The 68939-nt window shown below is 43.5% G+C and overlaps 1 protein-coding gene and 1 long non-coding RNA gene across 2 annotated transcripts; both read right to left on the minus strand.

The window, feature by feature from the left end:
• Nucleotides 1-30684: 30684 nt before the first annotated feature.
• LOC121696190 lies at nucleotides 30685-34594 on the minus strand. The gene is made up of 2 exons (XM_042077535.1): nucleotides 31662-34594; nucleotides 30685-30691 (listed from the first exon to the last, which is right to left on the minus strand). Exons 1-2 carry the CDS (start codon nucleotides 34592-34594, stop codon nucleotides 30685-30687), a joined length of 2940 nt encoding a protein of 979 aa, XP_041933469.1.
• Nucleotides 34595-36080: 1486 nt separating this feature from the next.
• Nucleotides 36081-43423, minus strand: LOC121696052. Its single transcript, XR_006026227.1, has 4 exons — nucleotides 43407-43423; nucleotides 42136-42169; nucleotides 40495-40560; nucleotides 36081-36724 (listed from the first exon to the last, which is right to left on the minus strand). It is a non-coding gene; the product is annotated as an uncharacterized LOC121696052 (long non-coding RNA).
• Between the last annotated feature and the right edge of the window lie 25516 nt (nucleotides 43424-68939).

Genomic DNA, 68939 nt, shown 5'->3' on the forward strand with positions numbered 1-68939 from the left:
GAGGTACCGTTGGAATCCTTGGACCAAGCCGAGTTCAACGCACCCTATGACGTCATTTTCCGCCATGATGTATTTTCCGCCATTTTGGATTTCATCAAAATCACTTAAAACGTATCAGAGGTCACACATTTTGTCCGATCGACACCAAACTTCATAGATATCATCTACAGACCATGCCTCATTAATGCATTGCTTTTTGTCTTCGGAACTAAAACCGTTCGTGCGTAACAGCCAATCGAAATTTGCGGCGAAGCCGCCAAACAGGAAGTGAGCTCATATCTCAGCAACCCTGCCATGTATCATAACCAAACTTACTACATGGATTCATCACCCCAATAGGAGGACACTCAAAAACTTTGGTGATCTATGATTTGTAGGGGGTGCTGCAATTAGCAATATTGCATTTTGATCTATAGTTGCTGATGTGTTTTATCGATCTTTTATTTTTTGATGTGAAACTGATGACAACATGTTCCATCCAGTTCATTCTAATGCGTGCGTGCAAGGGCGGGGCGGGGCGTGCCAGGACGGGGTGGGACGGGCAGGGATGATTAGGTGGGGGGCTGGCTGGCGGAGGCAATGACAATACTCAGCCCTGTTTCAGCCCTACAAAATCAAGTATGTTTTCATATTAAACTTGTTGAAAGTGTTGATGGCGGGTATCTGCTGAATTCAATCTTGTCACCGTGGCTACTCCGGCCTATACTGCTTGGCCCCCTCATTGCTGCTTGCAGCTATATTTGGGGGCCAAGCAGCGAAGCTGCGAAGCCCCATTGTGTTTCTATGATTTCTTACTATTATTATTGGGGGCCAAGCAGCGAAGCTGCAGGGCAACCCATAGTGATTCTATGTTTTCTTCCCTATTATTATTATTACGCTTCCGCCATGGGAGTCTATGGCAGCCCATAGAACCGTATGGTAAAAAGTTGTGAAATTTGGCACACCGATTGGGGACAGGCCCATGATTAATTTCACCAAGTTTCATGTCGGCTCCTCGAGGGCTCTAGCGCCACCAACAGGCCAAAGTTGGACGTGCGTTCACGCAAGTAACTTTTGACCCGTTTGCCCGATTGTCAAAAATGAGGTATCGTTGGAATCCTTGGACCAAGCCGAGTTCAACGCACCCTATGACGTCAATTTCCGCCATGATGGATTTTCCGCCATATTGGATTTTATCGAAAGTGAAACTAAAGTTTCACGCCTCACATAGTTTGTCCGATTTTAACGAAACTTAATACATATGATCTTCAGACCAATCCGCACAAAAGTTATCGATTTTTGTCTTCGGAACTAAAACCGTTCGCCCGTAACAACCAATTGAAATATGCGGCGAAGCCGCCAAACAGGAAGTGAGCTCATATCTCAGCAACCCTTTCATCTGTCATAACCAAACTTAGTACATGGACTTATATCCCCATCTGTAGAGCACTCAAAAAATCTGGTGACCTTTGACCTCTAGGGGGCGCTGTAATTAGCGAAAATGCATTTTGGCCTGTAGCTGTTGATGTGTTTAGAATTAAAACATACTAGTGGTGTCTGGTAGTACTTTTGGATGTCCTTAGGCTGACCCAGGCCAACTTGTGATGTCAACATAATTGATTCGGCCGCCATATTGAATTTAATCAAAAACAATAAAACATTTTCACTGGTCACAAATTTCATCTGACTTTCACCAAAATTGGCTCAGACCATCTTCAGACCATGCCTTATCAGTGTTTAATTTTCTGGAACGATTGACAAAAGCATTCGCCCGTAACAGCCAATCGAAATTTGCGGCGAAGCCGCCAAACAGGAAGTGATTTCATATCTCAACAACGCTTTCATGTATCAAAACCAAATTTAGTACATGTACCTCAGACCCCATCGGGAGGACGCTCAATAAATTTGGTGACATTTGACCTCTAGGGGGCACCGTAATTGACAAAAATGCATTTTGGCCAGTAGTTGCTGATGCGCATTATTTTGCAATGGAAGTCAATGGCAGCCCATAGAACCGTCTGGTAAAAAGTTATACAATTTTGCACACTAATTGGGGACAGTCCAATAATTCATTTCACCAAGTTTCATGCCGGCACCTCAAGCGCTCTAGCGCCACCAACAGGCCAAAGTTGGACTTAACTTTTGACCTGTTGACCCGAATGGCAAAATGAGGTATCATTGGAATCCTTGGGCCAAGCCGAGTTCAACACACCCTATGACGTCAATTGTTGACCTCTATGTTTAAATCACAGCAAGTGTGATCATATCTCAGTCAATCTTTTATTTTTGATGTGAAACTGATGACAGCGAGTTCCATCCAGTTAATTCTAATGCGTGCGTGCAAGGGTGGGGCGGGGTGGGATGGGCAGGGGCGGTTGCGGCGGTGGGCTGGCTGGGGGAGGGGGCGGCGACACTCAGCCCCGGTTCAGCCCCACAAAATCAGTTATGTTTTGATGTGAAACTTGACCTTGTAACTCAGCCAATCTTGGGTTGTTTGACATGGAACTTGCTGTGACTGCTTAATGCTATATGCCTGATGCCACAGCATTGAGTTGCATGGCAAATCTGGCCTGCTGAACTGCCTGCTTGGCCCCCTCATTGCTGCTTGCAGCTATATTTGGGGGCCAAGCAGCGAAGCTGCGAAGGCACCCATTGTGTTTCTATCTTTTCTTATTATTATTATACCTTCTTCTGCCATGGGAGTCTATGGCAGCCCATAGAACCGTCTGGTAAAAAGTTGTGAAATTTGGCACACTGATTGGGGACAGGCCAATAATTAATTGCACCAAGTTTCATGCCGGCACCTCCAGCGCTCTAGCGCCACCAACAGGCCAAAGTTGGACGTGCGTTCACGCACGTAACTTTTGACCCGTTTGTCCGATTGTCAAAAATGAGGTATCGTTGGAATCCTTGGACCAAGCCGAGTTCAACGCACCCTATGACGTCATTTTCCGCCATGATGGATTTTCCGCCATATTGGATTTTATCGAAAGTGAAACTAAAGTTTCACGCCTCACATAGTTTGTCCGATTTTAACGAAACTTAATACATATGATCTTCAGACCAATCCGCACAAAAGTTATCGATTTTTGTCTTCGGAACTAAAATCGTTCGCCCGTAACAACCAATCGAAATATGCGGCGAAGCCGCCAAACAGGAAGTGAGCTCATATCTCAGCAACCCTTTCATCTATCATAACCAAACTAAGTACATGGACTCAGGACCCAATCAGAGGGATGCTCAAGAAATTTGGTGACCTTTGACCTCTAGGGGGCGCTGTAATTAAGAAACATGGCTTTTGACCTGTAGCAGCAGTTGTGCTTAGAATTAAAACACACTAGTGGTGCCTGGTACTACTGTTGAAGGTCCTTAGGTCAACATAAGCCAACTTGTGATGTCATCGTAATTGATTCGGCCGCCATATTGAATTTAATCAAAAACACGTACAAGTTTTCGCAGGTCACAAATTTCATCTGTTCTTCACCAAAATTGGTACAGACCATCTTCAGACCATGCCTGATGAGTGCATTGCTTTCTGGAACAATTGACTGAAGCATTGACCTGTACCAGCCAATCGAAATTTGCGGCGAAGCCGCCAAACAGGAAGTGATTTCATATCTCAGCAATGCTTTCATGTATCAAAACCAAATTTAGTACATGTACCTCAGACCCCATCGGGAGGACGCTCAAGAAATTTGGTGACATTTGACCTCTAGGGGGCACCGTAATTGACAAAAATGCATTTTGGCCAGTAGTTGCTGATGCGCATTATTTTGCAATGGAAGTCAATGGCAGCCCATAGAACCGTCTGGTAAAAAGTTATACAATTTTGCACACTAATTGGGGACAGTCCAATAATTCATTTCACCAAGTTTCATGCCGGCACCTCAAGCGCTCTAGCGCCACCAACAGGCCAAAGTTGGACTTGTGTTTACGGACGTAACTTTTGACCTGTTGACCCGAATGGCAAAATGAGGTATCATTGGAATCCTTGGGCCAAGCCGAGTTCAACACACCCTATGACGTCAATTGTTGACCTCTATGTTTAAATCACAGCAAGTGTGATCATATCTCAGTCAATCTTTTATTTTTGAAGTGAAACTGATGACAGCGAGTTCCATCCAGTTAATTCTAATGCGTGCGTGCAAGGGTGGGGCGGGGTGGGACGGGACGGGCAGGGGCGGTTGCGGCGGTGGGCTGGCTGGGTGAGGGGGCGGCGACACTCAGCCCTGGTTCAGCCACACAAAATCAGTTATGTTTTGATGTGAAACTTGACCTTGTAACTCAGCCAATCTTGGGTTGTTTGACATGGAACTTGTTGTGACTGCTTAATGCTATATGCCTGATGCCACGGCATTGAGTTGCATGGCAAATCTGGACTTCTGGACTGCTGAACTGCCTGCTTGGCCCCCTCATTGCTGCTTGCAGCTATATTTGGGGGCCAAGCAGCGAAGCTGCGAAGCACCCATTGTGTTTCTATGATTTCTTATTATTATTATTTAACATCTTTCTTCCGCCATGGGAGTCTATGGCAGCCCATAGAACCGTCTGGTAAAAAGTTGTGAAATTTGGCACATTGATTGGGGACAGGCCAAAAATTAATTGCACCAAGTTTCATGCCGGCACCTCCAGCGCTCTAGCGCCACCAACAGGCCAAAGTTGGACGTGCGTTCACGCACGTAACTTTTGACCTGTTGATCCGATTTTGAAAAATGAGGTACCGTTGGAATCCTTGGACCAAGCCGAGTTCAACGCACTCTATGACGTCATTTTCCGCCATGATGGATTTTCCGCCATATTGGATTTTAGTGAAAGTGAAACTAATTTTTCACAGGTCACAAATTTTGTCCGATCGTCACCAAACTTCATACACATAATCTTCAGACCATGCCTCATTAATGCATTGTTTTCTGTCTTCGGAACTAAAACCGTTCGCGCGTAACAGCCAATCGAAGTTTGCGGCGAAGCCGCCAAACAGGAAGTGAGCTCATATCTCAGCAACCCATTCATCTGTCATAACCAAACTTAGTACATGTACTCAGGACCCAATCAGGGGGACGCTCAAGAAATCTGGTGACCTTTGACCTCTAGGGGGCGCTGTAATTAAGAAACATGCCTTTTGGCCTGTAGCTGCAGTTGTGTTTAGAATTAAAATGCACTAGTGGTGTCTGTTAATACTGTTGGAGGTCCTTAGGTCGTCCCAAGCCAACTTGTGATGTCATCGTAATTGATTCCGCCGCCATATTGGATTTAATCAAAAACACGTACAAGTTTTCGCAGGTCACAAATTTCATCTGTTCTTCACCAAAATTGGTAGAGACCATCTTCAGACCATGCCTGATGAGTGCATTGCTTTCTGGAACAATTGACAGAAGCATTGACCTGTACCAGCCAATCGAAATTTGCGGCGAAGCCGCCAAACAGGAAGTGATTTCATATCTCAGCAACGCTTTCATGTATCAAAACCAAATTTAGTACATGTACCTCGGACCCCATCGGGAGGACGCTCAAGAAATTTGGTGACATTTGACCTCTAGGGGGCACCGTAATTGACAAAAATGCATTTTGGCCAGTAGTTGCTGATGCGCATAATTTTGCAATGGAAGTCAATGGCAGCCCATAGAACCGTCTGGTAAAAAGTTATACAATTTTGCACACTAATTGGGGACAGTCCAATAATTCATTTCACCAAGTTTCATGCCGGCACCTCAAGCGCTCTAGCGCCACCAACAGGCCAAAGTTGGACTTGTGTTCACGGACGTAACTTTTGACCTGTTGACCCGAATGGCAAAATGAGGTATCATTGGAATCCTTGGGCCAAGCCGAGTTCAACACACCCTATGACGTCAATTCTTGACCTCTATGTTTAAATCACAGCAATTGTGATCATATCTCAGTCAATCTTTTATTTTTGATGTGAAACTGATGACAGCAAGTTCCATCTAGTTCATATGTGTGCGTGCAAGGGTGGGACGGGGTGGGATGGGCAGGGGCGGTTGCGGCGGTGGGCTGGCTGGGGGAGGGGGCGGCGACACTCAGCCCTGGTTCAGCCCCACAAAATCAGTTATGTTTTGATGTGAAACTTGACCTTGTAACTCAGCCAATCTTGGGTTGTATGGCATGGAACTTGCTGTGACTGCTTAAGGCTATATGTCTGATGCAACGGCATTGACTTACATGGCAAATCTGGCCTGCTGATCTCTCTGCTTGGCCCCCTCATTGCTGCTTGCAGCTATATTTATTATTTAACATCTTTCTTCCGCCATGGGAGTCTATGGCAGCCCATAGAACCGTCTGGTAAAAAGTTGTGAAATTTGGCACACCGATTGGGGACAGTCCCATGATTAATTTCACCAAGTTTCATGTCGGCTCCTCGAGGGCTCTAGCGCCACCAACAGGCCAAAGTTGGACGTGCGTTCACGCACGTAACTTTTGACCTGTTGATCCGATTTTGAAAAATGAGGTACCGTTGGAATCCTTGGACCAAGCCGAGTTCAACGCACCCTATGACGTCATTTTCCGCCATGATGGATTTTCCGCCATATTGGATTTTAGTGAAAGTGAAACTAAAACTTCACAGGTCACAAATTTTATCCGATCGTCACCAAACTTGACACACATGCTCTTCAGACCAAGCCGCACAAAAGTTATCACTTTTCGTCTTCGGAACTCAAACCGTTTGACCGTAACAGCCAATCGAAATATGCGGCGAAGCCGCCAAACAGGAAGTGAGCTCATATCTCAGCAACCCATTCATCTATCATAACCAAACTTAGTCCATGGACTCAGGACCCAATCAGGGGGACGCTCAAGAAATCTGGTGACCTTTGACCTCTAGGGGGCGCTGTAATTAAGAAACATGCCTTTTGGCCTGTAGCAGCAGTTGTGCTTAGAATTAAAATGCACTACTGGTGTCTGATAATACTGTTGGAGGTCCTTAGGTCGACCCAAGCCAATTTGTGATATCATCGTAATTGATTCGGCCGCCATATTGGATTTAATCAAAAACACGTACAAGTTTTCGCAGGTCACAAATTTCATCTGTTCTTCACCAAAATTGGTAGAGACCATCTTCAGACCATGCCTGATGAGTGCATTGCTTTCTGGAACAATTGACAGAAGCATTGACCTGTACCAGCCAATCGAAATTTGCGGCGAAGCCGCCAAACAGGAAGTGATTTCATATCTCAGCAACGCTTTCATGTATCAAAACCAAATTTAGTACATGTACCTCAGACCCCATCGGGAGGACGCTCAAGAAATTGGGTGACATTTGACCTCTAGGGGGCACCGTAATTGACAAAAATGCATTTTGGCCAGTAGTTGCTGATGCGCATTATTTTGCAATGGAAGTCAATGGCAGCCCATAGAACCGTCTGGTAAAAAGTTATACAATTTTGCACACTAATTGGGGACAGTCCAATAATTCATTTCACCAAGTTTCATGCCGGCACCTCAAGCGCTCTAGCGCCACCAACAGGCCAAAGTTGGACTTGTGTTTACGGACGTAACTTTTGACCTGTTGACCCGAATGGCAAAATGAGGTATCATTGGAATCCTTGGGCCAAGCCGAGTTCAACACACCCTATGACGTCAATTGTTGACCTCTATGTTTAAATCACAGCAAGTGTGATCATATCTCAGTCAATCTTTTATTTTTGATGTGAAACTGATGACAGCGAGTTCCATCCAGTTAATTCTAATGCGTGCGTGCAAGGGTGGGGCGGGGTGGGATGGGCAGGGGCGGTTGCGGCGGTGGGCTGGCTGGGGGAGGGGGCGGCGACACTCAGCCCTGGTTCAGCCCCACAAAATCAGTTATGTTTTGATGTGAAACTTGACCTTGTAACTCAGCCAATCTTGGGTTGTATGGCATGGAACTTGCTGTGACTGCTTAAGGCTATATGTCTGATGCAACGGCATTGACTTACATGGTTAATCTGGCCTGCTGAACTAACTGCTTGGCCCCCTCATTGCTGCTTGCAGCTATATTTGGGGGCCAAGCAGCGAAGCTGCGAAGGCACCCATTGTTTTTCTATCTTTTCTTATTATTATGCAACTTTCTTCCGCCATGGAAGTCAATGGCAGCCCATAGAACCGTCTGGTAAAAAGTTGTGACACAGTGGCACACTGATTAGGGACAGTCCCATGATTAATGTCACCAAGTTTCATGATGGCACCTCAAGCACTCTAGCGCCACCAACAGGCCAAATTTGGACGTGCGTTCACGCAAGTAACTTTTGACCCGTTTGTCCGATTGTCAAAAATGAGGTATCGTTGGAATCCTTGGACCAAGCCGAGTTCAACGCACCCTATGACGTCATTTTCCGCCATGATGGATTTTCCGCCATATTGGATTTTATCGAAAGTGAAACTAAAGTTTCACGCCTCACATAGTTTGTCCGATTTTAACGAAACTTAATACATATGATCTTCAGACCAATCCGCACAAAAGTTATCGATTTTTGTCTTCGGAACTAAAACCGTTCGCCCGTAACAACCAATCGAAATATGCGGCGAAGCCGCCAAACAGGAAGTGAGCTCATATCTCAGCAACCCTTTCATCTATCATAACCAAACTAAGTACATGGACTCAGGACCCAATCAGAGGGACGCTCAAGAAATTTGGTGACCTTTGACCTCTAGGGGGCGCTGTAATTAAGAAACATGGCTTTTGGCCTGTAGCAGCAGTTGTGCTTAGAATTAAAACACACTAGTGGTGCCTGGTACTACTGTTGAAGGTCCTTAGGTCAACACAAGCCAACTTGTGATGTCATCGTAATTGATTCGGCCGCCATATTGAATTTAATCAAAAACACGTACAAGTTTTCGCAGGTCACAAATTTCATCTGTTCTTCACCAAAATTGGTAGAGACCATCTTCAGACCATGCCTGATGAGTGCATTGCTTTCTGGAACAATTGACAGAAGCATTGACCTGTACCAGCCAATCGAAATTTGCGGCGAAGCCGCCAAACAGGAAGTGATTTCATATCTCAGCAACGCTTTCATGTATCAAAACCAAATTTAGTACATGTACCTCAGACCCCATCGGGAGGACGCTCAAGAAATTTGGTGACATTTGACCTCTAGGGGGCACCGTAATTGACAAAAATGCATTTTGGCCAGTAGTTGCTGATGCGCATTATTTTGCAATGGAAGTCAATGGCAGCCCATAGAACCGTCTGGTAAAAAGTTATACAATTTTGCACACTAATTGGGGACAGTCCAATAATTCATTTCACCAAGTTTCATGCCGGCACCTCAAGCGCTCTAGCGCCACCAACAGGCCAAAGTTGGACTTGTGTTTACGGACGTAACTTTTGACCTGTTGACCCGAATGGCAAAAGGAGGTATCATTGGAATCCTTGGGCCAAGCCGAGTTCAACACACCCTATGACGTCAATTGTTGACCTCTATGTTTAAATCACAGCAAGTGTGATCATATCTCAGTCAATCTTTTATTTTTGATGTGAAACTGATGACAGCAAGTTCCATCTAGTTCATTCTAATGTGTGCGTGCAAGGGTGGGACGGGGTGGGATGGGCAGAGGCGGTTGCGGCGGTGGGCTGGCTGGGGGAGGGGGCGGCGACACTCAGCCCTGGTTCAGCCCCACAAAATCAGTTATGTTTTGATGTGAAACTTGACCTTGTAACTCAGCCAATCTTGGGTTGTATGCAGGCTTGGAATTTCACCATTCTGGGGGCAAGGCCACTTGGCCTTCAGTTGGGCATATTTGGTGGGGGGCACAAAGGCCACATGTCAGGGCACCAAGGCCAAAGTTAACTATAGCATATAAAAATGATCAAAGTTGTATTTAGCCTATTCACTGCAGTAGACCTGCATCACTGTATGAAACATGACAAAAACATGAAAAATGACATATTACATAGAACTGTAAATCTTCTGATCATCTAATAATTACAGATATCTAGGCTACATATAACAGTTATTTTATATTTGGCCTGCTATGAAATCATGTATTGAACAATTTAAGCACAGCTCAGCTTTAAGAAACTCAAATAGCCTAGATGCATGCTTAGCATTTTGTGATCATTAAGGCTACTTTCACAAACTGTTAGTCAGCTGTCCTCTGATTTACCAATATCTAGGCGATATTTGTAAGATTTATTTTGTATTTGGCCCACTATGAAATCATGTGGAACAATTTAAACACATTGTAAAACTTAAAGCCCAAATTTGGAGACATCCATGCATGTCGAAATTTACTGCAAATTCGAAACTGGATTACTCTGGAACAGCTAACTGTACAGGGGACTGTTTTACACCTTTGTGTTCGGTAAGGTCTGCTGTTTATTCTTATATATGGTTTGTCATGTGTTAAAAGAAGGGTTCGTGAAGTATTCCACCGATATGAATGGGTAGGGAGATCATGGACGCAAAACCTTCAGTAGAATGTATGATTAAATTGAATTATATTATTTACTTTTATCGCGAACCGTTCAACACAGCAATTATCGGCTAACATCGTTTAAAAGCTGAGAAAAAGCTCTTTCATGTGATACTTGTGATGTCTGTGTGATGATGAGTAGGCTACTTCGCGAGTAGTTAAACTGAGAAGAATGGGTGAATTTGGACGCACTTTCTTTCTTGCACTGTCACTTTCTCCACTGCGTAAAAGACTAAATTAATTTGCGCTGTGAATTCTAAGATTATTTTGACAGGCCACAGGCTAAATAAAAATCGCTATTAGTAGGACGCAAAGCAGAATATTGAAAGAAGGGGGCACCAAGGCCACCGTGGCCTGTAAACCTCTGATTTTCAAAGGGGCATCACGGCCAACGCAAGGGGCGTGAAATTCCTACCCTGGTTGTATGGCATGGAACTTGCTGTGACTGCTTAACGCTATATGTCTGATGCAACGGCATTGACTTACATGGCAAATCTTGCCTGCTGAACTCTCTGCTTGGCCCCCTCATTGCTGCTTGCAGCTATATTTGGGGGCCAAGCAGCGAAGCTGCGAAGGCACCCATTGTGTTTCTATCTTTTCTTATTGGGGGCCAAGCAGCGAAGCTGCGAAGGCACCCATTGTTTTTCTATTTTTTCTTATTATTATTGGGGGCCAAGCAGCGAAGCTGCGAAGGCACCCATTGTGTTTCTAGCTTTTCTTATTGGGGGCCAAGCAGCGAAGCTGCGAGGCAACCCATAGTGATTCTATGTTTTCTTCCCTATTATTATTATTACGCTTCCGCCATGGGAGTCTATGGCAGCCCATAGAACCGTATGGTAAAAAGTTGTGAAATTTGGCACACCGATTGGGGACAGGCCCATGATTAATTTCACCAAGTTTCATGTCGGCTCCTCGAGGGCTCTAGCGCCACCAACAGGCCAAAGTTGGACGTGCGTTCACGCACGTAACTTTTGACCTGTTTATCCGATTTTGAAAAATGAGGTACCGTTGGAATCCTTGGACCAAGCAGAGTTCAACGCACCCTATGACGTCATTTTCCGCCATGATGGATTTTCCGCCATTTTGAATTTCATCAAAATCACTTAAAACGTATCAGAGGTCACACATTTTGTCCGATCGACACCAAACTTCATAGATATCATCTACAGACCATGCCTCATTAATGCATTGCTTTTTGTCTTCGGAACTAAAACCGTTCGCGCGTAACAGCCAATCGAAATTTGCGGCGAAGCCGCCAAACAGGAAGTGAGCTCATATCTCAGCAACCCATTGATCTATCATAACCAAACTTATTCCATGGACTCAAGACCCAATCAGGGGGACGCTCAAGAAATTTGGTGACCTTTGACCTCTAGGGGGCGCTGTAATTAAGAAACATGCCTTTTGGCCTGTAGCAGCAGTTGTGCTTAGAATTAAAACCCACTAGTGGTGTCTGGTACTACTGTTGAAGGTCCTTAGGCCGACCCAAGCCAACTTGTGATGTCATCCTAATTGATTCGGCCGCCATATTGGATTAAATCAAAAACACAAAAAAGTTTTGGCAGGTCACAAATTTCATCTGTTCCTCACCAAAATTGGCAGAGACCATCTTCAGACCATGCCTGATGAGTGCATTGCTTTCTGGAACAATTGACAGAAGCTTTGGCCTGTACCAGCCAATCAAAATTTGCGGCGAAGCCGCCAAACAGGAAGTGATTTCATATCTCAGCAACGCTTTCATGTATCAAAACCAAACTTAGTACATGTACCTCAGACCACATCGGGAGGACGCTCAAGAAATTTGGTGACATTTGACCTCTAGGGGGCTCCGTAATTGACAAAAATGCATTTTGGCCAGTAGTTGCTGATGCGCATTATTTTGCAATGGAAGTCAATGGCAGCCCATAGAACCGTCTGGTAAAAAGTTATACAATTTGGCACACTAATTAGGGACAGTCCAATAATTCATTTCACCAAGTTTCATGCCGGCACCTCCAGCGCTCTAGCGCCACCAACAGGCCAAAGTTGGACGTGCGTTCACACACGTAACTTTTGACCTGTTGATCCGATTTTGAAAAATGAGGTACCGTTGGAATCCTTGGACCAAGCCGAGTTCAACGCACCCTATGACGTCATTTTCCGCCATGATGTATTTTCCGCCATTTTGGATTTCATCAAAATCACTTAAATCGTATCAGAGGTCACACATTTTGTCCGATCGACACCAAACTTCATAGATATCATCTACAGACCATGCCTCATTAATGCATTGCTTTTTGTCTTCGGAACTAAAACCGTTCGTGCGTAACAGCCAATCGAAATTTGCGGCGAAGCCGCCAAACAGGAAGTGAGCTCATATCTCAGCAACCCTGCCATGTATCATAACCAAACTTACTACATGGATTCATCACCCCAATAGGAGGACACTCAAAAACTTTGGTGATCTATGATTTGTAGGGGGTGCTGCAATTAGCAATATTGCATTTTGATCTATAGTTGCTGATGTGTTTTATCGATCTTTTATTTTTTGATGTGAAACTGATGACAACATGTTCCATCCAGTTCATTCTAATGCGTGCGTGCAAGGGCGGGGCGGGGCGTGCCAGGACGGGGTGGGACGGGCAGGGATGATTAGGTGGGGGGCTGGCTGGCGGAGGCAATGACAATACTCAGCCCTGTTTCAGCCCTACAAAATCAAGTATGTTTTCATATTAAACTTGTTGAAAGTGTTGATGGCGGGTATCTGCTGAATTCAATCTTGTCACCGTGGCTACTCCGGCCTATACTGCTTGGCCCCCTCATTGCTGCTTGCAGCTATATTTATTATTATACCTTCTTCCGCCATGGAAGTCAATGGCAGCCCATAGAACCGTCTGGTGAAAAGTTGTGAAATTTGGCACACTGATTAGGGACAGTCCCATGATTAATGTCACCAAGTTTCATGATGGCACCTCAAGCGCTCTAGCGCCACCAACAGGCCAAAGTTGGACGTGCGTTCACGCATGTAACTTTTGACCTGTTGATCCGATTTTGAAAAACGAGGTATCGTTGGAATCCTTGGACCAAGCCGAGTTCAACGCACCCTATGACGTCATTTTCCGCCATGATGGATTTTCCGCCATTTTGGATTTCATCAAAATCACTTAAAACGTATCAGAGGTCACACATTTTGTCCGATCGACACCAAACTTCATAGATATCATCTACAGACCATGCCTCATTAATGCATTGCTTTTTGTCTTCGGAACTAAAACCGTTCGCGCGTAACCGCCAATCGAAATTTGCGGCGAAGCCGCCAAACAGGAAGTGAGCTCATATCTCAGCAACCCATTGATCTATCATACCCAATCTTATCCCATGGACTCAGGACCCAATCAGGGGGACGCTCAAGAAATTTGGTGACCTTTGACCTCTAGGGGGCGCTGTAATTAAGAAACATGCCTTTTGGCCTGTAGCTGCAGTTGTGCTTAGAATTGAAACCCACTAGTGGTGTCTGGTACTACTGTTGAAGGTCCTTAGGCCAACCCAAGCCAACTTGTGATGTCATCGTAATTGATTCGGCCGCCATATTGGATTAAATCAAAAACACAAAAAAGTTTTGGCAGGTCACAAATTTCATCTGTTCCTCACCAAAATTGGCAGAGACCATCTTCAGACCATGCCTGATGAGTGCATTGCTTTCTGGAACAATTGACAGAAGCTTTGGCCTGTACCAGCCAATCAAAATTTGCGGCGAAGCCGCCAAACAGGAAGTGATTTCATATCTCAGCAACGCTTTCATGTATCAAAACCAAACTTAGTACATGTACCTCAGACCACATCGGGAGGACGCTCAAGAAATTTGGTGACATTTGACGTCTAGGGGGCTCCGTAATTGACAAAAATGCATTTTGGCCAGTAGTTGCTGATGCGCATTATTTTGCAATGGAAGTCAATGGCAGCCCATAGAACCGTCTGGTAAAAAGTTATAAAATTTTGCACACTAATTGGGGACAGTCCAATAATTCATTTCACCAAGTTTCATGCCGGCACCTCAAGCGCTCTAGCGCCACCAACAGGCCAAAGTTGGACTTGTGTTCACGGACGTAACTTTTGACCTGTTGACCCGAATGGCAAAATGAGGTATCATTGGAATCCTTGGGCCAAGCCGAGTTCAACACACCCTATGACGTCAATTTTTGACCTCTGTGTTTAAATCACAGCAAGTGTGATCATATCTCAGTCAATCTTTTATTTTTGATGTGAAACTGATGACAGCAAGTTCCATCTAGTTAATTCTAATGTGTGCGTGCAAGGGTGGGGCGGGGTGGGATGGGCAGGGGCGGTTGCGGCGGTGGGCTGGCTGGGGGAGGGGGCGGCGACACTCAGCCCTGGTTCAGCCCCACAAAATCAGTTATGTTTTGATGTGAAACTTGACCTTGTAACTCAGCCAATCTTGGGTTGTATGGCATGGAACTTGCTGTGACTGCTTAAGGCTATATGTCTGATGCAACGGCATTGACTTACATGGCAAATCTGGCCTGCTGATTTCACTGCTTGGCCCCCTCATTGCTGCTTGCAGCTATATTTGGGGGCCAAGCAGCGAAGCTGCGAAGGCACCCATTGTGTTTCTATCTTTTCTTATTATTATTATACCTTCTTCCGTCATTGAAGTCAATGGCAGCCCATAGAACCGTCTGGTAAAAAGTTGTGAAATTTGGCACACCGATTGTGGACAGTCCCATGATTAATTTCACCAAGTTTCATGTCGGCTCCTCGAGGGCTCTAGCGCCACCAACAGGCCAAAGTTGGACGTGCGTTCACGCACGTAACTTTTGACCTGTTGATCCAATTTTGAAAAATGAGGTACCGTTGGAATCCTTGGACCAAGCCGAGTTCAACGCACCCTATGACGTCATTTTCCGCCATGATGGATTTTCCGCCATATTGGATTTTAGTGAAAGTGAAACTAAAACTTCACAGGTCACAAATTTTGTCCGATCGTCACCAAACTTGACACACATGCTCTTCAGACCAAGCCGCACAAAAGTTATCACTTTTCGTCTTCGGAACTCAAACCGTTTGACCGTAACAGCCAATCGAAGTTTGCGGCGAAGCCGCCAAACAGGAAGTGAGCTCATATCTCAGCAACCCATTCATCTGTCATAACCAAACTTAGTACATGTACTCAGGACCCAATCAGGGGGACGCTCAAGAAATCTGGTGACCTTTGACCTCTAGGGGGCGCTGTAATTAAGAAACATGCCTTTTGGCCTGTAGCTGCAGTTGTGTTTAGAATTAAAACACACTAGTGGTGTCTGGTACTACTGTTGAAGGTCCTTAGGTCAACCCAAGCCAACTTGTGATGTCATCGTAATTTATTCGGCCGCCATATTGAATTTAATCAAAAACACGTACAAGTTTTCGCAGGTCACAAATTTCATCTGTTCTTCACCAAAATTGGTAGAGACCATCTTCAGACCATGCCTGATGAGTGCATTGCTTTCTGGAACAATTGACAGAAGCATTGACCTGTACCAGCCAATCGAAATTTGCGGCGAAGCCGCCAAACAGGAAGTGATTTCATATCTCAGCAACGCTTTCATGTATCAAAACCAAATTTAGTACATGTACCTCAGACCCCATCGGGAGGACGCTCAAGAAATTTGGTGACATTTGACCTCTAGGGGGCACCGTAATTGACAGAAATGCATTTTGGCCAGTAGTTGCTGATGCGCATTATTTTGCAATAGAAGTCAATGGCAGCCCATAGAACCGTCTGGTAAAAAGTTATACAATTTTGCACACTAATTGGGGACAGTCCAATAATTCATTTCACCAAGTTTCATGCCGGCACCTCAAGCGGTCTAGCGCCACCAACAGGCCAAAGGTGGACTTGTGTTCACGGACGTAACTTTTGACCCGTTGACCCGAATGGCAAAATGAGGTATCATTGGAATCCTTGGGCCAAGCCGAGTTCAACACACCCTATGACGTCAATTTTTGACCTCTATGTTTAAATCACAGCAAGTGTGATCATATCTCAGTCAATCTTTTATTTTTGATGTGAAACTGATGACAGCGAGGTCCATCCAGTTAATTCTAATGCGTGCGTGCAAGGGTGGGGCGGGGTGGGATGGGCAGGGGCGGTTGCGGCGGTGGGCTGGCTGGGGGAGGGGGCGGCGACACTCAGCCCTGGTTCAGCCCCACAAAATCAGTTATGTTTTGATGTGAAACTTGACCTTGTAACTCAGCCAATCTTGGGTTGTATGGCATGGAACTTGCTGTGACTGCTTAAGGCTATATGTCTGATGCAACAGCATTGACTTACATGGCAAATCTGGCCTGCTGATCTCACTGCTTGGCCCCCTCATTGCTGCTTGCAGCTATATTTGGGGGCCAAGCAGCGAAGCTGCGAGGCAACCATTGTGTTTGTTAGTTTTCTTATTATTATTATTATTCCGCCATGGAAGTCTATGGCAGCCCATAGAACCGTCTGGTAAAAAGTTGTGAAATTTGGCACACTGATTGGGGACAGTCCAATGATTAATTTCACCAAGTTTCCTGTCGGCACCTCGAACCCTCTAGCGCCACCAACAGGCCAAAGTTGGACGTGCATTCACGCAAGTAACTTTTGACCCGTTTGCCCGATTGTCAAAAATGAGGTATCGTTGGAATCCTTGGACCAAGCCGAGTTCAACGCACCCTATGACGTCATTTTCCGCCATGATGGATTTTCCGCCATTTTGGATTTAATCAAAATCTCTTAAAACGTATCAGAGGTCACAAATTTTGTCCGATCGACACCAAACTTAAAAGATATCATCTACAGACCATGCCTCATTAATGCATTGCTTTTTGTCTTCGGAACTAAAACCGTTCGCGCGTAACAGCCAATCGAAATTTGTGGCGAAGCCGCCAAACAGGAAGTGAGCTCATATCTCAGCAACCCATTGATCTATCATAACCAAACTTAGTCCATGGACTCAGGACCCAATCAGGGGGACGCTCAAGAAATTTGGTGACCTTTGACCTCTAGGGGGCGCTGTAATTAAGAAACATGCCTTTTGGCCTGTAGCAGCAGTTGTGCTTAGAATTGAAACCCACTAGTGGTGTCTGCTACTATTGTTGGAGGTCCTTAGGCCGACCCAAGCCAACTTGTGATGTCATCGTAATTGATTCGGCCGCCATATTGGATTAAATCAAAAACACAAAAAAGTTTTGGCAGGTCACAAATTTCATCTGTTCCTCACCAAAATTGGCAGAGACCATCTTCAGACCATGCTTGATGAGTGCATTGCTTTCTGGAACAATTTACAGAAGCTTTGGCCTGTACCAGCCAATCAAAATTTGCGGCGAAGCCGCCAAACAGGAAGTGATGTCATATCTCAGCAACGCTTTCATGTATCAAAACCAAACTTAGTACATGTACCTGAGACCACATCGGGAGGACGCTCAAGAAATTTGGTGACATTTGACCTCTAGGGGGCTCCGTAATTGACAAAAATGCATTTTGGCCAGTAGTTGCTGATGCGCATTATTTTGCAATGGAAGTCAATGGCAGCCCATAGAACCGTCTGGTAAAAAGTTATACAATTTGGCACACTAATTGGGGACAGTCCAATAATTCATTTCACCAAGTTTCATGCCGCCACCTCAAGCGCTCTAGCGCCACCAATAGGCCAAAGTTGGACTTGTGTTCACGGACGTAACTTTTGACCTGTTGACTCGAATGGCAAAATGAGGTATCATTGGAATCCTTGGGCCAAGCCGAGTTCAACACACCCTATGACGTCAATTTTTGACCTCTGTGTTTAAATCACAGCAAGTGTGATCATATCTCAGTCAATCTTTTATTTTTGATGTGAAACTGATGACAGCAAGTTCCATCTAGTTCATTCTAATGTGTGTGTGCAAGGGTGGGACGGGGTGGGATGGGCAGGGGTGGTTGCGGCGGTGGGCTGGCTGGGGGAGGGGGCGGCGACACTCAGCCCTGGTTCAGCCCCACAAAATCAGTTATGTTTTGATGTGAAACTTGACCTTGTAACTCAGCCAATCTTGGGTTGTATGGCATGGAACTTGCTGTGACTGCTTAAGGTTATATGTCTGATGCAACGGCATTGACTTACATGGCAAATCTGGCCTGCTGATCTCACTGCTTGGCCCCCTCATTGCTGCTTGCAGCTATATTTATTATTATTATTTAACATCTTTCTTCCGCCATGGGAGTCAATGGCAGCCCATAGAACCGTCTGGTGAAAAGTTGTGAAATTTGGCACACCGATTGGGGACAGTCCCATGATTAATTTCACCAAGTTTCATGTCGGCTCCTCGAGGGCTCTAGCGCCACCAACAGGCCAAAGTTGGACGTGCGTTCACGCACGTAACTTTTGACCTGTTGATCCGATTTTGAAAAATGAGGTACCGTTGGAATCCTTGGACCAAGCCGAGTTCAACGCACCCTATGACGTCATTTTCCGCCATGATGGATTTTCCGCCATATTGGATTTTAGTGAAAGTGAAACTAAAACTTCACAGGTCACAAATTTTATCCGATCGTCACCAAACTTGACACACATGCTCTTCAGACCAAGCCGCACAAAAGTTATCACTTTTCGTCTTCGGAACTCAAACCGTTTGACCGTAACAGCCAATCGAAATATGCGGCGAAGCCGCCAAACAGGAAGTGAGCTCATATCTCAGCAACCCATTCATCTATCATAACCAAACTTATTACATGGACTCAGGACCCAATCAGGGGGACGCTCAAGAAATCTGGTGACCTTTGACCTCTAGGGGGCGCTGTAATTAAGAAACATGCCTTTTGGCCTGTAGCAGCAGTTGTGCTTAGAATTAAAACCCACTAGTGATGTCTGCTACTACTGTTGAAGGTCCTTAGGCCGACCCAAGCCAACTTGTGATGTCATCGTAATTGATTCGGCCGCCATATTGGATTAAATCAAAAACACAAAAAAGTTTTGGCAGGTCACAAATTTCATCTGTTCCTCACCAAAATTGGCAGAGACCATCTTCAGACCATGCCTGATGAGTGCATTGCTTTCTGGAACAATTGACAGAAGCTTTGGCCTGTACCAGCCAATCAAAATTTGCGGCGAAGCCGCCAAACAGGAAGTGATTTCATATCTCAGGAACGCTTTCATGTATCAAAACCAAACTTAGTACATGTAACTCAGACCACATCGGGAGGACGCTCAAGAAATTTGGTGACATTTGACCTCTAGGGGGCTCCGTAATTGACAAAAATGCATTTTGGCCAGTAGTTGCTGATGCGCATTATTTTGCAATGGAAGTCAATGGCAGCCCATAGAACCGTCTGGTAAAAAGTTATACAATTTTGCACACTAATTGGGGACAGTCCAATAATTCATTTCACCAAGTTTCATGCCGGCACCTCAAGCGCTCTAGCGCCACCAACAGGCCAAAGTTGGACTTGTGTTTACGGACGTAACTTTTGACCTGTTGACCCGAATGGCAAAATGAGGTATCATTGGAATCCTTGGGCCAAGCCGAGTTCAACACACCCTATGACGTCAATTTTTGACCACTGTGTTTAAATCACAGCAAGTGTGATCATATCTCAGTCAATTTTTTATTTTTGATGTGAAACTGATGACAGCAAGTTCCATCTAGTTCATTCTAATGTGTGCGTGCAAGGGTGGGACGGGGTGGGATGGGCAGGGGCGGTTGCGGCGGTGGGCTGGCAGGGGGAGGGGGCGGCGACACTCAGCCCTGGTTCAGCCCCACAAAATCAGTTATGTTTTGATGTGAAACTTGACCTTGTAACTCAGCCAATCTTGGGTTGTATGGCATGGAACTTGCTGTGACTGCTTAAGGCTATATGTCTGATGCAACAGCATTGACTTACATGGCAAATCTGGCCTGCTGATCTCACTGCTTGGCCCCCTCATTGCTGCTTGCAGCTATATTTATTATTATTATTCCGCCATTGAAGTCAATGGCAGCCCATAGAACCGTCTGGTGAAAAGTTGTGAAATTTGGCACACTGATTAGGGACAGTCCCATGTTTAATGTCACCAAGTTTCATGATGGCACCTCAAGCGCTCTAGCGCCACCAACAGGCCAAAGTTGGACGTGTGTTCACGCACGTAACTTTTGACCCGTATGGCCGATTGTCAAAAATGAGGTATCGTTGGAATGCTTGGATCAAGCCGAGTTCAACGCACCCTATGACGTCATTTTCCGCCATGATGGATTTTCCGCCATATTGGATTTTAGTGAAAGTGAAACTAATTCTTCACAGGTCACAAATTTTGTCCGATCGACACCAAACTTCACAGATATCATCTACAGACCATGCCTCATTAATGCATTGCTTTTTGTCTTCGGAACTAAAACCGTTCACGCGTAACAGCCAATCGAAATTTGCAGCAAAGCCGCCAAACAGGAAGTGAGCTCATATCTCAGCAACCAATTGATCTATCATAACCAAACTTATTCCATGGACTCAGGACCCAATCAGGGGGACGCTCAAGAAATCTGGTGACCTTTGACCTCTAGGGGGCGCTGTAATTAAGAAACATGCCTTTTGGCCTGTAGCAGCAGTTATGCTTAGAATTGAAACCCACTAGTGGTGTCTGGTACTACTGTTGAAGGTCCTTAGGCCGACCCAAGCAAACTTGTGATGTCATCGTAATTGATTCGGCCGCCATATTGGATTAAATAAAAAACACAAAAAAGTTTTGGCAGGTCACAAATTTCATCTGTTCCTCACCAAAATTGGCAGAGACCATCTTCAGACCATGCCTGATGAGTGCATTGCGTTCTGGAACAATTGACAGAAGCTTTGGCCTGTACCAGCCAATCAAAATTTGCGGCGAAGCCGCCAAACAGGAAGTGATTTCATATCTCAGCAACGCTTTCATGTATCAAAACCAAACTTAGTACATGTACCTCAGACCACATCGGGAGGACGCTCAAGAAATTTGGTGACATTTGACCTCTAGGGGGCTCCGTAATTGACAAAAATGCATTTTGGCCAGTAGTTGCTGATGCGCATTATTTTGCAATGGAAGTCAATGGCAGCCCATAGAACCGTCTGGTGAAAAGTTGTGAAGTTTGGCACACTGATTAGGGACAGTCCCATGATTAATGTCACCAAGTTTCATGATGGCACCTAGAGCACTCTAGCGCCACCAACAGGCCAAATTTGGACGTGCGTTCACGCACGTAACTTTTGACCCGTATGGCCGATTGTCAAAAATCAGGTATCATTGGAATCCTTGGACCAAGCCGAGTTCAAAGCACCCTATGACGTTATTTTCCGCCATGATGGATTTTCCGCCATTTTGGATTTAATCAAAAACACTAAAAAGTTTTCACAGGTCACAAATTTTGTCTAATCGACACCAAACCTGACACACATGATCTTCAGAACAAGCCTCACAAAAGATACTCCTTTTCATCTTCGGAACTAAAACCGTTTGCCCGTAACAGCCAATCAAATTTGTGGCGAAGCCGCCAAACAGGAAGTGAGCTCATATCTCAGCAACCAACTAATCTATCATAACCAAACTTTGTACGTGGACTCAGGACCCAATCAGGGGGACGCTCAAGAAATCTGGTGACCTTTGACCTCTAGGGGGCGCTGTAATTTAGAAACATGCCTTTTGGCCTGTAGCTGCTGTTGTGCTAAGAATTAAAACACATTAGTGGTGTCTGGTAATACTGTTGGAGGTCCTTAGGCCGACCCAAGCCAACTTGTGATGTCATCATAATTGATTCGGCAGCCATATTGGATTTAATCAAAAACACGTACAAGTTTTTGCAAGTCACAAATTTTAGCGGATCCTCACCAAAATTGACAGAGACCATCTTCAGACCGTGGCTTATCAGTGCATTGCTTTCTGGAACAATTGACAGAAGCATTCGTCTGTAACAGCCAATCGAAATTTGTGGCGACGCCGCCAAACAGGAAGTGAGCTCATATCTCAGCAACCCTTGCATATATGAAGGCCAAACTTGGTGCATGGACTCAGGACCCAATCACGGGGACGCTCAATATATCTGGTGACCTTTGACCTCTAGGGGGCGCTGTAATTAAAAAACATGCCTTTTGGCCTGTAGCTGCTGTTGTGCTTAGAATTAAAACGCACTAGTGGTGTCTGCTAATACTGTTGGAGGTCCTTAGGCCGACCCAAGCCAACTTGTGATGTCATCGTAATTGATTCGGCCGCCATATTGGATTTAATCAAAAATACGTACAAGTTTTCGCAGGTCACAAATTTCAGCGGATCCTCACCAAAATTGGCAGAGACCATCTTCAGACCATGCCTTATCATTGCATTGCTTTCAGATTTTTCAAATTCAAAATTGTTTGGCCACGACAGCCAATCAAATTCGACCACGAAGCCGTCAAATAGGAAGTTAGCCAATTTCTCACCAACACTTTAACATATCATAACCAAACTTGGTACATAGACTCATGACATCATCCTGGGTACACCCAACAAATTTGGTGACCTTTGACGTCTGGGGGGGGAGGGGGGTGTCATATCTTTGTAAGGCTTTCATGTATCCAAACCAAACTTGACTCATAGTCTTATGACTCCATCCTGATGATGCACAACTGACCCCATCAGGGGGACGCTCAAGAAATTTGGTGACCTTTGACCTCTAGGGGGCTCTGCAAAAACATGCCTTTTGGCCTGTTGCTGCTGTTGTGCTTAGAATTAAAACGCACTAGTGGTGTCTGGCAATAAGTCGACAGAGGACAACTTGTTACATCAAAGTAATTGATTCGGCGCCATATTGGATTTAATCAAAAACACAAACAAGTTTTCGTAGGTCTCAAATTTCAGCTGATCCTCACCAAAATTGGCAGAGACCATCTTCAGACAATGTCTTGTCAGTGCATTGTTTTCTTGAACAATTGACAGAAGCTTTTGCCTGTAACAGCCAATGCTTTCATGTATCAAAACAAACCTTAGTACATGTTCCTCAGACCCCATCCGTAGGACGCATTGCAGGATGCATTTTGGCCTGTAGCTCCTGTTGTGTTTGGAATTAAAACTTGCTAGTGCTGTCTGGTAATACTGTGGAAGGTCCTTAGGCTGACAGATGACAACTTGTGACAACGTAGTTGATTTGGTCGCCATATTGGGTTTATTCAAAAAAGCGAAACAATTTTCACAGGTCACAAATCTCATCTAATCTTCACCAAAATTGGCACAGACCATCTTCAGACCATGCCTTATCAGTACATTACTTTCTGGAACAATTGACGAAAGCATTCGCCAGTAACCGACATTGGTGGCGATGCTGCCAAACAGGAAGTGAGCTGATATCTTTTGGCTTGTAAGTTTTCTTGTGTTTGGATAAACCTTACTGGCTATTGAAAATAGCCCTTTGGCTGACACATGCTTAACTGGGATTGTCCACCCCTAGTGAGTAAATGGCCACATCTACAGCTCAATGTCCTTTGTAACGCTGTCCTGTAGTGCTGTTGTAGATTGCGAAGATTAGGTGCATGAGCCTCAGCAGGTCACAAGGCAGGTGAGGGTACATACGCCTCAACCGCTTCGCCAGTAACAGCCAACCGACATTGGTGGCGATGCTGCCAAACAGGAAGTGAGCTGATATCTTTTGGCTTGTAAGTTTTCTTGTGTTTGGATAAACCTTACTGGCTATTGAAAATAGTCCTTTGGCTGACACATGCCAACGTTTCATGTCAATGCAATTTAGTTTGATAACAGTCTATGTATAAGGATGTAAAACTATTTAAGTTCATTCATTTAAAAATTAACTGAGTATTCAAAGTCTTTTTTGAGTAAAGAAAGATATGGCAAACATTTGTAGTTTATTAATCACATTTGAATATAGCATAGCTAGTGATATGTAAGTACATTTTACATAGATTTTACAATCTTACAATGTCACATTTAGGTTAGTTAATCCATGAGTGTGGTTAGTCTGTTAACTGTCAGGCTATTTATGGACTAAAAGTCATTACTGCAGTCATTGATAATCTGCTACAACATGTGTCCTTTTTGTCATGTGATTCTCATCATCACATCTTTGCTATGCTTAATATATTAATTATTCTGGTTTGTTATCAATAAGTGTTCCAATGGATGAGGTAGAAATTGCATGATGTTATGCAAACAAATACCCTGAAAACTAACCATTTATTTGCAATTATTGTATAAAATTTAATGTCAGAAATAGAAAGTTCCACATAAAACAATGAACAAAAAGCAAAGATGTCCAAAATAGTAAAAAAAATAAAACTGAGAAAAAGCAAAAACATGAAGTCATTAAAGCCCCAATTACTTATATTTCCTTGCATTACTAAATGGTCCTATAATAATCTACAGAACAAAGTCAATCTTCTTAACCGGGCTTGTCATCCCTTAATCAGTAGATGGCCACATCTACAGCTCATTGCGCTTTGCAATGCTGTCCTGTAGTGCTGTTGTAGATTGCCAAGATCAGCTGCATGAGCCTCAGCAGGTCACAACTCTCCGTCTGGTACAGGTGGTTTGATAGTCTGTGTGGCTTGTGAATGTCCATAAGCCTCAGCAGTCCTCACCATATATACAGTTAAATATAATGGGTACTCACATAATGTCAATATGTCAGAAGATCTCATAATAACTGATAACAGTTTATGTAGAAAAACCAAATGGTGCAGTTCATTGGGAAAGCTACGTTGCTGGCGGGTGTCCGTGATCCGCAGCAAGACAGGTGCAGGTCACTCGGAAGGCTGCGCTGCAGCTGGCAGGTGTCCATCATCTGAAGCAGGCTCTGTGACTGGTGCAGTTCATTGGGAAGGCTACGCTGATGGCGGATGTCCGTGGTCCGCAGCAGGACTGGTGCAGGCCACCCGGAAGGCTGCGTTGCTGTTTTTTTTTTTTTTTTAAATCCAAGTGGTACTCTTCTGAATGTTTCCTCTCAATATGCCCCCTTTACACATCAGCTGCCTCCAGAAAGTGTGTTTACTCACATGCTTCTCTTATTGCATTGCTGTCCATGGCATTCATGTCATTCAAATGCCCTAGTGCTGGTGGCAACTCCACCAATAAAACTGAGAAAATGCAAAAACATGTAGTCATTAAAGCCCTTATTACTTCTATTTCCCTTGTATTACTAAATGGTTCTATAATAATCTACAGCACAAAGTCAATCTTCTTAACTGGGATTGTCCACCCCTAGTGAGTAAATGGCCACATCTACAGCTCAATGTCCTTTGTAACGCTGTCCTGTAGTGCTGTTGTAGATTGCGAAGATTAGGTGCATGAGCCTCAGCAGGTCACAAGGCAGGTGAGGGTACATACGCCTCAACAGGCACTGTGACAAGTAAAAGCCCCTCTGCACCACCACAACCACCAATGGAAAAGGAGGATGAGTCTCAGCAGGCTCTCCATCTGGTACAGGTGGTTCGAAAGGCTGTGTGGCTTGTGAATGTCCATGAGCCTCAGCTGTCCTCACGATTGGTGTGTCCCATGGAATAGACGCATGGACAAGTTCTGTGCACACCTGTGGTAGTGGTCACACCACAACTCTGAAGCATCTCAGCAAGTATATTCTTTGAAACTGGTCAAACATTATCTGTAAGGTGATTTTAGAGCAGATGTAAATTTATAAAAAATGTATACACTCTTTTGTTCCACATGTGTAAGAAATGTCTATTCATTAACAGTGTATAACATATACATCCTACTAAAATATGCATAAACATTTAGATTGCATCTTTTGGAAAAAGAAAAACACGGATACTCACATTAAAATCTTGATATTTTGCGTTGCTGGCGGATGTCCGTGATCCGCAGCAGGACCGGTCTGTGATCCGCAGCAGGACCGGTGCAGGCCACTCGGAAGGCTGCGTTGCTGGCGGATGTCCTTGATCCGCAGCAGGACCGGTGCAGGCCACTCGGAAGGCTGCGTTGCTGGCGGATGTCCGTGATCCGCAGCAGGACCGGTGCAGGCCACTCGGAAGGCTGCGTTGCTGGCGGATGTCCGTGATCCGCAGCAGGACCGGTGCAGGCCACTCGGAAGGCTGCGTTGCTGGCGGATGTCCGTGATCCGCAGCAGGACCGGTGCAGGCCACTCGGAAGGCTGCGTTGCTGGCAAATGTCCGTGATCCGCAGCAGGACTGGTGCAGGCCACTCGGAAGGCTGTGAAGCTGGGCCTGGGCCAACATTTTCTGTATGGTCATTTGAGAGCAGATGTACATTTACAATAAAAGTCTACATGCTATACACAGGTGAAATAAAGCAGCATGTCTTTTTCTTAAAGTTCACATCCTGTCAAATATGGATGAATCAGAATTAGGATGCCTGTCTTTGAAAAAATGTACAGTTAAATATAATGGGTACTCACATAAAGTCAATATGCCAGAAGATCTGATGACAGCATTTTCGACTCCACACCTCTGAAGTGGTTGGTTCAGTTTTGTCTTACAAAGTAAGACTTATTGCATTCAGTCCATTGTATTGTGGTGGTTAATTGTACAGATCCAGTAGTAGAATTTAGCAATATGTTAGTGAACAGATTCCGTATATACCATTATGAAATGAAATGTATAGAGCATCAGTAACTCTTCTGATATAACATCAATAACTCTTCCTTCTTTTTCCTTCTTTGTAATTATCCATGACAAAACATACTTCACAATAATTGACAATAATATAACAAAACAAATTAAAAATAGTTCATGCAATATCAACAAGTAAAGTAACATGTTACACACCATCTAAATTACAATCCTTGGTGTGGTAACAAAATACTCATAGTATTTATAGCTAAAACAAATCATTCCCACACAAAAGAACAGTCTAAAACCAGGTCACAAAATCAGGTCCAAATGAAAAACTTAAAACTTGAAAAACTTAAAACTTAAACCATTAAATATGTCTTATTTCAAGTAGTTGTACAGGACTAATGGCTGAACATTGTCCTGGGTTGATTAAGTAACCAAGTGAATTGTCCTCAACCAATCTAAAACTTAGAAACAAAAACAAACTTTCTTCTCTGAATTCTTCATGTCAAAAAATAGAATTTTTTACATAAACAAAATAATTATCTAAAGTCTGTCAATATATTGTAACACATTTGTACATTAAATGATCAACTGATGCATATTTGAACTTCTTTAACAATGCAATTTTGTTTGATTCACCATGTGTATTACTGTAGACCCAGTTTACAGAACTGCATACCAAGTCGACAGTGCTAAATATGTAAATGACTTCTAACATGCAGTTTCATCACTCAAACAAAAATGGTAAGGTGTTCAGTTCAATTGGTATGAAAGATATTCACAGTGCTAAGATGCACCTGTCAGTCTCGGCAGACATAGAAATCACTGCTTAGAACGGCTGTGTAGTCCCACACAGGAATATAGTTGTTGCTGTTTTTTTTATTAATCCAAATGGTATTCTTCTGAATGTGTCCTCTGAATGTGACTCCTTTACACATCACCTATCTCCAGCAAGCATGTTTACTCACATGCTTCTCTCAGCAGATTGCTGTCCATGGCTTTCATGTCCTTCAAATGCCCTGGTTCTGGTGGCAACTCCACCAACCAGAATGTCCTTGGAGAACCTGCCCTTTTCCAAGAAATATTGATGTTGCAGCGAGATGTAGGCTGGGCCTCTGACCTGTGTTATCTTAAAGGCAACAGAACTGATTCCACAGTAAATGACAGAGATTGTCTGTAATCAGCACTATTTAAGTGATCTTGTACATATGGTATCATGACTTTATTGTGCCAAAGCATATGTCATTAAGACAACAATAAGGGTCACTTTTTGTATCACACTACTGTATATGTTAAAAACTGTGAATTAACTGCAAATTCGTGGTGATTTGGACACCTTTGATATGCATGATAAACAGCAATGGCATGACTGTCCACTTGGTATAATTCCATAATTCATGAAAATGTTGACCAAACAAGTTCCCTGTATAGGAGCCATTTTCCAAAAGAAGTTGCACTTTTAAGATTTGTTTTCTTTCTTTGTTTTTTCACCATTCTTACACAATCTCGACACAATTCATTCATACACAAATTATTCTTTCACTTCATTGAAGATTTAAAGTATTGTTGTCCTTTAACTCAGTGTTGCAATAATAATACCAGTCTTCAACTGACTGTAATATCTGTAAAATAATATGGTTAATTTTATTTTACTGCACTGAAATTGAACAGCTGTGTTTGCTGTTATTGACTGTTATCGTCTTAACTGTAATTCACTGATAATGTTAAGGTTCACAATAACGGTAAAGATAAAAACATTCATTACGCTATATGTGTTATGTCTGTCCATTCATTATAAATTTAATTTGGACTCTTGTTAGCATTTAAAACATTACACATAACTTGGTGTAATGGTGGTGTAATGCAACCAAAATGAAATTATTTGACAAACATTAACAAGACATAACCTAAAATGCTTGAGACAATTAAGGAATGATCCACTGACTTAAAAAAAATAATAGATAATAAATCAACTGTATTGTTTTCTGATATTTACACATTCATCTGTATATCTTTACCGTTATTTGCAACTTCTTTTGGAAAATGGCCCCTATACCCCTCCCATGCCCTGCAAGGAGCCGTCCAGTGTATGCTCTCTCCTTGCCACCACCCACCCACCCATCATAACCCCGCTCAGCGGACGGACTATGGAGTAAACTCATAATGACATCATAACATAACCAGAATATAAATACTTACCTATTCAAAGACAAATATCATTAATCACAGAAAACATTACAACAGTGAGATCAGTATTGCTTCATGAAAACTGTAGTATGTCTGCACAACTTCAACAACAACATGTTCTGTGCCTTTAATGTAAACATGATCTATTAATGTACCTTTTTCAGTTGTAGCTGCTTGCACGTGCTGATTGTATCCATGCCGTTCCAGTAACTTGAGAATTGTAGAAGATACAAAGATGTCCTCATTGAAGTCTCCCATGATGAGCTTTCTCCCTGGATGCTTCTCAAGTTCAAAAATGACCTGTAATAACTGTTCTCGAAACATGTCAATCTTATAAGAGCTGGGCCTGTACAACACAGCAGCAATCAAATTTGCATGAGGTATTTCAAAATACAGACATTCCAAATTGCATCTTTCTGGAATTGACACCTGCACATCAATGTTTTCTGAACAATACACACCAACTCCACCTCTTTGTTGTTGTTTCAGCGCTGCAAAGGCTGGCTCAGAGTCATCGTAACAGTTTCCCCTCGGATTGTGTTTGAAGACGTATCCTGGAAGTTGTGGCTCTTCATCAGTGTCTACATTGAGCCATGTCTCTGTTAAGCAAATACAGTCAGCATTCATGAGGGCTTTATGGGATTGAACATCCTGAATGTGAGCATTCAAACTCTGTACATTGTGAAGTGCTACTGTGCACACAGGGTTCATGTTAGATGAAACAGACATTCCAAAGTTAAACTCAGGCAAGCTTTTCATAGCCGAATCTACTTTGTTATCACAAAATATGGCAGATTCTTTGAAGTCCTTAATTATCAGCCCACCGAGAGTTCTCACTCGACTCAACGCAACGTATGCTTGCCCTGGTGCAAAGATCTTCTTGAGTGATACAACAGCCCTTTCAACAGTAAGCCCTTGACATTTATGTACAGTTACTGACCAGGCCAGGCTAATCGGCAGTTGCCTTCGTACACCACCATTATTAGCCACTTGTTCCTCTTGCACTTCCACTATCGTTGAACGTTCAGAAACCCTTTTTGCTTTTGACCTCTGGATCTTTCCTACATTAGGGTCTTCAAACTCCACATGGATAGCTGCAGGCATGTCATCGTCTTGTTGACTTTGAATAATTTCCACGACTGTGCCACATGCTCCGTTGACAAGGCCATCAGACACATCTATGTTTTTCTTCAACATGACCCTTGCTCCAACACCCAACGAAACACATTTAGGCAAGCAAGAGTTGAAAACTTTTGTGTGAAAGCCAACTTTCCGTTCCATTCTTCCAGTTTTGGGATTTCGGACAAAGTCTTGAGCACGTATGGTGATTGCGTCTGGGCAGATCTCTTGCAGTCTCTTCACGTTATATTCATCAACCTCTGCATTTGTAGCATACACATGAATGTCCGTAGATTCCTCACCAGTTTCACGCTGCCTCAATGTGAGAACATCACGGTCGGTGAGAGGTTCGTTCTTTTTACGGACTCTGAGACGATTAAGTATTTCCGCAAATGCTGCATTTTCTTGTCTAACAACTTTAGTCAGTTCTGCAACCTCAAAGTTGTTGTCCCACAGGTTGGCTCCTTTGTTTTCAGCAAAAAGAGGCGTGCCTTTCACAGGCTTGAGTTGATAAAAATCACCCACACAAATCAGGGAAACCTTTGCAAACAAGGAATAATCACCAGTCTGCTTGATTTGACGCAGTCTACCATGAATGTAGGCCAAAAGACGGTGGTCGACCATGGACACTTCATCAATGATCAGAATTTGCAAGCTTCCCATTTTGGTTCGCAAAGAATTGACTTTCTCATCACCTAGTGGTTGATATGGCAGTTTGACATTTGCACCAATAGAGAATGTATTGTGAATTGTTGCAGCACCAATGTTATATGCAGCCACTCCTGTAGGTGCTGTTAGAAGCACAGTGAGGTCCTCAGGATTTTCAGCAATCTGTGACAACAGCCTGGTAGATTCGTAATGTATGGCTTTGATTAAATGGCTTTTCCCCGTTCCTGCTCCACCAGTAATGAATAATCGCAACGGTTCAGGATTTTGCCCAAACACTTTCTGCAAACACCACTTCCGAACAGCATAGAATATGGCAGACTGTTCTTTATTTAATGATCGCAATAAATGCAATGCATCCTGTCTGGGCATTGACACATGATTTGTTTCCAAAGTGCATGTAGTCTGTGGGTTTGCTGTCAGGTCAGGAATGAGTTTGTCATCATCATCACCTTCATCATCTGCAACCTTTTCTTTCATCAGATCCAAACAACGAAGACGCTCCCTTTCTGTTTCAGGACATATTTGAGCCCAGGCATCTTCTAAATCAATTTTGTCTTCCAGCAACTGTTTAGCTCTGTCAATCTCATCACTTTCTTTTTCAAATAAAGCTTTGTTGGTATCCACAATCAACTGCACTCTTTGAATATCAACGCCACATTTCACTGCACCATTTTTATAGAAATGCTCATATGTATCAAACTGGGGCGGTTTGAGGTGACAATCTTCATAGTAAGGCAGAAACAGTTGCAGCAACGAATGGAAGTATTTTTCAGGGTTTTTTGTGGGAGAAAATCTGGGATACCTCACGACAGCAGGTTCAGTTCGGGTCCTTCGTTTCACAAAGCCACAGTTGTTGTTGAGCTGTATAATGTCATGTGAATCTTTTTCAGTCGGAACCTGTGACTTTGATAGAACTCTGTATTCAGAACAAAAACTGGCCAGGCATAAATCCTCAAATTGTTCATTCTGGGGTCTGCTCTTATACCTCTCAATCACATTGGTCATCCAAATGCTGCTTTCGTCATTACACTGTTGGAATTGAGCTTTATTTTGAAGTACATGCAGAGGTAAACTCATCCTAACAGGATTATCACCAACTGGAATGAACTGTACGTCACGAGAGCATTCTTTCAAGTGCATGTGTGTTAATCGATACACTGCCTCTTGGGCTGAAACTTCTCTGTTGTGTAGGTATACACTTCCAAGCTGTTTGAATGCTGCTTTTGCATCAAGGTTGCCATTCATTGACTCGTCTTGGGCACGTTGTAAGAGCAAACCCATTTCTTGTTCTGCTTTTGTGATGTATGACAGTATGTAGACCACAACTGAAAAGGCATCTGTGACATACTGGATATCCATATTGCCTTGCCAAGCACGGAGTAAGTCTTTGTTGTACTGGTTCACCCAAATGTCTCCAGGATTTCGTTTCAGGACAATGCTTTTCTTTTTGGAACATATGTTGTACGCCTTTTCAAACAAACCTTGATCTATCCCAAGAGACTCAAAAAATGCATCGGCTGTATCAAAATTCATGTCAGGCATGGTCAACGCAGTTTTAACATTCTTTATTATGGCACTCGCACTTGTATTGTCATCATTGCCATTTAAGTCCTCACAGTTACCGCCTCTTGTGATGAAAGTACAGCTTGATGGTGGCCGTGGGAAGTTGAACCTGCACACTGTGTTTTTCTTGCGGCAAGTCTTAGAGTGTCTTGTGCTGTGCCTCTGTACGCTGCTCACAACCTCGTAAAGCTCTGCATCTGTTTCTGGTGGAATTTCACAAGTGATGTATGTATCTATGAACTGTGCCACTTCATCATCATTCTCTTTATCAATCTTGGGAGCATTTTCAACCCAAAAAAGACAGTGGACATGAGGAGAACCACGCTGTTGAAATTCAACACGATAAAAGTAGTCCTTTATTTTCCCTATGGGTTCTGCTGGCGACATGATTACATCACGGAGGAAGCAATGCCATCTGTGATCAAACATTCTTGCCGCTGTCACAGGGTTTCGACGTATGAGTCCACATTTGTCAGACCAGTCAAGATCGTCAACAGACATTTGTTTACCTTCTATTCTTAGCATAGAGTTCAGCATTTCAGGCCACCTCAAATCTGCAGAGCTAAAAGATGCAAAGAATGTGGGTATGGAGAGTTGTCTTATCATGGCAAATAAATCTTTCTGAACTGACATCCAGTATGGAGGTGTGCCACGAATTCCTCGTAAGAACTTGTATCCTTCGTCATTGCGCAATATTTTACCCAACGACTCTGAGTTCAACAACATGTCTGGTGATGCATCTTTCAGAGAGGAGTTGCCGCCACCTTTGCGTAATGCCACTGATACACCAGATACAACTTGATGCACCTCTGATATGTATTGTGCGTAAAAAATGAAGTCTGTGTTCTGTGCAAAACGCCCATCTGCATTCAGAATGCGTGTATTCAGGTACCGTGACAGAGTTATTTTGGACTCTCTTTTATCATGGAATGTAGGTCCACCAGATGGATACAAAACAGGGAAACATTTTGCCTCGTTAGTTTTATCAGACAGCAACCTCACTGGACTGTTACCTTCACCTGGTGCCACATTAAGTATATCCTGAAAATTCTGATCAATGATCTCTGAACCCAGATCGACAGGTTGTAATGATGTATCTGACAAAAGCCCATTCTGGTCTTTGATATAAGTCACATCTTCCTCTGCTTGCTCTTCAGGAACATTGTCATCATCACTGTTATCAGGTGTTTCCTGTTTGGTACTTTCCTCATGCTGGTCAGTGCCATTCAGAGAGTTTATCCATTCGTCATTCATAGTCACATCACCGTACCATTTATTGTTTGCCATCAAATACCTCAGTGCATTTCTGACACGATCAGTGTGGACGTACATGTACTCGTAATGACCTTTATATGTCAACTTGCGTTTCAGTTTCACTCTTATCATCTTATCATCACATTCATTTCTTGGGAGTATATTTGTCACATTTGCGTTATTAACAGGAACAGAGACGCAAGGACCATGGCAAGCTCTCTGGCGGCCTCGCGGCAAACACAACAGCTTCATGAAGGGAATGTGACGTGCAATGAGATGTTGTTCCAAAGAGTTAAGACATTTAAGTTCTGCTGGAATATTATCCAAATGCATGTTGTTGGTAACACTCTCTTCGGGAAGTTTTCCTCCGAGTATTTTATGATGACATGTATGGCAAATCCATAATTTGCTTGATGGACTATCAGACAAATGGCATTTCTGCTCACATTCAGCATCACACACATGTAAATATTGCAGTGTTATGCATCTATTAGCCAATGCAGCCACTTCCGCTCCTTTGCTTTCATAGCAATGTCTTTTACACTCAACCACCTGCTTCCTGAAGAGTAAACGATGACAGACTGAGCATACATATTCAGGGCCACGGCTGACCTCCTGACGAAAATAATCAGTAGCCAAATCAATGTCTCCCTGTTTTTTCTGCCATGTTGAATAATTCTCACGTCTTTTTTGTATTTTATTTACACGGATGTTTTCATTTTCTTGATACCTCCTCTTATTATACTCTTTAATTTTATTCTGGAATCCAATGTTTTTCTTGTATTTTGTATGACTGTAGTCACGGACAAGATTCTGGAATGACCTGTTTGTCTTATATTTGGCTTTGGAGTACTCACGGACACGAGTCTGAAAGGTCTTGTTTGTCTTATATTTGTCACTAGAATACTCGCGTACCATTGCTTGAAAGGAAGCACTTTTCCTGTATGTCATTTTAGAGTAGTCACGCAGCAATTTTTGATATTCAGGATCAGAACTATACTTATTCCGAACACATGCACGCTTTCTCTCTCTGTAATCGCTGTCATTGTAATATCGCTGGCGATCTTTCTTTGCTTTCACATTTTCTGATTCATCTTTCAACTTTCTTTTCCGTTGTGGCCTCAAGTTGTCATCAATCATGACTGGCTGGCATGTTCCTGAACAAGGCCTTCCTGCATCTTTGTGTTGTACACATTCAACAACTTCATAATGACTGCCAGTGTGATTTAAATAGATGCAATTCTCTCTACATGTGTGTGAGTCTGCAGGTCTGTGCATATTCCATCTCCCATCATTGAAAGTAAAGATAGTTGTTTGCAACAAGTCAGCAGCAGCAAAAATATCAATTTCTTTTGCCCATGAACCACAGTAATATATCCTTGATTTAGTGACATAATCCTGCACAGATGTGTATTCATCCCTCAAATATGTTTCAAATTGGGTGCCGTTGCTCTGAAGGTGTTGCACGACAGCACGTCTTATTTTCAAATGCTTGTCTTCATTGTGGCAAATGCTAAAGGCTAGGCTGCGGTAAAAGCAATTCCCATCAGGTTTTATACTTTTTATCTTACAGAGACATCCCATGTCATCAATATAAGTTGTTGCCATTAGGCCTACATCAACATTTCCATTTTGAAGCTCTAAACATGTGCACAGTGCATCCTGGTCCTGACGAGTTAAAGGTTTAAAAGCATGTTTGGGAACTCTTACATCACTTATACTGACATCAGTTGCCTGCGAATTACACTTTAAAGGTTGAAAAGACTGTTCGTCCGTTCCTGTATCAATAAGAATGACATCGCATGTTGCAGTTCCATTTCGCTTAACACCCTTACTGGGAGCTCGTCTCAAAACGTCACTGTAGAGTGGTCTACCGTTTAGATTAGAACAAGCATTTGTGCCTGGTATGGTCTGTGAACATTCTGTGCCACTTGTGAAATTGGCTGCAACTGTAGACGACCCACTTACAACTCGTTCACATACTTTAGGCTTACACTTCACATCGCTGTAGAGTGGACGGCAACTTGCAGAGCTCGTTGAACAGCTGGATGAATCGTCCATCTGGGCATTGGCATCAATTATTACGGTGACTCCAGTTACCTCAAACCTTGGTGTACTTACGCCAAAAGATCTTGCAAAGTCGTAAACAAATGTGACCAGGGAGTGTATAGAGCTGAAGTATGCAACACAACTTGTCCTCTCACCTTTCTGGTTGACGTATCTGTTAGCGTGTGAATCAACAAACGCAAACCTTGCTCCTGCATTCACTACAGCACATGTGTTAGCACAAATGGTTAACAAACAAGCATCATTGCTAAACAGCGCCCGCTGCAGTGCTACATCAAAAGGCATGGCAACATCACGTAAAGCATCGTCATAGTCATCAACCTGAATAAATCCAGTGTAAGAATCAGCAAAGTTTATTGAGAAATCACAATTCCACACTTCATATTGTCTAGGCAATTCAGACACAGCAATGTAACCCCTTCCTTGGTCTCTTATTTTACCCTGTGCACTCATTGACCTGTAAAGAACAGTTCCCTTAATCAAAACATCATCAAGATCTCGAGTTTCCCAACTCCACACATTCTTCATCTTGGACTTCAAAACAGCAGTCAAACTGATGGCACCACACTGCTTGTTGCGCACATTTCCAAACTGTGAATCGCCTTGATGAAAGGACCCCATCAGCACAGATCTCTCTGGGAAGTCAACAGATTCAATCAAACAATCATTAGTAGCATTAGAAGTCAAAGTATTTGACAGTGGGTTTGCAGAGTCATGGCACATATTCAGAGAGTCAGCAGTTTGGCTGAGTTTGAGCAGAGTTTCAGCAGAGTTTGGCTGAGTTTGAGCAGTACGTGAACAGTACGGGAGCAGTACGGGAACAAAGTTGGCGTCCGAAGACTGCGGAGCACTGGCCTTTTTTTTACGAGGTAGCGCTGGCAAAACCTCGGCCCTTGCTTTATTTTTACGAGGTAGCGGTGGCAAAACCTCGGTATCTCGGTCCACTGTAGTCGGTCCTGACTCAGCGACATCAGCCGGCATCTACAACAAAACACATTAGTCAGTGACATGTAATGATACCATGGTTGTTTGACCATTCAACTGGTACTTGACAATGTCTTTCCACTTCTATGAAAACATGCAATCATTCACATTTGTTATGGTATTTAGCAGACACTTTCATCCAAACATATAATTACACTAATTCATGTAAAATTATAATGACTCAAGTTAAGAATACACGTTGATACAACTAAAGATGTTAATACAAAATTGCTCAATTGCTATGGCAACAGTCAAAGATAGTCTGCGATGCAACAATCATAACAATAAAATCATTGATCAGTCCTCTTCATTGCTGTGGCTTTCAATGATCTGTTACCAACAAACCATCAAAACAACCAAAATAAAAAACTAACAATGGCAACAAATAACCAAGGATGTAACTAAGAAGTTTAAACAGGTAAAGAAAACACATTCAATTGTTGTTTGAAAGATTGCAAACTGTTATCAGAGGAAGTACAAGTAGACAACTCATTCTACCACTGAGGTAGCACAAAGGAGAAAAAGTCTAGATCTAGACCGAATCATTGAATAACACAAAATTTGTTTATTGGAGGAACACAGTGGTCTAGAAGGAATGTAAGGCGGAATCATATTATTACGATAAGATGGAGCTGATCCAGTAAAAGCCATATATGTCAATGTCAGGGTTTTGAATTTAATTCTGGCTGCAATAGGAAGCCAATGCAGACAACAAGAAGCATGTGTCCTCTTAGGATGAGAAAGTATCAGACATGCTGCTGCTGCATTCTGAATCATATCCAAAGCTTTTACAACACATGCAGGGAGGCCAACTAGAACTGACAGTAGTAGTAGTATGTTTAGAAAGAACCATAGCTCACATTTATACAGTATGCCTTTACAAAAGTTCAATCTATAGAGCTAATAAACCACACTTTTTCCATTCACCAAAGTTGGACAACTTGGCCATAGAAAACATTTCTACTGTTTGCATGCCAATAACACAGTCATGACACTATCTAAGTGTAAAGCGTTACAAACAGTGCACCATCCTGAGTCCATTCCTAACATAGCCCCTTCTCTGCATCAAGATTACTGTAACGCAAGTGCCTATGGTACAAGAGCCATCACATTACAAAGTACAATGCCTATCCTGGTAACAACCACTACATCTATCTTGAGGTCAGGCCAGCATTTTATAATCATCTGTGAGGAACTGGACAGCCAACAAAGACCCTCCTACCACTGACCATGACCAAGCGGTATCTGACCATATCAGTGTTGACTAATCTCTGTCTCTCGAGTCTCTAAATTCTACATAAAAGAATACATCTATGCTATAAAACAACCCATACATAACACATTTTTGATACGGCACTTACATGAACCTGAACTCAACCATCATACTAAAAAGATTTAATATACAATTAGGATCCTATTGACAATGAACTCAGACTTGCACTCAACTACCTGACTCTGTTGAATAACAATTCTCTAGTAGATGTACATTCATATAATGCAGATATCAAACCACCCAAGTGTCACTAATAAAAAACAGAAAGCTGAAACATCATGTAATCTGTACTGTACCATCTCAAAAACATTGTGAGGATAAAACTGCAACATATGTATGTGTATCAAACATCTACTTAGAAGGAAGGAAAACACCTCCTACTCTTTCACAAACCTGCATACATGACCTGATATACATGGTTGCACACAGCCTACCTGCCTTCCCTAAAACATTCAAGCAAATGTCAGGGGTGTGATTGGCAAAGGTAAAAAAAAAATCATCACCTACACTTCATAAAATTCATGAGGCAAATCCTATGCAAGGGTGGCACTGGAAAAGGGCCTTAAAGAAAATATATTTGGGCCAAATACTAGGGGGGTCCGGGGGCATGCTCCCCCGTAAGAAAATTTTGTTTGAAGTGAAATTCAAGAATTGAATTGGAATTGGAATAAGAGCCAGTTTCAATTCAGTTCTGGAATTTTGCACAAGCCTGCTCACTACCACTTGCAACGCCTTTGAATGCAATCCGCTGCCCTGTTTACCGACAATGCTACAACGGACTTACACTGCCACCTTGTGGCGATAAGTTGTAATACATTTCAGCTGCGTAAATCACGGAAAGCGCGAATGAAGTGGTCATTTCTAAATGGGACCCACTGAAGGCTATGTGGTAACACAGCCAATATTTTTTTAAATGTGCTTCATAAACATACAATACTGCACTACAAAAACGTAAACACCCGAATTATACTTTTCCCTTCAACCAAATAATGAAGGTGAAAGGAAGTTATTAAGCCTTGGCTGTATATATTTAGCTGTATTGGCTGTTTTATTTCTTTTTTTGTGGGATGTCCAATTTATATGTAGAAATGCACATTTGCAAAGGTGACTTAGTATGTTGTCGTAAAAGTGGCTCTCCTTTTGATTTTACACTGCCAATGTGAGGATCACTGCTATAGACCTACACAAGACTAAACCAAATATGGCTAAAATATATAGCCCATCATGATCATTTTGCCAACAGTGACGCAGAGCCATGGATTTTTTCCATTTATAACATGTTTTGTTCATAACTTAAACCAACATTGAGTTAAAATGTTGACTAAATTATTTACTATACTCCTACTTGATAATATATAGCCTGCCCCCTAACAGTCCTCTGGGCCTACGTACAAAATAGTGAATCATCTGATAGGCCTACTGATATTTTGATGCTGATTGAAGAGGTTGCAACTTGAAGGTTGTTGATATTTCAGTTCCAAAGATAATCAAATTACATCGATTCCTCTCTTCCCAAAGTAACACTGTGGGTCCTACACCACTCCTCCTAAAATAAATGGTAGGGACTGCGCCTTTAAATTGGCGACTTTTTATCCATCAGCACAATGCTACAGTAGGCCATTTCCACTAAATATTCAGCTCAATGTTATGTGCAAGACGTCTAAGTATGCCAAAGCTTTGATCTCGCACCATCACCATAACGTTACGTTTTCTCATGGTGAGATGGCATCCTGAAATATGTTTTAGACAAGGGGCGCAAGGTTCACGGAGGTGAACGGCTGGACAAACGCAAAATGACAAGGTGTTAACTAAACAATGTAGTGGGCCTAAGGTATACAGGCTTTGAAAACCTGTAAGGTTAGGCTAGTCTGTCACAGCTAACTTCAAGCACAGCTTACACGCGCAGAAGTTAAAATTCAATATCAGCATCACGAGATTCATTATCGGAAAATCCTGACAGCGAACCCGATGCAGCCAAAACGAGGGGGGAAAAAACTTCATACATGATTAAATTAATTTGTTGACCTTTACCGTTTCATGGCTTCTGCTGAGGAGTGCGCCACACACACTGAACTTGAATCAAGCTTCTTCAGAATGCAGCTGATCAACCCGTCTACTTTCACTTTCAATGAAATCCACTAATAAACGGAATACACTACAAGCGGCGTGACATCCGGAAAGATGTGAAGCACAAAACCAGTCATTGTCAGCGACCTGTTGTAATGATGGCCTGTGTAATGCAGAAATATAGCCTACCTCTGATCAACAAACCCCCTCCCCCTCTAAAAAAAAAAAACTCATCGGATCTGTACAAATTGCGTGGGTCTCATTTTCAAGTCGAAAAAAACGGAATTCCGTTTAAAAACGGAAGAATCACACCCCTGACATGTAAAAACTACTGCAATTGCTAACTGGAAGCAACATTTAAACATGTTTTCTATCATACACACAATCATAATACATCAGGACAGAATGAAAAGTTCACCAGCCTGACCTTAGTGGACCTCAAATCAGCCTGTCTTTTTTTGGCTGCCCTGGAGCGCTTGCTTGGACACGGCATCTGCAAAACACACAGAACACAAATCAGAAACAGGCAAGTCTGACAAGCTACATTTCCTTAAGCATCTCACAAGTTACACTGTATTAATTTCATCAGTTCTGATAAACAGGCAACAATGTACATATTTACATCATAAATGTTCTTTAACTTCTTTACATTCAAAAGTGAAACTATACAACACTTAAAAGCATGAGCAAGGCATACTGAAATCAAAAAATACTTTAAGACTAATAACTGAGTCTAGCATTTCAAATGTTCAACAAATTTCCAAATAAAATCACACACAATTATTACTGTTTATATAGTCTACAAACCCTGACCAGATTTGACCAAAACATTTTCAATAATTGAAAAACAAGGTGTCGAATCACTGCCAACTAGGTCACAAGTGCAAATTACCGTCAACTCACACAGCCTTGAACTGTCGCTGACACCCTGATGGCAATGCCAAAGAGCCAGTGTTGGGTCAAATTAGGCTGCCCATCAAGTTGTGCTATAGCGCAAGTAGGGTTTCAGTAGAAGTACTGTAATTGTTGCTACCTCAACACACATCATATATAATATTTGTTAGTCAATATGCTAAACCAAATAAAGTACAAAAAAATATAAAAAATTCAGGATTGTTAGTCCATTTCAACTATCTGTTTTGATAAGATGGTGCTGCTCCTAAATCAAAACATTGGATACTGGTGGCTAAAAGCAGCATTTTAGCCTGCATCCTTAAACAGAACAGTGCGATTTTTGTAAAATACTATTCATTTGTGCTACAGTATCTCAAAGCAGCATACCTTGACATAACACCAGCATCGTTGATAAGGAACATTATATTATAATGTGGATACCGTACATTTAATTACAACAATACTGCTTGTTTTCACAACCTACAATCTTGTTTCTTTAATTGCATATGCAAGGGTCGACCACACTGAATTAATCAAAAGGGGTGGTATGTAGCTTTAAAGCCATTATAAACCTTCAATTCATACATTCCCCTATATTTGTACATTTACCTGACACTTGCATGCACTGACACAAAGGGTGAAACAAATTTGCCATCAGGATTGTTATACCATTAGGCCTACGCACAACTACCATGAAACGTGACACAGCTATACCATACTGAGGCATACACTTTGTTGACCTACAGCAAAAGGCATATGAGACAGGAATAAAACTAATGAAAGCAACCCAGCTCTACAACTCTTAAATCCTACTTGCTTGCCTTCATATGCATGACACACCACATTCATCCATAACACAAGTAATGGCACACATCACCACTGAAAACTACAGCTGGAGTCCCTGCAGTGATTCTCATGACTTTATACTCTGAGGCCATCAGAACTATTCTGAATAAAGCAGAGCGGTATACTAGTTTTTTTTTTTTTTATCCAGGACTGTAAGGCACCTTTGAGTCATACACAATTATAAATATTCCAAATATCAACATGACATATTTATTACTAGTATTACCGTTTTGCAGTCAGTACAGCAAACCATTTTTTAAATTCCCCTTCAAGTTGTACTGTTTATGTGAATGTATGTGACAAAAGTTATGAAACATTTCATGCTTACCTTCAATATAAAACTTCACTCAAATATCCAGATTCTGGAAAACAGTTTAAAACAAAAATATATAGATTATTTAAGATACATACTTAGCATTTACAATAATATGTACTTTGAACTTGCAAACGTGTGATGTGGCTTGTAGTCATTCTTAATATACCAATACACTCTCCCAATTTACAGAAAATTGTTAAAGCAGCACTACAGGATTTTGGTGTAAAACCAGCAAATTAGCTACCTAAAAGGTAGAACCTCTTGGCATTGCCACATTCTAGAAGTAGCACTAGACATTCTATTTGTATTGAGCCAAGGAAAAATCTGTATATTATGCCTTCACAATTTTCATTTACAAATATAATTCCTATCCCCAGTGAAATCTATTCCCATATCTAAAACCATGGTCTGAACCAAACCAAGACATCTCATAGCAGGAATTGGTGGTCATACAAAAAAGGTTAGGCTTATGAAATTTATAAAACAATTGTGTTGTTGTTTAATTCATGAAGTAATTGGTACATTATATGAAGCCATTTGAGATTAGGTAATCCAAAACACTACGTAATAGGCTACCGTTTGCCACCTAAAATAGCCAACAGAAAAGAATAATTTAGACGAGTCATGGTAACGTTACAACACAATTGTTTGTCGCCTTATGCGAGCTTGTGCCCTCCCTTCATAGTTCAGGACTATTTTAGCCATAACCTAACATTACATTCATCCACGATTTTAACCTCACAATCCACCCTGACATTTGAATGCACGCTGTCAAATCAGACCAATTTAACCTAAGCCAACATTACATCCTGTTTATCATTACTTAAATTACTTATTTGCTAAGAATTGCACATGCTTGCCTGCCTTCACAAACACGTGCCTGACAACGTTAGCCTCAATCATGGCGTGAGGCATCGTGCCAGCGTTAGCCTATAAAGTAAGCTTAATTCGACGATACAACGTATTTCATGAGATAACCGCCTGTTCTCAACACACTGCCTGCTTACATTTGATAATAACATTTTAAAAGTATTAACGTTACGAATCCACACTTCCACAATCGCTAACGTTACCTTTCCTGTCTAACTGTAACGTTAAGAGTTTATCGTTCATAGAGTGACACTAATACGTTAACAAATCTAAACTAACTCTCCAGATGTACATCCGCTAAACATAGTTTCATATCTTCGTATTTATGTGTGTTTATTCTGTTATAAATGGCTCAAAGCCAAATATACAGACATATCAATTACTTTTCTCGAAACATTCAAACACGTCTTTACCTCTTGACAGCAGTCAGCGAAAAGAAAGATGGCGCGTGGTCGTAGTCAATTTATTTGATGTTAGTACCTACTCTTCATAATAAAAGTCCCTAAACTTTTTCAACTTCATTTGTCACGCCCTGATATCAAAATATTCAAAATATAACCAAATTCACCATCCACACAATGGATTAAATGCAATGACTGAAAATGAATAATTCAGTTACCAGCTGAATAAAACCACCACATTTTACATTAGGCTGCTATTCTTTAGAACATACTAAATGTTTTAGCCCATGAAGCCCAAAAGAGATTTAGAAAATGTCCACACAACACAAAATACATTTGATGTGAAGGGTAAATTACAGGTGAATAGAGTGAAGAAAAAAATTATACATATCACCATACAACTTGCCTACCATGAAACTTACTATCATAAAAAACAAATCATTGTGTTGTAAGATTTCTGAAATCTTGTATTCAGACTAAAATTAGGCAATGGCTGTTTCTCAAAGTCAAGGAGCCTCAAGGATTCGTGCTTGGTAGAACCAAGCCTGCCAAGTCAAATCCTTCGAAGATGATGACATCTTCAGACCAAGCATCACTTCGCTTTATTGTGTTCAGAGCTACAACCGTTAACCCGTAACAGCCAATCAAAATTGTTAGCTCATATCTCAGCAACCCTTGCATGTATCAAAACGTAGTACATGGACTCATCACCCAATTAGGAGGACACTCAAGAAATTTGGTGACCTTTGACCTCTAGTGGGTGCTGAATTAGCAAAACTGTATTTTGGCCTGTAGCTGCGGATGTGTATTATTCTGCCATGGAAGTCTATGGCAATTATAAAGCCATCTAGTATAAAGTTGGGAAATTTGGCATTAGACAGTCCAACAATTAATTACATCAAGTTTCATGTCGTTACCTTGAACACTCTAGCACCACCAACAGGTCAAAGTTGAATATGCGTTCACACACATAACTTTTGGCACAGACCATCCTCAGACAATTCCTTACATTACTTTTCTAGACCAATTGACAGAAGCGTTTGCACAACACACAAAATCCGCTTTGATGCCGCCAAACAGAAAGTGATCTTATATCTCAGGCAATCTTTGGTTGCTAGCAATGAAACTTGGTCTGACAGCTTACGGCCATATGTCTGATGTAACAGCATTGAGTTGCCATGGCAACTCCGGCCTATTCTGCTTGGCCCCCTCATTGCTGCTTGCAGCTATATTTATTATTATTATTGGGGGCCAAGCAGCGAAGCTGCGCGGCAACCCCTAGTGATTCTACCTTTTCTTATTGGGGGCCAAGCAGCGAAGCTGCGAGGCAACCATTGTGTTTCTATTTGTTCTTATTGGGGGCCAAGCAGCGAAGCTGCGAGGCAACCATTGTGTTTCTATTTGTTCTTATTGGGGGCCAAGCAGCGAAGCTGCGAAGCCCCATTGTGTTTCTATGATTTCTTACTATTATTATTGGGGGCCAAGCAGCGAAGCTGCGAAGGCACCCATTGTGATTGTTGGTTTTCTTATTATTATTATTCCTCTGCCATTGAAGTCTATGGCAGCCCATAGAACCGTCTGGTGAAAAGTTGTGAAATTTGGCACACTGATAGGGGACAGGCTCATAATTAATTTCACCAAGTTTCATACTGGCACCTTGAGCGCTCTAGCGCCACCAACAGGCCAAATTTGGACTTGCGTTCACGCACGTAACTTCTGACCTGTTGACCCGATTGTCATAAATCAGGTATCGTTGGAATCCTTGGACCAAGCCGAGTTCAACGCACCCTATGACGTCATTTTCCGCCATGATGGATTTTCCGCCATATTGGATTTTAGTGAAAGTGAAACTAAAACTTCACAGGTCACAAATTTTGTCCGATCGTCACTAAACTTGACACACATGATCGTCAGACCAAGCCGCACAAAAGTTATCCCTTTTCGTCTTCGGAACTCAAACCGTTTGACCGTAACAGCCAATCGAAATATGCGGCGAAGCCGCCAAACAGGAAGTGAGCACATATCTCAGCAACCCATTCATCTATCATAACCAAACTTAGTACATGGACTCAGGACCCAATCAGGGGGACGCTCAAGAAATCTGGTGACCTTTGACCTCTAGGGGGCGCTGTAATTAAGAAACATGCCTTTTGGCCTGTAGCTGCTGTTGTGCTTAGAATAAAAACGCACTAGTGGTGTCTGGTAATACTGTTGGAGGTCCTTAGGCCGACCCAAGCCGACTTTTGATGTCATCGTAATTGATTCGGCCGCCATATTGGATTTAATCAAAAACACGTACACGTTTTTGCAGGTCACAAATTTCAGCGGATCCTCACCAAAATTGGCAGAGACCATCTACAGACCATGCCTGATGAGTGCATTGCTTTCTGGAACAATTGACAGAAGCATTGACCTGTACCAGCCAATCGAAATTTGCGGTGAAGCCGCCAAACAGGAAGTGATTTCATATCTCAGCAACGCTTTCATGTATCAAAACCAAACTTAGTACATGTACCTCAGACCACATCGGGAGGACGCTCAAGAAATTTGGTGACATTTGACCTCTAGGGGGCTCCGTAATTGTCAAAAATGCATTTTGGCCAGTAGTTGCTGATGCGCATTATTTTGCAATGGAAGTCAATGGCAGCCCATAGAACCGTCTGGTAAAAAGTTGTGAAATTTGGCACACTGATTTGGGATCGTACAGTGATTAATTTCACCAAGTTTCATGTCGGCACCTCGAGGGCTCTAGCGCCACCAACAGGCCAAAGTTGGACGTGCGTTCACGCACGTAACTTTTGACCTGTTGACCCGATTTTGAAAAATGAGGTACCGTTGGAATCCTTGGACCAAGCCGAGTTCAACGCACCCTATGACGTCATTTTCCGCCATGATGGATTTTCCGCCATATTGGATTTAAGTGAAAGTGAAACTAAAACTTCACAGGTCACAAATTTTGTCCGATCGTCACCAAACTTGACACACATGATTTTCAGACCAAGCCTCACAAAAGTTGTGGTGTTTTGTCTTCGGAACTATAACTGTTCACCCGTAATATCCAATCGAAATTTGCGGCGAAGCCGCCAAACAGGAAGTGAGCTCATATCTCAGCAACCCATTCATCAATCATAACTAAACTCAGTATATGGACTCATGACCCCATCACGGGGAAGCTCAAGAAATTTGGTGACCTTTGGCCTCTAGGGGGCGCTGTAATTAAGAAACATGCTTTTTGGCCTGTAGCTGCAGTTGTGCTTAGAATTAAAACGCACTAGTGGTGTCTGGTAATACTGTTGGAGGTCCTTAGGCCGACCCAAGCCAACTTGTGATGTCATCGTAATTGATTCGGCCGCCATATTGGATTTAATCAAAAACACGTACAAGTTTTCGCAGGTCACAAATTTCATCTGTTCTTCACCAAAATTGGCAGAGACCATCTTCAGACCATGCCTGATGAGTGCATTGCTTTCTGGAACAATTGACAGAAGCATTGACCTGTACCAGCCAATCGAAATTTGCGGCGAAGCCGCCAAACAGGAAGTGATTTCATATCTCAGCAACGCTTTCATTTATCAAAACCAAATTTAGTACATGTACCTCAGACCCCATCGGGAGGACGCTCAAGAAATTTGGTGACATTTGACCTCTAGGGGGCACCGTAATTGACAAAAATGCATTTTGGCCAGTAGTTGCTGATGCGCATTATTTTGCAATGGAAGTCAATGGCAGCCCATAGAACCGTCTGGTAAAAAGTTGTGAAATTTGGCACACTGATTTGGGATCGTACAGTGATTAATTTCACCAAGTTTCATGTCGGCACCTCGAGGGCTCTAGCGCCACCAACAGGCCAAAGTTGGACGTGCGTTCACGCACGTAACTTTTGACCTGTTGACCCGATTTTGAAAAATGAGGTACCGTTGGAATCCTTGGACCAAGCCGAGTTCAACGCACCCTATGACGTCATTTTCCGCCATGATGGATTTTCCGCCATATTGGATTTAAGTGAAAGTGAAACTAAAACTTCACAGGTCACAAATTTTGTCCGATCGTCACCAAACTTGACACACATGATTTTCAGACCAAGCCTCACAAAAGTTGTGGTGTTTTGTCTTCGGAACTATAACTGTTCACCCGTAATATCCAATCGAAATTTGCGGCGAAGCCGCCAAACAGGAAGTGAGCTCATATCTCAGCAACCCATTCATCAATCATAACTAAACTCAGTATATGGACTCATGACCCCATCACGGGGAAGCTCAAGAAATTTGGTGACCTTTGGCCTCTAGGGGGCGCTGTAATTAAGAAACATGCTTTTTGGCCTGTAGCTGCAGTTGTGCTTAGAATTAAAACGCACTAGTGGTGTCTGGTAATACTGTTGGAGGTCCTTAGGCCGACCCAAGCCAACTTGTGATGTCATCGTAATTGATTCGGCCGCCATATTGGATTTAATCAAAAACACGTACAAGTTTTCGCAGGTCACAAATTTCATCTGTTCTTCACCAAAATTGGCAGAGACCATCTTCAGACCATGCCTGATGAGTGCATTGCTTTCTGGAACAATTGACAGAAGCATTGACCTGTACCAGCCAATCGAAATTTGCGGCGAAGCCGCCAAACAGGAAGTGATTTCATATCTCAGCAACGCTTTCATTTATCAAAACCAAATTTAGTACATGTACCTCAGACCCCATCGGGAGGACGCTCAAGAAATTTGGTGACATTTGACCTCTAGGGGGCACCGTAATTGACAAAAATGCATTTTGGCCAGTAGTTGCTGATGCGCATTATTTTGCAATGGAAGTCAATGGCAGCCCATAGAACCGTCTGGTAAAAAGCTATACAATTTTGCACACTAATTGGGGACAGTCCAATAATTCATTTCACCAAGTTTCATTCCGGCACCTCAAGCGCTCTAGCGCCACCAACAGGCCAAAGTTGGACTTGTGTTTACGGACGTATCTTTTGACCTGTTGACCCGAATGGCAAAATGAGGCATCATTGGAATCCTTGGGCCAAGCCGAGTTCAACACACCCTATGACGTCAATTGTTGACCTCTATGTTTAAATCACAGCAAGTGTGATCATATCTCAGTCAATCTTTTATTTTTGATGTGAAACTGATGACAGCAAGTTCCATCTAGTTCATTCTAATGTGTGCGTGCAAGGGTGGGACGGGGTGGGATGGGCAGAGGCGGTTGCGGCGGTGGGCTGGCTGGGGGAGGGGGCGGCGACACTCAGCCCTGGTTCAGCCCCACAAAATCAGTTATGTTTTGATGTGAAACTTGACCTTGTAACTCAGCCAATCTTGGGTTGTATGGCATGGAACTTGCTGTGACTGCTTAAGGCTATATGTCTGATGCAACGGCATTGACTTACATGGTTAATCTGGCCTGCTGAACTCACTGCTTGGCCCCCTCATTGCTGCTTGCAGCTATATTTATTATTTAACATCTTTCTTCCGCCATGGGAGTCTATGGCAGCCCATAGAACCGTCTGGTAAAAAGTTGTGAAATTTGGCACACCGATTGGGGACAGTCCCATGATTAATTTCACCAAGTTTCATGTCGGCTCCTCGAGGGCTCTAGCGCCACCAACAGGCCAAAGTTGGACGTGCGTTCACGCACGTAACTTTTGACCTGTTGATCCGATTTTGAAAAATGAGGTACCGTTGGAATCCTTGGACCAAGCCGAGTTCAACGCACCCTATGACGTCATTTTCCGCCATGATGGATTTTCCGCCATATTGGATTTTAGTGAAAGTGAAACTAAAACTTCACAGGTCACAAATTTTATCCGATCGTCACCAAACTTGACACACATGCTCTTCAGACCAAGCCGCACAAAAGTTATCACTTTTCGTCTTCGGAACTAAAACCGTTCGCGCGTAACAGCCAATCGAAGTTTGCGGCGAAGCCGCCAAACAGGAAGTGAGCTCATATCTCAGCAACCCATTCATCTGTCATAACCAAACTTAGTACATGTACTCAGGACCCAATCAGGGGGACGCTCAAGAAATCTGGTGACCTTTGACCTCTAGGGGGCGATGTAATTAAGAAACATGCCTTTTGGCCTGTAGCTGCTGTTTTGCTTAGAATTAAAATGCACTAGTGGTGTCTGGTAATACTGTTGGAGGTCCTTAGGCCGACCCAAGCCGACTTGTGATGTCATCGTAATTGATTCGGCCGCCATATTGGATTTAATCAAAAACACGTACACGTTTTTGCAGGTCACAAATTTCAGCGGATCCTCACCAAAATTGGCAGAGACCATCAACAGACCATGCCTGATGAGTGCATTGCTTTCTGGAACAATTGACAGAAGCATTGACCTGTACCAGCCAATCGAAATTTGCGGCAAAGCCGCCAAACAGGAAGTGATTTCATATCTCAGCAACGCTTTCATGTATCAAAACCAAATTTAGTACATGTACCTCAGACCCCATCGGGAGGACGCTCAAAAAATTTGGTGACATTTGACCTCTAGGGGGAATCGTAATTGACAAAAATGCATTTTGGCCAGTAGTTGCTGATGCGCATTATTTTGCAATGGAAGTCAATGGCAGCCCATAGAACCGTCTGGTAAAAAGTTATAAAATTTTGCACACTAATTGGGGACAGTCCAATAATTCATTTCACCAAGTTTCATACCGGCACCTTGAGCGCTCTAGCGCCACCAACAGGCCAAAGTTGGACTTGCGTTCACGCACGTAACTTCTGACCTGTTGACCCGATTGTCAAAAATGAGGGATCGTTGGAATCCTTGGACCAAGCCGAGTTCAACGCACCCTATGACGTCATTTTCCGCCATGATGTATTTTCCGCCATATTGGATTTTAGTGAAAGTGAAACTAAAACTTCACAGGTCACAAATTTTGTCCGATCGTCACCAAACTTGACACACATGCTCTTCAGACCAAGCCGCACAAAAGTTATTCCTTTTCGTCTTCGGAACTAAAACCGTTCGCGCGTAACAGCCAATCAAAATTTGCAGCGAAGCCGCCAAACAGGAAGTGAGCTCATATCTCAGCAACCCATTCATCTATCATAACTAAACTCAGTATATGGACTCATGACCCCATCAGGGGGAAGCTCAAGAAATTTGGTGACCTTTGACCTCTAGGGGGCGCTGTAATTAAGAAACATGCTTTTTGGCCTGTAGCTGCAGTTGTGCTTAGAATTAAAACGCACTAGTGGTGTCTGGTAATACTGTTGGAGGTCCTTAGGCCGACCCAAGCCAACTTGTGATGTCATCGTAATTGATTCGGCCGCCATATTGGATTTAATCAAAAACACGTACAAGTTTTCGCAGGTCACAAATTTCATCTGTTCTTCACCAAAATTGGCAGAGTCCATCTTCAGACCATGCCTGATGAGTGCATTGCTTTCTGGAACAATTGACAGAAGCATTGACCTGTACCAGCCAATCGAAATTTGCGGCGAAGCCGCCAAACAGGAAGTGATTTCATATCTCAGCAACGCTTTCATGTATCAAAACCAAATTTAGTACATGTACCTCAGACCCCATCGGGAGGACGCTCAAGAAATTTGGTGACATTTGACCTCTAGGGGGCACCGTAATTGACAAAAATGCATTTTGGCCAGTAGTTGCTGATGCGCATTATTTTGCAATGGAAGTCAATGGCAGCCCATAGAACCGTCTGGTAAAAAGTTATACAATTTTGCACACTAATTGGGGACAGTCCAATAATTCATTTCACCAAGTTTCATGCCGGCACCTCAAGCGCTATAGCGCCACCAACAGGCCAAAGTTGGACTTGTGTTTACGGACGTAACTTTTGACCTGTTGACCCGAATGGCAAAATGAGGTATCATTGGAATCCTTGGGCCAAGCCGAGTTCAACACACCCTATGACGTCAATTGTTGACCTCTGTGTTTAAATCACAGCAAGTGTGATCATATCTCAGTCAATCTTTTATTTTTGATGTGAAACTGATGACTGCGAGTTCCATCTAGTTCATTCTAATGTGTGCGTGCAAGGGTGGGACGGGGTGGGATGGGCAGGGGCGGTTGCGGCGGTGGGCTGGCTGGGGGAGGGGGCGGCGACACTCAGCCCTGGTTCAGCCCCACAAAATCAGTTATGTTTTGATGTGAAACTTGACCTTGTAACTCAGCCAATCTTGGGTTGTATGGCATGGAACTTGCTGTGACTGCTTAAGGCTATATGTCTGATGCAACGGCATTGATTTACATGGTTAATCTGGCCTGCTGATCTCACTGCTTGGCCCCCTCATTGCTGCTTGCAGCTATATTTGGGGGCCAAGCAGCGAAGCTGCGAAGCCCCATTGTGTTTCTATGATTTCCTATTATTATTATTATTTAACATCTTTCTTCCGCCATGGGAGTCAATGGCAGCCCATAGAACCGTCTGGTAAAAAGTTGTGAAATTTGGCACACCGATTGGGGACAGTCCCATGATTAATTTCACCAAGTTTCATGTCGGCTCCTCGAGGGCTCTAGCGCCACCAACAGGCCAAAGTTGGACGTGCGTTCACGCACGTAACTTTTGACCTGTTGATCCGATTTTGAAAAATGAGGTACCGTTGGAATCCTTGGACCAAGCCGAGTTCAACGCATCCTATGACGTCATTTTCCGCCATGATGGATTTTCCGCCATATTGGATTTTAGTGAAAGTGAAACTAAAACTTCACAGGTCACAAATTTTATCCGATCGTCACCAAACTTGACACACATGCTCTTCAGACCAAGCCGCACAAAAGTTATCACTTTTCGTCTTCGGAACTCAAACCGTTTGACCGTAACAGCCAATCGAAATATGCGGCGAAGCCGCCAAACAGGAAGTGAGCTCATATCTCAGCAACCCATTCATCTATCATAACCAAACTTAGTACATGGACTCAGGAGCCAATCAGGGGGACGCTCAAGAAATCTGGTGACCTTTGACCTCTAGGGGGCGCTGTAATTAAGAAACATGCCTTTTGGCCTGTAGCAGCAGTTGTGCTTAGAATTAAAACCCACTAGTGGTGTCTGGTACTACTGTTGCAGGTCCTTAGGCCAACCCAAGCCAACTTGTGATGTCATCGTAATTGATTCGGCCGCCATATTGGATTAAATCAAAAACACAAAAAAGTTTTGGCAGGTCACAAATTTCATCTGTTCCTCACCAAAATTGGCAGAGACCATCTTCAGACCATGCCTGATGAGTGCATTGCTTTCTGGAACAATTGACAGAAGCTTTGGCCTGTACCAGCCAATCAAAATTTGCGGCGAAGCCGCCAAACAGGAAGTGATTTCATATCTCAGGAACGCTTTCATGTATCAAAACCAAACTTAGTACATGTAACTCAGACCACATCGGGAGGACGCTCAAGAAATTTGGTGACATTTGACCTCTAGGGGGCTCCGTAATTGACAAAAATGCATTTTGGCCAGTAGTTGCTGATGCGCATTATTTTGCAATGGAAGTCAACGGCAGCCCATAGAACCGTCTGGTAAAAAGTTATACAATTTTGCACACTAATTGGGGACAGTCCAATAATTCATTTCACTAAGTTTCATGCCGGCACCTCAAGCGCTCTAGCGCCAGCAACAGGCCAAAGTTGGACTTGTGTTTACGGACGTAACTTTTGACCTGTTGACCCGAATGGCAAAATGAGGTATCATTGGAATCCTTGGGCCAAGCCGAGTTCAACACACCCTATGACGTCAATTTTTGACCTCTGTGTTTAAATCACAGCAAGTGTGATCATATCTCAGTCAATCTTTTATTTTTGATGTGAAACTGATGACAGCAAGTTCCATCTAGTTCATTCTAATGTGTGCGTGCAAGGGTGGGACGGGGTGGGATGGGCAGGGGCGGTTGCGGCGGTGGGCTGGCTGGGGGAGGGGGCGGCGACACTCAGCCCTGGTTCAGCCCCACAAAATCAGTTATGTTTTGATGTGAAACTTGACCTTGTAACTCAGCCAATCTTGGGTTGTATGGCATGGAACTTGCTGTGACTGCTTAAGGCTATGTGTCTGATGCAACGGCATTGATTTACATGGTTAATCTGGCCTGCTGATCTCACTGCTTGGCCCCCTCATTGCTGCTTGCAGCTATATTTATTATTATTATTATTCCTCTGCCATTGAAGTCAATGGCAGCCCATAGAACCGTCTGGTGAAAAGTTGTGAAATTTGGCACACTGATTAGGGACAGTCCCATGATTAATGTCACCAAGTTTCATGATGGCACCTCAAGCACTCTAGCGCCACCAACAGGCCAAAGTTGGACGTGCGTTCACGTACGTAACCTTTGACCCGTATGGCCAATTGTCGAAAATGAGGTATCGTTGGAATCCTTGGATCAAGCCGAGTTCAACGCACCCTATGACGTCAATTTCCGCCATGATGGATTTTCCGCCATTTTGGATTTCATCAAAAACACTAAAAAGTCTTCACAGGTCACAAATTTTGTCCGATCGACACCAAACCTGACACACTTCATCTTCAGACCAAGCCTCACAAAAGTTATTCCTTTTCGTCTTCGAAACTCAAACCGTTCGCCCGTAACAGCCAATCGAAATATGCGGCGAAGCCGCCAAACAGGAAGTGAGCTCATATCTCAGCAACCCATTCATCTATCATAACCAAACTTAGTCCATGGACTCAGGACCCAATCAGGGGGACGCTCAAGAAATCTGGTGACCTTTGACCTCTAGGGGGCGCTGTAATTAAGAAACATGCCTTTTGGCCTGTAGCAGCAGTTGTGCTTAGAATTAAAATGCACTAGTGGTGTCTGGTACTACTGTTGAAGGTCCTTAGGCTGACCCAAGTGAACTTGTGATGTCATCGTAATTGATTCGGCCGCCATATTGGATTTAATCAAAAACACGTACAAGTTTTCGCAGGTCACAAATTTCAGCGGATTCTCACCAAAATTGGCAGAGACCATCTTCAGACCATGCCTTATCAGTGCATTGCTTTCTGGAACAATTGACAGAAGCATTCGGCTGTAACAGCCAATCGAAATTTGCGGCGAAGCCACCAAACAGGAAGTGAGCTCATATCTCAGCAACCCTTGCATGTATCAAAGCCAAACTGGGTGCATAGACTCAGGACCCAATCAGGGGGACACTCAATAAATCTGGTGACCTTTGACCTCTAGGGGGCGCTGTAATTAAGAAACATGCCTTTTGGCCTGTAGCTGCTGTTGTGTTTGGAATTAAAATGCACTAGTGGTGTCTGGTAATACTGTTGGAGGTCCTTAGGCCGACCCAAGTGAACTTGTGATGTCATCGTAATTGATTCGGCCGCCATATTGGATTTAATCAAAAACACGTACAAGTTTTCACAGATCACAAATTTCAGCGGATCCTCACCAAAATTGGCAGAGACCAGCTTCAGACCATAATCTATCAATATATTGCTTTCTGGAATAATTGGCAAAAGCGTTCGCTCGTAACAGTCAATCAAAATTGGTGGCGAAGCCGCCAAACAGGAAGTGAGCTCATATCTCAACAACCCTGCCATATATCATAACCAAACTTACTATATGGATTCATGACCCCATTAGGAGGACGCTCAAAATATTTGGTGACCTTTGACCTGTAGGAGGTGCTGCAATTAGCAATATTGCATTTTTATCTGTAGTTGCTGATGTGTTTTATCAATCTTTTATTTTTTGATGTGAAACTGATGACAACAAGTTCCATCCAGTTCATTCTAATGCGTGCGTGCAAGGGCAGGGCAGGACGGGGTGGGACGGGCTGGGGTGATTAGGTGGGGGGGCTGGCTGGCAGAGGCGGTGGCAATACTCAGCCCTGTTTCAGCCCTGTTGATCGCGGGTGTCTGCTGAGTTCTATCTTGTCGCCGTAGCTACTCCGGCCTATTCTGCTTGGCCCCCTCATTGCTGCTTGCAGCTATATTTGGGGGCCAAGCAGCGAAGCTGCGAAGGCACCCATTGTTTTTCTATTTGTTCTTATTATTATTATTGGGGGCCAAGCAGCGAAGCTGCGAAGGCACCCATTGTGTTTCTATGATTGGGGGCCAAGCAGCGAAGCTGCGAGGCAACCATTGTGTTTCTATTTGTTCTTATTATTATTATTGGGGGCCAAGCAGCGAAGCTGCGAAGGCACCCATTGTGTTTCTATGATTTCTTATTATTATTATTTAACATCTTTCCTCTGCCATTGAAGTCTATGGCAGCCCATAGAACCGTCTGGTAAAAAGTTGTGAAATTTGGCACACTGATTGGGGATAGTACATTGATTAATTTCACCAAGTTTCATGTCGGCACCTCGAGGGCTCTAGCGCCACCAACAGGCCAAAGTTTGACGTGCGTTCACGCACGTAACTTTTGACCTGTTGACCCGATTTTGAAAAATGAGGTATCGTTGGAATCCTTGGACCAAGCCGAGTTCAACGCACCCTATGACGTCATTTTCCGCCATGATGGATTTTCCGCCATATTGGATTTTAGTGAAAGTGAAACTAAAACTTCACAGGTCACAAATTTTGTCCGATCGTCACCAAACTTGACACACATGCTCTTCAGACCAAGCCGCACAAAAGTTATCACTTTTCGTCTTCGGAACTCAAACCGTTTGACCGTAACAGCCAATCGAAATATGCGGCGAAGCCGCCAAACAGGAAGTGAGCTCATATCTCAGCAACCCATTCATCTATCATAACCAAACTTAGTACATGGACTCAGGACCCAATCAGGGGGACGCTCAAAAAATCTGGTGACCTTTGACCTCTAGGGGGCGCTGTAATTAAGAAACATGCCTTTTGGCCTGTAGCTGCTGTTTTGCTTAGAATTAAAATGCACTAGTGGTGTCTGGTAATACTGTTGGAGGTCCTTAGGCCGACCCAAGCCGACTTGTGATGTCATCGTAATTGATTCGGCCGCCATATTGGATTTAATCAAAAACACGTACACGTTTTTGCAGGTCACAAATTTCAGCGGATCCTCAGCAAAATTGGCAGAGACCATCAACAGACCATGCCTGATGAGTGTATTGCTTTCTGGAACAATTGACAGAAGCATTGACCTGTACCAGCCAATCGAAATTTGCGGCGAAGCCACCAAACAGGAAGTGATTTCATATCTCAGCAACGCTTTCATGTATCAAAACCAAATTTAGTACATGTACCTCAGACCCCATCGGGAGGACGCTCAAGAAATTTGGTGACATTTGACCTCTAGGGGGCACCGTAATTGACAAAAATGCATTTTGGCCAGTAGTTGCTGATGCGCATTATTTTGCAATGGAAGTCAATGGCAGCCCATAGAACCGTCTGGTAAAAAGTTATACAATTTTGCACACTAATTGGGGACAGTCCAATAATTCATTTCACCAAGTTTCATGCAGGCACCTCAACCGCTCTAGCGCCACCAACAGGCCAAAGTTGGACTTGTGTTTACGGACGTAACTTTTGACCTGCTGACCCGAATGGCAAAATGAGGTATCATTGGAATCCTTGGGCCAAGCCGAGTTCAACACACCCTATGACGTCAATTGTTGACCTCTATGTTTAAATCACAGCAAGTGTGATCATATCTCAGTCAATCTTTTATTTTTGATGTGAAACTGATGACAGCAAGTTCCATCTAGTTCATTCTAATGTGTGCGTGCAAGGGTGGGACGGGGTGGGATGGGCAGGTGCGGTTGCGGAGGTGGGCTGGATGGGGGAGGGGGCGGCGACACTCAGCCCTGGTTCAGCCCCACAAAATCAGTTATGTTTTGATGTGAAACTTGACCTTGTAACTCAGCCAATCTTGGGTTGTATGGCATGGAACTTGCTGTGACTGCTTAAGGCTATATGTCTGATGCAACGGCATTGACTTACATGGCAAATCTGGCCTGCTGATCTCACTGCTTGGCCCCCTCATTGCTGCTTGCAGCTATATTTGGGGGCCAAGCAGCGAAGCTGCGAAGGCACCCATTGTGTTTCTATGTTTTCTTATTGGGGGCCAAGCAGCGAAGCTGCGAAGGCACCCATTGTGTTTGTTAGTTTTCTTATTATTATTATTACGCTTCCGTCATTGAAGTCAATGGCAGCCCATAGAACCGTCTGGTGAAAAGTTGTGAAATTTGGCACACTGATTAGGGACAGTCCCATGATTATTGTCACCAAGTTTCATGATGGCACCTCAAGCACTCTAGCGCCACCAACAGGACAAAGTTAGACGTGCATTCACATACGTAACTTTTGACGCGTATGGCCGATTGTCAAAAATGAGGTATCGTTGGAATCCTTGGACCAAGCCGAGTTCAACGCACCCTATGACGTCATTTTCCGCCATGATGGATTTTCTGCCATATTGGATTTTAGTGAAAGTGAAACTAATCTTTCACAGGTCACAAATTTTGTCCGATCGTCACCAAAATTGACACATATGATCTTCAGACCATGCCTCATTAATGCATTGCTTTTTGTCTTCGGAACTAAAACCGTTTGCTCGTAACAGCCAATCGAAATTTGCGGCGAAGCTGCCAAACAGGAAGTGAGCTCATATCTCAGCAACCCATTCATCTATCATAACCAAACTTAGTATATGGACTCAGGACCCCATCAGGGGGAAGCTCAAGAAATTTGGTGACCTTTGACCTCTAGGGGGCGCTGTAATTAAGAAACATGCCTTTTGGCCTGTAGCTGCTGTTGTGCTTAGATTTAAAACGCACTAGTGGTGTCTGATAATACTGTTGGAGGTCCTTAGGCCGACACAAGCCAACTTGTGATGTCATCGTATTTTATTCGGCCGCCATATTGAATTTAATCAAAAACACGTACAAGTTTTCGCAGGTCACAAATTCCATCTGTTCTTCACCAAAATTGGTAGAGACCATCTTCAGACCATGCCTGATGAGTGCATTGCTTTCTGGAACAATTGACAGAAGCATTGACCTGTACCAGCCAATCGAAATTTGCGGCGAAGCCGCCAAACAGGAAGTGATTTCATATCTCAGAAACGCTTTCATGTATCAAAACCAAATTTAGTACATGTACCTCAGACCCCATCGGGAGGACGCTCAAGAAATTTGGTGACATTTGACCTCTAGGGGGCACCGTAATTGACAAAAATGCATTTTGGCCAGTAGTTGCTGATGCGCATTATTTTGCAATGGAAGTCAATGGCAGCCCATAGAACCATCTGGTAAAAAGTTATACAATTTTGCACACTAATTGGGGACAGTCCAATAATTCATTTCACCAAGTTTCATGCCGGCACCTCAAGCGCTCTAGCGCCACCAACAGGCCAAAGTTGGACTTGTGTTTACGGACGTAACTTTTGACCTGTTGACCCGAATGGCAAAATGAGGTATCATTGGAATCCTTGGGCCAAGCCGAGTTCAACACACCCTATGACGTCAATTGTTGACCCCTATGTTTAAATCACAGCAAGTGTGATCATATCTCAGTCAATCTTTTATTTTTGATGTGAAACTGATGACAGCGAGTTCCATCCAGTTAATTCTAATGCGTGCGTGCAAGGGTGGGGCGGGGTGGGATGGGCAGGGGCGGTTGCGGCGGTGGGCTGGCTGGGGGAGGGGGCGGCGATACTCAGCCCTGGTTCAGCCCCACAAAATCAGTTATGTTTTGATGTGAAACTTGACCTTGTAACTCAGCCAATCTTGGGTTGTATGGCATGGAACTTGCTGTGACTGCTTAAGGCTATATGTCTGATGCAACAACATTGACTTACATGCAAATCTGGCCTGCTGATCTATCTGCTTGGCCCCCTCATTGCTGCTTGCAGCTATATTTATTATTATTATTATTATTCCGCCATTGAAGTCAATGGCAGCCCATAGAACCGTCTGGTGAAAAGTTGTGAAATTTGGCACACTGATTAGGGATAGTGCCATAATTAATTTCACCAAGTTTCATACCGGCACCTTGAGCGCTCTAGCGCCACCAACAGGCCAAAGTTGGACTTGCGTTCACGCACGTAACTTCTGACCTGTTGACCCGATTGTCAAAAATGAGGTATCGTTGGAATCCTTGGACCAAGCCGAGTTCAACGCACCCTATGACGTCATTTTCCGCCATGATGGATTTTCCGCCATATTGGATTTTAGTGAAAGTGAAACTAAAACTTCACAGGTCACAAATTTTGTCCGATCGTCACCAAACTTGACACACATGCTCTTCAGACCAAGCCGCACAAAAGTTATTCTTTTTCGTCTTCGGAACTAAAACCGTTCGCGCGTAACAGCCAATCGAAATTTGCGGCGAAGCCGCCAAACAGGAAGTGAGCTCATATCTCAGCAACCCATTGATCTATCATAACCAAACTAAGTCCATGGACTCAGGACCCAATCAGGGGGACACTCAAGAAATTTGGTGACCTTTGACCTCTAGGGGGCGCTGTAATTAAGAAACATGCCTTTTGGCCTGTAGCTGCTGTTGTGCTTAGAATTGAAACCCACTAGTGGTGTCTGGTACTACTGTTGAAGGTCCTTAGGCCGACCCAAGCCAACTTGTGATGTCATCGTAATTGATTCGGCCGCCATATTGGATTTAATCAAAAACACGTACACGTTTTTGCAGGTCACAAATTTCAGCGGATCCTCACCAAAATTGGCAGAGACCATCTACAGACCATGCCTGATGAGTGCATTGCTTTCTGGAACAATTGACAGAGGCATTGGCCTGTACCAGCCAATCAAAATTTGCGGCGAAGCCGCCAAACAGGAAGTGATGTCATATCTCAGCAACGCTTTCATGTATCAAAACCAAACTTAGTACATGTACCTCAGACCACATCGGGAGGATGCTCAAGAAATTTGGTGACATTTGACCTCTAGGGGGCTCCGTAATTGACAAAAATGCATTTTGGTCAGTAGTTGCTGATGCGCATTATTTTGCAATGGAAGTCAATGGCAGCCCATAGAACCGTCTGGTAAAAAGTTATACAATTTTGCACACTAATTGGGGACAGTCCAATAATTCATTTCACCAAGTTTCATGCCGGCACCTCAAGCGCTCTAGCGCCACCAACAGGCCAAAGTTGGACTTGTGTTTACGGACTTAACTTTTGACCTGTTGACCCGAATGGCAAAATGAGGTATCATTGGAATCCTTGGGCCAAGCCGAGTTCAACACACCCTATGACGTCAATTGTTGACCTCTATGTTTAAATCACAGCAAGTGTGATCATATCTCAGTCAATCTTTTATTTTTGATGTGAAACTGATGACAGCAAGTTCCATCTAGTTCATTCTAATGTGTGCGTGCAAGGGTGGGACGGGGTGGGATGGACAGGGGCGGTTGCGGCGGTGGGCTGGCTGGGGGAGGGGGCGGCGACACTCAGCCCTGGTTCAGCCCCACAAAATCAGTTATGTTTTGATGTGAAACTTGACCTTGTAACTCAGCCAATCTTGGGTTGTATGGCATGGAACTTGCTGTGACTGCTTAAGGCTATATGTCTGATGCAACGGCATTGACTTACATGGCAAATCTGGCCTGCTGATCTCACTGCTTGGCCCCCTCATTGCTGCTTGCAGCTATATTTGGGGGCCAAGCAGCGAAGCTGCGAGGCAACCATTGTGTTTCTATTTGTTCTTATTATTATTATTGGGGGCCAAGCAGCGAAGCTGCGAGGACCTCATTGTGTTTCTATGTTTTCTTCCCTATTATTATTATTATTCCGCCATGGAAGTCTATGGCAGCCCATAGAACCGTCTGGTGAAAAGTTTTGAAATTTGGCACACTGATTAGGGACAGTCCCATGATTAATGTCACCAAGTTTCATGATGGCACCTAGAGCACTCTAGCGCCACCAATAGGCCAAAGTTGGACGTGCGTTCATGCACGTAACTTTTGACCTGTATGGCCGATTGTCAAAAATGAGGTATCGATGGAATCCTTGGACCAAGCCGAGTTCAATGCACCCTATGACGTCATTTTCCGCCATGATGGATTTTCCGCCATATTGGATTTTAGTGAAAGTGAAACTAAAACTTCACAGGTCACAAATTTTGTCCGATCGTCACCAAACTTGACACACATGCTCTTCAGACCAAGCCGCACAAAAGTTATTCCTTTTCGTCTTCAGAACTAAAACCGTTCGCGCGTAACAGCCAATCGAAATTTGCGGCGAAGCCGCCAAACAGGAAGTGAGCTCATATCTCAGCAACCCATTCATCTATCATAACCAAACTTAGTCCATGGACTCAGGACCCAATCAGGGGGATGCTCAAGAAATCTGGTGACCTTTGACCTCTAGGGGGCGCTGTAATTAAGAAACATGCCTTTTGGCCTGTAGCAGCAGTTGTGCTTAGAATTAAAACCCATTAGTGGTGTCTGGTACTACTGTTGAAGGTCCTTAGGCCGACCCAAGCCAACTTGTGATGTCATCGTAATTGATTCGGCCGCCATATTGGATTAAATCAAAAACACAAAAAAGTTTTGGCAGGTCACAAATTTCATCTGTTCCTCACCAAAATTGGCAGAGACCATCTTCAGACCATGCCTGATGAGTGCATTGCTTTCTGGAACAATTGACAGAAGCTTTGGCCTGTACCAGCCAATCAAAATATGCGGCGAAGCCGCCAAACAGGAAGTGATTTCATATCTCAGGAACGCTTTCATGTATCAAAACCAAATTTAGTACATGTACCTCAGACCCCATCGGGAGGACGCTCAAGAAATTTGGTGACATTTGACCTCTAGGGGGCACCGTAATTGACAAAAATGCATTTTGGCCAGTAGTTGCTGATGCACATTATTTTGCAATGGAAGTCAATGGCAGCCCATAGAACCGGCTGGTAAAAAGTTATACAATTTTGCACACTAATTGGGGACAGTCCAATAATTCATTTCACCAAGTTTCATGCCGGCACCTCAAGCGCTCTAGCGCCACCAACAGGCCAAAGTTGGACTTGTGTTTACGGACGTAACTTTTGACCTGTTGACCCGAATGGCAAAATGAGGTATCATTGGAATCCTTGGGCCAAGCCGAGTTCAACACACCCTATGACGTCAATTGTTGACCTCTATGTTTAAATCACGGCAAGTGTGATCATATCTCAGTCAATCTTTTATTTTTGATGTGAAACTGATGACAGCGAGTTCCATCCAGTTAATTCTAATGCGTGCGTGCAAGGGTGGGGCGGGATGGGCAGGGGCGGTTGTGGCGGTGGGCTGGCTGGGGGAGGGGGCGGCGACACTCAGCCCTGGTTCAGCCCCACAAAATCAGTTATGTTTTGATGTGAAACTTGACCTTGTAACTCAGCCAATCTTGGGTTGTATGGCATGGAACTTGCTGTGACTGCTTAAGGCTATATGTCTGATGCAACGGCATTGACTTACATGGCAAATCTGGCCTGCTGATTTCACTGCTTGGCCCCCTCATTGCTGCTTGCAGCTATATTTGGGGGCCAAGCAGCGAAGCTGCGAAGGCACCCATTGTGTTTCTATTTGTTCTTATTGGGGGCCAAGCAGCGAAGCTGCGAGGCAACCATTGTGTTTCTATTTGGGGGCCAAGCAGCGAAGCTGCGAAGGCACCCATTGTGTTTCTATTTGTTCTTATTATTATTATTATTCCGCCATTGAAGTCAATGGCAGCCCATAGAACCGTCTGGTGAAAAGTTGTGAAATTTGGCACACTGATTAGGGACAGTCCCATGTTTAATGTCACCAAGTTTCATGATGGCACCTCAAGCGCTCTAGCGCCACCAACAGGCCAAAGTTGGATGTGTGTTCATGCACGTAACTTTTGACCCGTATGGCCGATTGTCAAAAATGAGGTATCGTTGGAATGCTTGGATGAAGCCGAGTTCAACGCACCCTATGACGTCATTTTCCGCCATGATGGATTTTCCGCCATATTGGATTTTAGTGAAAGTGAAACTAATTCTTCACAGGTCACAAATTTTGTCCAATCAACACCAAACTTCACAGATATCATCTACAGACCATGCCTCATTAATGCATTGCTTTTTGTCTTCGGAACTAAAACCGTTCGCGCGTAACAGCCAATCGAAATTTGCGGCGAAGCCGCCAAACAGGAAGTGAGCTCATATCTCAGCAACCCATTGATCTATCATAACCAAACTTATTCCATGGACTCAGGACCCAATCAGGGGGATGCTCAAGAAATCTGGTGACCTTTGACCTCTAGGGGGCGCTGTAATTAAGAAACATGCCTTTTGGCCTGTAGCAGCAGTTGTGCTTAGAATTGAAACCCACTAGTGGTGTCTGGTACTACTGTTGGAGGTCCTTAGGCCGACCCAAGCAAACTTGTGATATCATCGTAATTGATTCGGCCGCCATATTGGATTAAATAAAAAACACAAAAAAGTTTTGGCAGGTCACAAATTTCATCTGTTCCTCACCAAAATTGGCAGAGACCATCTTCAGACCATGCCTGATGAGTGCATTGCGTTCTGGAACAATTGACAGAAGCTTTGGCCTGTACCAGCCAATCAAAATTTGCGGCGAAGACGCCAAACAGGAAGTGATTTCATATCTCAGCAACGCTTTCATGTATCAAAACCAAACTTAGTACATGTACCTCAGACCACATCGGGAGGACGCTCAAGAAATTTGGTGACATTTGACCTCTAGGGGGCTCCGTAATTGACAAAAATGCATTTTGGCCAGTAGTTGCTGATGTGCATTATTTTGCAATGGAAGTCAATGGCAGCCCATAGAACCGTCTGGTGAAAAGTTGTGAAGTTTGGCACACTGATTAGGGACAGTCCCATGATTAATGTCACCAAGTTTCATGATGGCACCTAGAGCACTCTAGCGCCACCAACAGGCCAAAGTTGGACGTGCGTTCACGCACGTAACTTTTGACCCGTATGGCCGATTGTCAAAAATGAGGTATCGTTGGAATCCTTGGACCAAGCCGAGTTCAAAGCACCCTATGACGTTATTTTCCGCCATGATGGATTTTCCGCCATTTTGGATTTAATCAAAAACACTAAAAAGTTTTCACAGGTCACAAATTTTGTCTAATCGACACCAAACCTGACACACATGATCTTCAGAACAAGCCTCACAAAAGATACTCCTTTTCATCTTCGGAACTAAAACCGTTTACCCGTAACAGCCAATCAAATTTGTGGCGAAGCCGCCAAACAGGAAGTGAGCTCATATCTCAGCAACCAATTAATCTATCATAACCAAACTTTGTACGTGGACTCAGGACCCAATCAGGGAGACGCTCAAGAAATCTGTTGACCTTTGACCTCTAGGGGGCGCTGTAATTTAGAAACATGCCTTTTGGCCTGTAGCTGCTGTTGTGCTAAGAATTAAAACACACTAGTGGTGTCTGGTAATACTGTTGGAGGTCCTTAGGCCGACCCAAGCCAACTTGTGATGTCATCGTAATTGATTCGGCCGCCATATTGGATTTAATCAAAAACACGTACAAGTTTTTGCAAGTCACAAATTTTAGCGGATCCTCACCAAAATTGACAGAGACCATCTTCAACCCATGCCTTATCAGTGCATTGCTTTCTGGAACAATTGACCGAAGCATTCGGCTGTAACAGCTAATCAAAATTTGCGGCGAAGCCGCCAAACAGGAAGTGAGCTCATATCTCAGCAACCCTGCCATGTATCATAACCAAACTTACTACAAAGGTTCAGGACCCCATTAGGAGGAAGCTCAAAACATGTGTTGACCTTTGACCTGTAGGGGGTGCTGCAATTAGCAATATTGCATTTTGATCTGTAGTTGCGATGTGTTTTATCGATCATTTATTTTTGGATGTGAAACAGATGACAACATATTCCATCCAGTTCATTCTAATGCGTGCGTGGTAGGGCAGGGCGGGACGGGACGGGGTGGGACGGGCAGGGGTGATTAGGTGGGGGGGCTGGCTGGCGGAGGCGGTGGCAATACTCAGCCCTGTTTCAGCCCTACAAAATCAGTTATGTTTGATGTGACACTTGTTGAAAGTGTTGATCGCGACTGTCTGCTGAGTTCTATCTTGTCGCCGTGGCTACTCCGGCCTATACTGCTTGGCCCCCTCATTGCTGCTTGCAGCTATATTTGTTCTTATTATTGGGGGCCAAGCAGCGAAGCTGCGAAGGCACCCATTGTGTTTCTATGATTTCTTATTATTATTATTTAACATCTTTCCTCTGCCATTGAAGTCTATGGCAGCCCATAGAACCGTCTGGTAAAAAGTTGTGAAATTTGGCACACTGATTGGGGATAGTACATTGATTAATTTCACCAAGTTTCATGTCGGCACCTCGAGGGCTCTAGCGCCACCAACAGGCCAAATTTTGACGTGCGTTCATGCACGTAACTTTTGACCTGTTGACCCGATTTTGAAAAATGAGGTATCGTTGGAATCCTTGGACCAAGCCGAGTTCAACGCACCCTATGACGTCATTTTCCGCCATGATGGATTTTCCGCCATATTGGATTTTAGTGAAAGTGAAACTAAAACTTCACAGGTCACAAATTTTGTCCGATCGTCACCAAACTTGACACACATGCTCTTCAGACCAAGCCGCACAAAAGTTATCACTTTTCGTCTTCGGAACTCAAACCGTTTGACCGTAACAGCCAATCGAAATATGCGGCGAAGCCGCCAAACAGGAAGTGAGCTCATATCTCAGCAACCCATTCATCTATCATAACCAAACTTAGTACATGGACTCAGGACCCAATCAGGGGGACGCTCAAAAAATCTGGTGACCTTTGACCTCTAGGGGGCGCTGTAATTAAGAAACATGCCTTTTGGCCTGTAGCTGCTGTTTTGCTTAGAATTAAAATGCACTAGTGGTGTCTGGTAATACTGTTGGAGGTCCTTAGGCCGACCCAAGCCGACTTGTGATGTCATCGTAATTGATTCGGCCGCCATATTGGATTTAATCAAAAACACGTACACGTTTTTGCAGGTCACAAATTTCAGCGGATCCTCACCAAAATTGGCAGAGACCATCAACAGACCATGCCTGATGAGTGCATTGCTTTCTGGAACAATTGACAGAAGCATTGACCTGTACCAGCCAATCGAAATTTGCGGCGAAGCCACCAAACAGGAAGTGATTTCATATCTCAGCAACGCTTTCATGTATCAAAACCAAATTTAGTACATGTACCTCAGACCCCATCGGGAGGACGCTCAAGAAATTTGGTGACATTTGACCTCTAGGGGGCACCGTAATTGACAAAAATGCATTTTGGCCAGTAGTTGCTGATGCGCATTATTTTGCAATAGAAGTCAATGGCAGCCCATAGAACCGTCTGGTAAAAAGTTATAAAATGTTGCACACTAATTGGGGACAGTCCAATAATTCATTTCACCAAGTTTCATACCGGCACCTTGAGCGCTCTAGCGCCACCAACAGGCCAAATTTGGACTTGCGTTCACGCACGTAACTTCTGACCTGTTGACCCGATTGTCAAAAATGAGGTATCGTTGGAATCCTTGGACCAAGCCGAGTTCAACGCACCCTATGACGTCATTTTCCGCCATGATGGATTTTCCGCCATATTGGATTTTAGTGAAAGTGAAACTAAAACTTCACAGGTCACAAATTTTGTCCGATCGTCACCAAACTTGACACACATGCTCTTCAGACCAAGCCGCACAAAAGTTATTCCTTTTCGTCTTCGGAACTAAAACCGTTCGCGCGTAACAGCCAATCGAAATTTGCGGCGAAGCCGCCAAACAGGAAGTGAGCTCATATCTCAGCAACCCATTCATCTATCATAACCAAACTTAGTCCATGGACTCAGGACCGAATCCGGGGGACACTCAAGAAATCTGGTGACCTTTGACCTCTAGGGGGCGCTGTAATTAAGAAACATGCCTTTTGGCCTGTTGCAGCAGTTGTGCTTAGAATTAAAACCCATTAGTGGTGTCTGGTACTACTGTTGAAGGTCCTTAGGCCGACCCAAGCCAACTTGTGATGTCATCGTAATTGATTCGGCCGCCATATTGGATTTAATCAAAAACACGTACGAATTTTCGCAGGTCACAAATTTCAGCGGATCCTCACCAAAATTGGCAGAGAACATCTTCAGACCATGCCTTATCAGTGCATCACTTTTTGGAACGATTGACAGTAGCATTCGGCTGTAACAGCCAATCGAAATTAGTGGCGAAGCCGCCAAACAGGAAGTGAGCTCATATCTCACCAACCCTGCCATGTATCATCACCAAACTTACTACATATATTCATGACCCCATTAGGAGGACGCTCAAAAAATTTGGTGACCTTTGACCTGTAGGGGGTGCTGCAATTAGCAATATTGCATTTTGATCTGTAGTTGCTGATGAGTTTTATCAATCTTTTTTATTTTTTGATGTGAAACTGATGACAACATGTTCCATCCAGTTAATTCTAATGCGTGCGTGCAAGGGCAGGGCACGGCAGGACGGGGTGGGACGGGCTGGGGTGATTAGGTGGGGGGGCTGGCTGGCGGAGGCGGTGCCAATACTCAGCTCTGTTTCAGCCCTTCAAAATCAGTTATGTTTAATGTTACACTTGTTGAAAGTGTTGATCGCGAGTGTCTGCTGAGTTCTATCTTGTCGCCGTCGCTACTCCGGCCTATTCTGCTTGGCCCCCTCATTGCTGCTTGCAGCTATATTTGGGGGCCAAGCAGCGAAGCTGCGAAGCACCCATTGTGTTTCTATGATTTCTTATTATTATTATTTAACATCTTTCTTCCGCCATGGGAGTCTATGGCAGCCCATAGAACCGTCTGGTAAAAAGTTGTGAAATTTGGCACATTGATTGGGGACAGGCCAAAAATTAATTGCACCAAGTTTCATGCCGGCACCTCCAGCGCTCTAGCGCCACCAACAGGCCAAAGTTGGACGTGCGTTCACGCACGTAACTTTTGACCTGTTGATCCGATTTTGAAAAATGAGGTACCGTTGGAATCCTTGGACCAAGCCGAGTTCAACGCACCCAATGACGTCATTTTCCGCCATGATGGATTTTCCGCCATATTGGATTTAAGTGAAAGTGAAACTAATTTTTCACAGGTCACAAATTTTGTCCGATCGTCACCAAACTTGACATACATGATCTTCAGACCAAGCCTCACAAAAGTTGTGGTGTTTTGTCTCCGGAACTATGACCGTTCACCCGTAATATCCAATCGAAATTTGCGGCGAAGCCGCCAAACAGGAAGTGAGCTCATATCTCAGCAACCCATTGATCTATCATAACCAAACTTAGTCCATGGACTCGGGATCCAATCAGGGGGACGCTCAACGAATTTGGTGACCTTTGACCTCTAGGGGGCGCTGTAATTAAGAAACATGCCTTTTGGCCTGTAGCAGTAGTTGTGCTTAGAATTGAAACCCACTAGTGGTGTCTGCTACTACTGTTGAAGGTCCTTAGGCCGACCCAAGCCAACTTGTGATGTCATCGAAATTGATTCGGCCGCCATATTGAATTTAATCAAAAACACGTACAAGTTTTCGCAGGTCACAAATTTCATCTGTTCTTCACCAAAATTGGCAGAGACCATCTTCAGACCATGCCTGATGAGTGCATTGCTTTCTGGAACAATTGACAGAAGCTTTGGCCTGTACCAGCCAATCAAAATTTGCGGCGAAGCCGCCAAACAGGAAGTGATTTCATATCTC

The sequence above is a fragment of the Alosa sapidissima genome, chromosome 21, assembly GCF_018492685.1.
Source record: "Alosa sapidissima isolate fAloSap1 chromosome 21, fAloSap1.pri, whole genome shotgun sequence".
NCBI classification, from domain to species: Eukaryota; Metazoa; Chordata; class Actinopteri; order Clupeiformes; family Clupeidae; genus Alosa; species Alosa sapidissima.

What these genes read in the sequence shown, in the direction of transcription:
- LOC121696190 (XM_042077535.1), bottom strand. Translation starts at nt 34,594, where the DNA reads ATGGTACGCGAGTATTCTAGTGACAAATATAAGACAAACAAGACCTTT.